Genomic DNA, 72,089 nt, shown 5'->3' with positions numbered 1-72,089 from the left:
CCATTCTCCATGTTCCAATGTCGATACTCACATGTATCTTCAATCCCCATGGCAGTGGATCAAATGGGGCTTCTGCCTCTGATGAATTTGCACAAATTTCTGAGATGAATCATCTTATAGTAAATGATAGCATGCGCTACGCAATTTTAATGTAGAAAATATGTTCAATGTTGTTACACTAAACTAGAGATTCTTCTTTATCTTGTTAGTCTTTTGTACTCTTCTTCATATTATTTTCCGTCATAAATTATTGATGATTCTTTCCCTTAACTAATCAAGTAATTAACTTTATATTCACACTTATCCAAATATTTTGTCCTATATATTTGAAAATTTAAAGATCAGCATAATTATGTCCTTGTTACGAAGTTGGAAAGGGAGAAAGAAAAAATGTTTAATCCATAGGAAGTGGGTGAAACTTTGAGAATAAATAAGAACGTTTTAAGTGTTTGTAACTAACAAATTATTAATTTGTCACTAATTTTTTAATGACTTAGTTTGGTTAGACTTTTTAGGTGTTTGTAACTCTAAACTTAGTTAGGTTGTCTTGTTTACTTTGGACTGTGTAGCCCTATTAATTAAAAAAAAATTATTTAGGAACTACATTTGTTACAACTTACTAATTTGATAGTCACAAATTTGACCATTCAAATGACATTTATTTATGGCAGTGATTAAACAGATGCTAAGTAAATTTGCCGTGATAATTGTAAATTTAGTTGTTAAATAATTTAATTATAATAAATTATCATAAATTTAGTTTCTAATTTATTTAAATAAAATTTTTTTCTGACGTTATAGATTTAATAAAACATGCTTACAGATATCTAAAACTACCTAAATTCACAATTATGATAAATACATTAAAAAAAGTAAAATCAATATAGATACATAAAGAAAATCTAAAATCTCGTAAGTTATAAGTCTTATCACTAAATCTAATCTTTAAAAAAAATAATTTATTTAATTAACAAAATTTTTACAAGCATTAATAATAATAATAATAACAACAACAAATTAAACCAACATAAATATTATTACAGATACATTAAAATATAATAATTTTAGTGTTGTTAATTAATATACAAAAGGTATCATTGCGACTTTAACAATGTTTTATCTTTAATTTTGTGTGTCCAAGATAATTCTTATCATCTATTTTCTTTGAAATTTGATATTAGAAACATGTTAAAACAAATCTAATTTTTTAACTCCTTTTCCTTTATGTCTAGATGTTGGTGGCATTTAAATTTTTTTTAGTACCGTTATGTTTTTTTAGCGTTTAGTCCCATTAAATAGAAAAAAAGTAATAAAACTAAGGTAAAATAAATAAATACAAATATTTCATTGAGTATATTAAATATTTCTTTAAAGCAAACTTCTTTTTGACAAACTAAAATTAAATCATAGAAAAGTTATAAATTTAATTTGATGTACCTAGTGTAAATGAATTTCATGTCATTTTATATATTTTTTTATGAATTTATTACATTGAATTTATTAATTATTATGACAATATAACGATAGACAGCTTTTTTCAGCTATAATGCATTCAAAAAGTAAATTTTAGTCTATTTTAAAGAGCTTAAGTGATTACTGTGCAAGTCCCATGGGCGTGTGGATCCTTCATGTACAAACATGAAATAACCGTACAAAGGAACATTGTAGCAGTGACAGAAAAAATTAAAGCTACGAGCTTAGCAATGATATCATACAGAGAATTTTCCCCATTTATCTTTTATAACTTCTCTGTTACTGTAAGCATCTTTTGCATTTCTATAGTGATAAGAGAATATTTTATGTACAACTTCGTCGTCTTAGTCTAAAGTTGAAGCGACTAAGATTCTTCATTATTGAGACTATATCTAAATCTTTGCCTAATTAATTTAACTTTCCCACATTTTGTCCTGAACGCTTCCACATTCACAGCACCTTGAAAAACATGCTTTGTGTGTGTGTTGTGACAACATCATCAAATGAAGAATTTTCCTTTTAAGGGGTAATGGAGGAATCTAATCAAACGAACCAAGACATAGTAAATACTAGATTTAGATTTTTCTAAAAATAAGAAAACATTGTTGCCATTTCTGCCAAAAGCTAAATGCCTGTATACATGCAAAACACTATATTTTTTAAGCTTTGTTGTGTTTTTACAAATATTTTTGCTATTTTTTTACACTTTATAAAAACATTTAAAAAAAAAAAAAAAAACAGAGAAACACAAGCAATAACATTAAGCTTTTATTTTATTTGTCAACAGCAATTATACGAAGCTGAAACAGCAAAACAATAAAACTTTGAGGCCTGTAACATGTCATATGGGCCTGACACTTTCCAACAATTGTTAAGGTCATGGATCGAAAAAGAAAGATGGGCATGTATATTTGTTGATCTAGAATAGCATGATAATTGATAAATACCCAAGTTTTCGTTGACAAAAAAAAAAGACGCTTTTTATATCTATTTAGATCAATGAATGTTAAAAAGATTAAAGAGTATTTATATTTTTAAAATAAATTAATAATTTTATTATTTATTAATATAAAATTAATGATAATAATTTTTTACGTGTGAAGAGGTAGAAAATGTTTTTTAGATTTAGAAGACATCGTGAGAATTAAAATAAAGAAATCTAAGTAATGGATTAAAAAAGGAGCAGCTGCTGGTGATTTAGAAGTAACCAAAGTCCCTAATGGAGTGCTAATGATTCTGCTAACTGAGGACTTATTGAAATGGATTCAATAGAAGAAGAAATTCTCATCATTCCAAAAATTGCCATACCATTCTTGTCGCTAGCACCCAATGTCAACCTTATTTCAGGTTGCTTGGTTTGCTAAATGTGTTATTGAAGTTGTAAACCTTATTTCACGTTATACGAACAAATGCTTACTAAATCTAACAATTTTTTAATTTTATAAATAAATATTAAATAAAAAATTTAATTATTTTCAATAATTTTTTATATACGTATAAAGACACATGATAAAATATTATGTATTATACATTTTTATTAAAAATTATAAGATATCATAGAATTAAGTATATCAATAATATTAAGTGTTACAGTTTTTAATAAAAACACTTATTTTTTATTTAGAAAAATTCACTTTTACACTTTAAGAATTATGTTGTATTTTTTCATTATAATTTTATAAATTTAATAAAAAATTAGCATTTTTTTTATAATTTTATCCATAATAATTAATATATTTTTGATAAATACTAATAAATAAATAAGATATTAATGAATATAGATGAATAGTATAATAGGAAGTTAAGTAATATAATGGTTATTACAACTAGATCACTTGTTGAATCAATCAAAGCATTAGTTTAAGGTTTAGTGGTAGAATTGTGATTGAAATAATAACAATTAAATATTTTATATATAATATTAAAAAAAATTAATATTCATAATTTTATGTCTCAAAAGATAATATATAAACCAAATCAAATATAAAATAATATTTAAATTGAAGTTCAACAAAATAATATAATAGCTTAGTCTAAAATATAAATTAAAGTAATAAATATTATCAAATATTATAACAATTATTAATATGAAATTTATCATGTTAGTTTGTTTACTAGTTCTACCACCACCAAAGTTTTTAAGAAAAAAAATTATTTGGTTTTAATATGATTATATAATAGTTTTAATTTTTTTCTTCACCTAATTAAACAACAAGAAAAGAAAAAAAAATTCAAGTATATAATAATTTATAAACTAAAATATATACGCATAATTAAACATTAACTTTCATTATTTAATAATTCACTAACTAATGGATTTATATTTTTCTAGTAAATAACATTATTACTATCTTCAATATCATCAAACTTAAAGAATAATTCTTCTTTAGTGGCATAAAAATCAACTTTACCAATAAATTCATAAGTAATAGGATCATAAACTTACTTACTGTATTTCAACCCAAAGTAAAATATTAAAATAATAAATAGCCATACAATTTTACTAAAAAGGATATTTTAAACTTCAAGAAATTTATAATTGATATTATATACTTATTCTTCAAACACAAATTATAAGTAACATAAATAAGAGAAAATTTAATCTTTGATGTTTCAAGTCTATTTCTTTCTTTTATATAAATGTGTTAAAAAAAAAAAAAAACTTTAGTTTCTCTCTCGTCTTAAAGCCGAAGATATTGGACTAAGCACGCTGCAAGCTTATGCAAAATTGGAGCATTACCCCTATATAATAGTCATAATTGATTTACAAGAAATAATGAAAAAATATTATATCTTTAGGTATATAATTATTATTTATTAAAAACATAAACAAATATCAACTAGTATATTATAAATTTGAACTTGCCAGGTCATCTTGTGTTTGCCATTTTATAAGCACTTTCTCGACAAAAACTACCTTATTGGTCATAATATGCTTACATCTTATGCATGGTTGTAGTCAAGTCGTTAAAGGAGACATTTGTCTCATTGCATTATCCTATTCTTTTCACAGAAAATTTCATCATAACAAAATAGAATTTAAAAAATTAAGTTGTTGTATGACTATTATGTTTTAAGGGTTTATCCTATTGAGCCTTAATGATTTTCGTATATGATTTATTAAAATGTTTTTTATTATTAAACATCTCCTTGATTTCATTTTTTTTTTCCTTTGCATTCCTTCATATACATAATCAAGAGAATGTTTTTCATTGACATATACAGTTTTTAAAACTAAACCCTCGTTTTGGTCTTTGATATAGTAAGTGTTGAATATTTTAGTCTCTCAAATTTTAAAAATATCACGTTAGTCCCCAACTTTCATCTCTACCAGACATTTTAATCCTTAAACTCAGACATCATTAATAAACAACAACAAATTATTGATATGTCATGTTAAGTGATATGTATGATTGATTACGTGACAAAAATAATGTTGTTATAATATGATATATATATATTTTTATTTCTTTTTAGTCTTTGAGATTGTCACTAGTCAAACAGTTAATCTTGAGATTGTCACTGACAATCATTTTAATCCCTAGTTCTTAAAATATTTCATCTACCCATTCTTCTTCTTCTTCTTCTTCTTCCTCATTCTCTCTCATTGGAAACTACTATTGTCGGCCATTGTTTTCTCGATATGAATGATCAATGTGAAGAGATTGTCAACATTCACAAGGTGTTTGATCAAATATCACAAATGAACTTAGTTTCTTGAATTGCTATAGTTGTTGGGTATGTCACTATTAAGAATGTACTGGAGGCGAAGCAACTATTAGATGATATGTTGTAGAGAAATGTGGCTCCTTTGAATACAATGATATAAGGGTTTGCGAAGGTGGGGGATTTGAATTGAGTTAGGGGCATGTTTAATGTTATACCTAAGAAGAATTTTTTTTTTCACCATTATGATTGATAGGTATGTGAAGGCTAATGATATGGCGAATTCAAGGTTCTTATTTGAACAAATTATAAAGAAGAATGTTCTTATTTCACCATTATGATTGTATGAGTTTGTGGTGGTTAGCTTGATATCTGTTTCGACTCAATTGGGTTAATTAGTGTCAGATGGCAATGACTTTATTGCCAACAAAGAATGTAGAGGGTGGCCAGTGAGGGTAGTTTTTAGTGAGGATGAAAGAGAATAAAAAAGAAGAAAAAGAAAAAGAAAACAAATGATGAATAAATAAAGGGTTTTAAGAACCAGGGGTTAAAATGTATGTCGGTGACAATCTCAGGGACTATAAGATTTGACATGTGATAGTTTTCAGTACTAAAATGAAATGAAAACATTTATCATACCATATACAACGTCGCTTTTGTCATGTAATCAATCATATATGTCACTTGTTACAGTCTATCAATAGAGTATAGGTTTAGGGACTAAAATACCCAACGAAGATGAAAGTCACAGAATAACATGGCAATTTTAAAAATTCAATGACTAAAATGTCTTATATTTGTAGGCAAATGTATCCATCGAAAAGTAATAAAAGTTTTTAAATTAAATTCTCAAGTTATCACACTAATGAATCTGTTATGATTCACCTTGATTCAATTGTTTAAACTGAAAGGATGCGTAGTGAATTAAAAATAAAATGAATTTAAATTCAAAGAGAAATTAATAAGACAATAAAGCAATTCTTGACAGAAATTAGATGAGAGAAGTGTAACATTCTTAATTTCTTATTTAGAATAAATAAAATTTTATAACAAATGAAGAAAATTTAAAATGAAATTATGTATATATTTTACCTTAGAGATTTGAATAAAAAAGAAAATTAAAAATTTCTTTATCTTAATCTATGAAAACTAAAAAGGTAGTTAACAATTTGAAGTGAGTAATTTCAAAACGTTGAGATTGAAAATAGAAATTAGAATATATAGCTCCATGATTTATTTAATTCATAATATATATATATATATATATATATATATATATATATATTCAAAATATAAACTATAATGTCTTTCAGCAGAGTAAATTTTTTATCTAAAGTTTAATATAACTAAAATCAAATGGCCAACTACTAATATTCTACTAATATTACAAATACTAAATCAATGATTACGGGATTATTAGGTATTATAAAATTTACAATTGATATCAAAATATTTACATATCTTTATCAGTTTAAAATTAAAGCTGACTAAAATATTACAATCTTTAGATTAATTAAATTCTAACATAACCGTCTTTCCTGCAACTTCACTGAGGATATGATCCTAGAAAGAATCAACTTTCCTTTGTTTTTCAATTTCATTTCTTGGAAAATAATTCGTAAAGGTGAGTATTTCCACCCCACTAATTCCTCTATTTATAAATCATCCAAAATAACACAGGAAACATAAATTAATGCCAAATATAGTAAATAGTATTAGTTCCAATGTTATATTAACAAAATCATAGTAGCACAACCATATCATTCATACTTTAAATCACACAATGTACACTAAGATAATATCGATTCATATATCATCCTAATGAATGTTACAGCAGATTAAACAAATATCCATCATATCATCATTACTTTCAAACACACATTAGATTCATATCATTTCATGCATTCTCACACTGAACAGTGTGTCATAAGACGTGCATTATAACCATATTAATTAATGCATTACAATACATGCATTATAGTTACACTTGTCGATGTATTACAATACCTGTATTATAATCACACTAATTAATCAATTACAATTCACCTATTATGAACATACATCTTACAATTTCATAATTATAGCTCTTGGGATCCCTTGTGTCTGGCCTATGTTGGGAGTATACTTACTTTCTATTGGAATTAATAATGTATTCTTTTAAACTACAACGTCTCTATGTTTTGTATGTGATGGTGTATGTTAGTTGTGGTGTGAAATGACTTGAAATTATGTGCATATAAGTTGTATGGTTGCTGAGTAAAAGTTTCATACATGTTGTGTGAGTTGGAAGGTTTTAGTTGATGTTGAGTTGCAGGACAACAAGATATTTTTCGCTGTAGCGAGAATGAATCGTCCAGAACAGGATATTCTGGAGCTTTCTCACTGCAATGAAAATGACAAACAACAAAGAGGTTCTACTGTCTAGTATATCTCGCTGTAGCGAGAGGTACTCGTTGTAGCGAAAGATCGCAAGCTGAGGGGTATTTAAGGGGGTTTTTAGCTGAAAACCTTCATTTCTCGTCAACTCACTATTCCTTCTCACTTTCTTTCCGTTCTCTCACCTTTTTCACTCAAAGAAAATCCTCCCAAGGTTGAACTTCTTCCAGATCCAAGTGAGAACCTCCATAGTGTAAATCTAGGTGAATTTTAAGGTTTGGTTGCCCTATTTCATTCCTCTTTTCTTGATTTCCCTTCTCAATGGGTTTCTATTTCATGGTAATAGAGAGATCTGGGGATCTTGAGCTTTATTCTCTTAAGGAACTCATGAAAGTTTTGATCTAAAAAATCTCGTTCCACGTAAGGATAGCTTTCCTGAGCCGACATTTTCGTTCACTAGATATTGTAATATTTATAGGTGTAATTTTGTTTTAACTGAGATTGAGCTAATATAGAGGCAAACCCTAAGATAGAACACCAAATATCTATGTGATTGGTTGTGAAAGTTAGATTGTTGTGCTAGGACATGTAGGCTGAAGTATTTAATAGGGACAATGGAGTATTTAATATATACTGTGAATCCTACGTGTCGAAATTAATTGGTAGATACTAGTATTGGTTGAGTGAATACCTGAAGCTACAATATATGTGCTGAGATTATTTATTATATGCTAAAATGTTGGGTTAAAGTTGTGCACTGCTTGACTTCCTTGCCGAAGCTGAAAATATATTTGTATATGTTGTGTCTCCTTATGCCAATGTTTATCATTCTAATGCCTAGCTGTATATTTAGATAGGGTAGACATGTATCGATTAGATACCATGCTGAGCTGTACTATGTTATATATCTAGATCTAGATACCAGGATGTGTCTCTCCCAAATCAGAGAATTGTAGGTTCCTTCTGGATTATTAGGGTTGTGAAACTCGTTGGAACTGAGTTGTTGTATCTTGCATTTTATAGGCTACATTGTTGTGTTGTGTGCTGGATGTAATACCTTAATTTAATTTCCAAGTAATAATTTCGCAAAATGCGAGTAATAAAATTTTCATTTGAATAAAAAGGTCTCATCATAAAGTTTCATAAAATAGTTCAAAACAACAAAGGATTACAAATTTATATCAAAGACTGCTACAAGACTAATTCAGTTACATCATAATTTCAAAATACAATCTAAGTCATATAGCAGTTCATCTTTCCTTCACTGAGTCCGGTGCAGATCGTCTTGGTCACCTGAAAAATAAATGTAAGGATGAGTACTTTACACTATCCAACACACATAAACATAGAGACTCACATCAAATACTACACATTTAATAACATATTTTAAATCATGCGTTCACAAGACAAGCATCTCAGTCACAATAATCATTTATCATCTATTCTAATTCAAAACACAATCGGTACACTCACTGCACCAACATTTCACACACGTGCACTTACTGCACCTAGCTACGCTCACTGTGGTATTGTGATCACAGTTTTATACCACAAATGGTCGCTGGTTACTCCTGCCTCATGAATACTGCGTGGACAGTCACAGGTCGCTCAATAAAAGTAGTGGTCAGAGGTCTAGTCAGGAGGAGAGTGTGTGCCCGTGGTGCACCCACACTCACTATTGGTGTCACTACCACTCTCTCTTCTCCAAGGTATTTCTACTGTTTCTATCTTCCACACCTCCAGTGTATTGCTAAACCATTCATAGCATCATTACAACGGCGTTCAACACGCCCCATTCACACACACATTTCAACCACACACATTACTCATTCACAGCACACGACACAAGTGCCCACATTCATTCACAGTGTACGGCCCACTAGCCCACATTCATTTACCACACACGACACACATGTTCATTTCATACACACAACATTTCAACATGTCATCTATACTCATTTCCAACCATTTACATCATTCAAGGACATGCAAACATACCTATTCGTCCATATTAGACTTAATCATTTCACTCATCACATTCAACATCAATTCTCAATCAAGGGCATGTAACACCTTATGTTTAATTTCAATAAATCATAATTTTGCAAATTAGGAATAAAATAAATTTCATTTTAAATAAGGTTCTCAATTCTTTGCTTCATCAAATATTTTAAAATAAAGGAAGGGGTTACAATTTCTATCAAGTCACTACTACAGGACCCATTCAAATACATTAGTTTTAAATTAAAATCCTAGTCCTATAGCAGTTTCATCCGCCCCTTTCACTGAGTCCGGTGCTGATCGTCTTGATTACCTAAAAAATGAATGTAAGGGTGAGTACTCTGCACTACCAAAACATACAATTAAGCATAGAGTCTCACCTCTAGCACATTTTCAATACATTAAACAAATACAAGCACAGGCAGCATTATCACATCTAAAAGCACAATTCATGAACCCATGCACACTCCATGAATGGTCGCCGGTTACCCCCGCCTCACGGATACCACGTGGGCAGTCACGGATCGCTCAGCAAAGGTAATGGTCAAAGGTCTAGTCAAGAAGAGAGTGTGTGGCCTGTGATGCATCCGATCCACAGTCGGTGTCACCACCACTCCCCTTCCCCAAGGTATTTCTATCGTCCTTATCTCCCACACCCTAAGTGTATTGCTAAACCATTCACAACACATTACAACGGTGTTATACGCCCCAGTCACACACATTTCAGTATACGGCACATAGTCCACAATTAACAGTTATGGCACTAGGCCCACATTTCATTTTCACAGCACACACAACACATAGCCCACAATTCATTCAAGACACACGGCCCCTAGCCTATTTTCATTCATATTACACGGCCCTCGGACCCAAATTTTCACAATGTTCATTCAAATATACAGCACAAGTGCCCATACTCATTCTATCACACAACATTTAGCATACAATTCACATTCATCCATTTCGGATAAATACACGCAATATTCACATCTCACGGCGCATGGCCCTCATCACAATTCTCAATCAACTTTCATTCTCTGCACATTTTCTACCTTCTAACTCAACCACAACTCCATATTCAATCAATTACACATAAAAAGAGTAGGGTAGAGTCCCCCTTACCTTGGATTGAAGACCCACGTCTGAACTCAACTACAGAAATGCTCCTCACGCAACTTTCGGCCTCCAAGCGTTCCACACATGGATTCAACCTTCAATCAAGCTCTCGAACAGCTTTGGAGGCAATTTAATTGGTGAAAAGGGCTTTGGGCATGAGAGGATCGAAGAGAGAGGGAGAAATAACTCTCCCCGAACCTTAACCCCCTTTAAATCCTTTTCTGGTCATGACACTCTTGATACAGCGAAAAAACCAGAGAAAATTGCACTTTGGTTTATGCAGAATCTCACTACAGTGACACCCTCTCGCTACAGCGAGACCCTCTTACTACAGCGAGACTGCACCCAAAACTGCACCACAAACTGTCACTCTGTCGCTACAGCGAGACGTCTCTCGCTACAACGAAGAGGTGACAGTTCTAGTCCTTCCTCCCAAGACCCTCTCGCTACAGCAAGAATCCTCTCGCTACAGTGAGAATAGCTCAGTATCATGCCCTACGCTTAGACACTTAACCCATTTCAGCCTTATCCAGTCATGCATACACATAATACACACATATATATACTTAATACACATAAACATCATTATCAAGTAAATCAACACACACACACACGCACACACACATATATATATATATATATATATATATTTAGATTTATATAAATAACAATAATTAATATTGCCAAAATTCAGGGCGTTAAAGGGCATGTCAACCCCACAATCAATGCACACATTTCCTACATACACACAAAAATTTCCATCCAATCACACATTTCCTACCCTCTATCTCAATTTCATGGCAATATTTAACAGAATATATGAAAATTATTCACAAAGAGATAGGATAGAGTCCCCCCTTACTTCAAATTAAGACCCACACATCAAAACAACAAGGTAGGAGCTCCCCCACATGAACTTTGACCTAATTACATGTGAAAATCTCATGAGAACCCAAGGAGAATCAAGAAAACAGTGAGTGGAGACGAGAAATCATAAACCCTAACCATGGAAACTCACCTTCAAGCGCTCCCAACACAAATCCAACCTTCAATCTAGCTCACGAACGACTTTGGAGGCAATTTAATCGGTGAACTATGATTTTGGATTGATAGAATTGAAGGGAACTTGAAGAGAGAAAAGGGAAAAATGAGTTTCCTAAGCCCTAGTTTAAATCTTCTCTAGTCATGACGCTCTCGCTAACTTGCTACAGTGACACTCTTTCTCGCTGCAGCAAAAATATCAGAAAAAATTGCACCCTGATTTCTGCAGAATCTCGCTACAGCAAGACTGCACTAAAAAATATACTCCAAACTGTCGCTTTGTCACTAAAGCGAGTGACCTCTCGCTGCAGCGAGAATGCGGCAGTTTCACTCTTTCTTCTCAGGGCTTTCTTGCTACAACGAGACATCTCTCGCTACAGCGAGGACACTCTGTACCAGGCACTTAGCCAAATTTTTTAGTCCAATCCCAATCACCAACACACTCATCCAACCCACATCATCATATTTATATTCTCATTACACCACACATACACACAAATCTATATATATATATATATATATATATATATATATATATATATCAAATACACAACACATGGAAATACACACATACACTTATATTAACATATTAAAATATTATTACAAAGAAAATTCGGGGCGTTACACTGGAAATGTTGAAGTGATGAGTCGTATGAACATTTATATTCACATTTTACTTTTATAACAATTATTGTCATTTTGTAAGCTCACCCTTGCAATTATGTCTATGTTAGGGTGTGTGTGTTTTGCAATGATCGTACGGTGGTATGTGAGCAGATATGATAGGTAATGCGTCTACTTCTCTAGGTGGAAGGTCTAGCTGAGGGACAACGAAATTTACATTTTTTTTAAATTGTAGTTTTAATTATTTTGTCAGTGTAGGTTTTAGTGATAAGTTTAGACTGTTTGACTAATTATTATTCAGAAGTTTGTATTTTGAGCTCCGCGTAGAGTGACTATTGTAAATGTGTATGTACACTTATATAATTTTTGGATTATATGAAAATGCCCTTCGGGCTTTGTTATTCCGTGGAAGTTTAATTTTTGAAAATCATACCCCTTATTCTATGGATGTCTTATCTTATAAATGAAATTGAATTAGAAATGGAATGTCATTAATCCTTAAAAAAAAAAGGTCGTGACACCTTGAGGTCTTACATAAGTATAGATAATTACTAGTTAGCCTGAACATCACGGATACAACGTGTGTTTCCTCAGCCCTTTTTAGCAAATGTATAGTAAAGAATCTAGTCAGAAAAATAGTGTGGCATGTAATGCTTTTATTTTCAGCAAATCATGTGCACCTACTTACTAAAGCATTCATCCTCATTATTTTCTTAATATTTTCTAAATCACCTTCAGATTCTATACCCTCAGTGTATTTGTGTAATTATCTATACATATTACTAGCATTTCTCATAACATTCACTTCCTCAACATTTTAGCATTTCACATAACATACACTTTATCAACATTTCTCTTTCTATATTGATAACATAAACAACTTTAACTTTTTTCACGTACACTTATTCACATCAACCCTCTATTCATAAATTTTCACTAGTAAAATATTTTATTATCTGGGGGCAATCAAATATTTTTCATCAATAATGTAAATTCACCAATCTTAATATAAAGAAACATTTTTCATTGTCATTTATCATTCTAATACAAAGAAATCATCAATTAGTCCCACATCATACAGGTCAAGGAAAAATGTGCCAGAGGTCGTACATTGAACTAAATCATAAATATAGTGCTAGAGGTCACACTCTCTTGATTTTAATAAAAATCGCTTATCCTGAGGTTTAATCTTTTCCTAGTACACTTATTATTCTATATAATAATTCATCCCAAAAAATGTTCATACATAATAATCACTAATAAAGTTATAGAACTTCTTAAAAATTATTTTTCTTCATAATTGTTACTATAAAGCTTTACTTAAGTAGTTATAAAAATACATATAGGTTTTACATGTCCACAAATCTATTTTTACATTGTAAACTTTAAGAAAACTTTATAGATCTATCATCCTAAGCAAGAGAATTTGAATTTTTAAGCCAAAAACATATAAATAGGAGTTAGGATTTAGGATCAACTCTCCTTACCTGGAAACAAGTCTTTAAGATCAAGTTCTCCTTAAGATTTAAAAGATAGGTACAACACTTCCAATGGAAGGTTTTTTTCGAAAGATGAAGATCTCCCTAATTATTACAAAGTAAACATCTTATAAGAAAAAGTAAACATCTTTTGATAAAAAGGAAACCAAAGAAAAGGAATGAAAATGGAGACCAAGCTCCTAGAAAGTTACTTGAATTCAAATGGAATAGAAGTTTGAGCTTAGATCTGGAAGAGGTTCGAGGTTCAGAAGAGTTTTCTCTAAAAAGAAAAAATGAGAAAACAAAGAGAAATGAGAGAGGAGGTTGTTTGGTTTTGAATGAAAATTTCTAAGTTAGAAGTTTCTTAAATACCAATCCAAACTCGCGCGTTCTCGCTTTAGCAAGCGAATTCTCGCTTGAGTGAGGTATTTGGCTGGGTGAGAAAATTAGACAATAGTTTTATCCAAATTTTTAATATTCTCGCTTGAGCAAGAGACATTCTCGCCTGAACGAGAATGGGTCCAAAGAATTCCCTATTTTTTCTACAAGTTTTCCTGAGTAAGCTCCATATCACCTAGGCAAGCCACTTTTCATCGGGCGAAAGGATAATTGGGGTGACATTATCCTTTCTCACTTGAGCAAGAGTATCCCAGAATGCTTGGCCTAGAAAAGCTTTATCTCACTTGAGCGAGACATGTGTTACTTGAGCGAGAAACCCTGCACCAGAATTCCTATTTTCTAATACAAGGACAACAAAGTTGAGGGTGTTACAATAAGTCTCTAGCATATGGTTTCACCTATTACACCTCTTTATAATTTAATTTTAATATTAGTTTTTCTAATGTTTGTCAACTACCCATACTTATTTTATTAACACCTAATGATCATGCAATGTCAATATTCTTTTTGTTAGGCAATTACCCCTAATGATCATGTAAGGCAAAAGGTAGAGAAAACATAAAAAAAAACCTGAGTTTGTTAATTTAATAATTGTTGGAAGAGCTTTATTAAGTTTGATTCACTTAACCATTTGTCTCGTTTTATCCTATAGTTCTATTAATTACATGTGGTAAGGCCGCCTACGATGCAGCTAATTATAAAATGATGAGGGTGATCAATTTTTAACATGCAAAATTCAATTCAATGGGATAAAAACCAAATATTAAAAAGAAACCACCATAGCCATAGCTATGAATTTAGTTACTTATAATAAAACGAACAACAAAAAACATTATAAACAAATCCATAAAAACTCAAAGGAGCCCAAAAAGGAGGAAAAATGAAAGGAGTTCTTATTCTCCAAGAGGTGCTTAATCACTTGCTCGGACTCCGAAGGAACACTCATCATTTGTGCCAATGATCTCTCACTTTTCAATAACTCTCAATGGTTGATTTAGTCAGAATTTTAGAAAAGGAAGATGGTGAAGGAAAGGATGCCTTTGTTAGGAACATAAGTCTTTTTTATATAGGTTATAGAATGACCTTCAACTAAGTTTTATCTCTAAGAAAGGAAATTAGTCTTGCCAACTTTCAAAATCTTAGCCTAAAACTTCCTTCGAATTTTCAAAATTCTATCTGGATTCAAACTCTTAAAACTCAAAATTTAATCTAAAATTTTAAACTCAGATTCAAGTAGCACAACTGTGCATATCCTTCAAGAAAAACCATACATTAAACACAAGTACACAAAAGTGTAACTTATATCTATATGTGCAGATTTTATATACACACACATCTTATCCTTCTTATGTTAGTGTGTGTGATGAAATAACTCTAATAGAGTAGGAGCATTTCTAGTTAACTGTCTAAGACAAATGCAATAAAACATATTAATACAAAGTGTGTATAGACATAAATTACAAATTATTACATGATGCAAAATAAATTTTATAATAAAGTTTAAAAGTATAAAGACAAAACTTAGCCAAATTAGCTATATGTTGAGAAGTGGTAATGGAACCACTAGATGGAGTAACCCTCCAAATCCTCTATAATTAGATGCTTGGTTTATTTTTGCTGCTATGCTTTTTTTCTTAAACTGTTCACTACACCAATGTTTACATAGTCTATCCCAAATATGATCTCCAAGCCAATTTGGTTTATTCACATTAGCACGGACCTTGCTAAAAGAATTTTTTAATAATAATAAAATACGAACAATGAATTAGAACAGATACAAACATCAAATTTAAAATATAATAATTTATATAAGACTGATGAACAAAAGATTTGTCGCGAATCCTCATCAAAATATAAACAGAAATTAATGTATTACTAGGGTACTAACCTAGGTTGTCTCCCATGAATCATTGGATGAGTAACCAAATATCAAACATGTAATGTGCAATGTATTCAGAAAGCAAGTAAGAAAAGGGAGATTTGGTGATTTCAAGTTCGATCAACTTAAGCAAAAAATTAAATTGCAAAGTTCAATCAATAAAATGTAGTAATCTCTAGTTCATTCATGTAGACTCTATCCCTATTCTTCTCAAGATTTAATACTCTTCCTCTCCTCCCAAAATTAGGTTATTTTAACAAGCGAAAATCAACCTTATGTTTCCATACAAATTAAGCAATTCAAGTTTAGAATCTCATTAAAATGAATTAGGGTTACTTAAGCAATGTCTTCCTTATTTAACCATTAACTCAATTCAAGAGATTAGGAAGAAGAAATTCATGAAAGAAAAGGAATTATATTAACATTCAAAAGCCAAGGAATTCAAGAATCTATATGAACTCACTCAGGATTACAAGAAAGTTTAGTCCTCCATAAGGATGAGTCTCACAATTACAAAATGAAAGTAAAGAGAAATTAATAACATCAAGATGAAAAATTAAAGAAAAGTGAAGAAGAAATGGAATTCAAACCCTAGGTTGGACCTTTGGCTGTCACCCAAGGCTGACCTAGGCTCTCCAAAAGTATACTAAAAACCCTAAAATATCTGAAGGAAAAGGTTCTGCAAAAAGTTCTTTAACCATAAATGGTAAAAATCTATATAGAAAAGTTGACGCCTTCAGAGTGTTACTCTCGTTCACGATAGTGAACACTCTCGAGCATAGTAATTACTATTGTTTATAAGAGTAAACATGCGCAGGGTCCTCAACTCTGGGGCTTTCTAGAGTGTTTACTATCGCTTATGGGGGTAAATGCGCGCAGGTCTGGGTACTTTCTTTAGCTCTGGAGTGATCACTATTGCTTCTGAAAGTGGTTACTCTGGTCTGTCCTTTGGAATTAGCTCTCTGGTGTGATCACTGTGGTGCTTGAGAGTGATTAGTCTCACTTCATATTTCCCCAAGAGCTAAAAATCATAAAATTTGTCTAGAATTTTCTGCACAATTATTCAAATGAGTAAAATTGCAAGAAATATTTACAAAAATCAGCATAAATTAAACAAAAATTAAGAAAGCTATAATATTTGACCTAAATGAGATTTTTATACTATTTACAATTTTTAAGCCTATTTTTCTATTAAAAATCTATGAAAAGATAAACAAACTATCTGTAAAATATGGATTCATCAAAGACACTTACTATAAATTCTACAAACCACATGTCTCTTATTAAAGATGGCCCCTTCTTCCATGATGACTGTGAAGAGTCTAGTAATGTGTAGTTTTTATAATTTTTCATACCTTACTACTATTTTGGGTGATAATTGCTGAAGTTTGGATTGTGATTATAGGTTATTTAGCACTAAGGTACAGATCTATATGTGCTAAGGTGCCACCTAAGTGTGACAATGTTCTCTTTAGGTCATTGTGTGCCAAGGTGCAAGTTTGTGTGCACTAAGGCGTTTATCACAATTAGCTAATGAATTTGTAGGACTTTCAGCGCCAAAGCACATACATTTATGCACTAAGGCACAAACTTACTGATATGGACAAAAATACATATTGTGTAAGATAAAAGGGATTGAGAGGCGCATTGTAAAAAAGAAAGTAGAGTTTTTCGAGGAAGGTCAAAGGGAAAACTCTTTTAGAACAAGAAGAACAGACCCACACTTGGGTCTTTGGAGAGAAAGATTGGAGAAGATTCCCAGACTCATTTTCTTCTCAAGAACATGACAAGGGGAACCTCTCCTTCTTTTCTTATGTTTTTCATTTATGTGATGAATTGCTAAATATTTTGTAGTTAGGGTTGATGCATTCCTTTAGGATTGTGATGTAATTATTCTTGACTCTAGTTTAAGCTTCTTTTGATGTTAGCGTGTAAATCCATTCTTAATGCTTAGTATGAACTAGCTATTCGTGTTTTGTTTTGATTAACCTTCTTGACATTAGAAAATGGAATGAGTGGTTGTGCTTCTTCATTTACTTGCCTTATCATTTAATTTTCTAAGAATAGAAATTATTGGGTGTGTGATCTTTTGGTTTCCTTATGCTCTAAAATCTTAGACTCATACATTTGAAATTAAGGAATTAATCTTTGTGTATGAGTTCAAGAGAATTTGTATACTAAGGAATTAGATATGGATTAATTTAGTAGAAACTTTTCTTAACATCTTCAAAGCTTAAACTAGTAGAGGAGTTTAGTTTATCACATATACAAAGGATGAAGTCTAATCCTAACTATCTTGTTATTGAATTTTCTCATCTTATTTTAGATTTCATTGTTTATTTACTTGCAAAGTGAATTAAATCAATTTATATTTTAGAGTCCTTTTCAATCCTAATCACATTCAATTAGTTTAATTTAGTGAATCACTACGTATTTGTATTAATCTCTGTGGGAACGATATTTTACTTTCACTATATTACTTGTATGATTTAGTGCATTTGCTGAAGGCGTTGTCAATGGCCATGGATTAGTATAATGAATGTTGAAGATATCAATTATACCATTAGCTGCAGGTTGCAAAGGCTAGAATCTGCAAAAAAATATTATATAAAAATAATTACAAGTTTATTTAACATATTGAAATAACTTAAGAGTTAACATGTACCCTTGTCCATTGATAGTCATATTTTAATACATCTTTCTCTCTATGTTTTCAATTTAATTGAGTCTTTTTAGTATATTATTTTGATGTGTTAGTTTAGATTTGTGTTGGTAAGTCATTTAGGATTTAAATTTAAATCTTTCTTAATTCCTGCCATAAATTCTTGTTTTGACACAATTTCTTGAAAAGACCATATCTGGAGCTACACTACTCGAAATTGGACAAAATTGGTGTCCCTAGAAAGATAAGAGAGAGATCTACAAGTTCTCTGTTTCGAGAAAAGCCCAGTTAAAACATCTTCAGGCCCAAAACTGCATCACAATGTTGCGGTCCTGCAATGAATTTTTCAGAATTTGGTTTTATTGTTGACATTACTTAATTAGGGTTTTAGGAACCTCGTTAGGAAGCTGGGCCTTAATAAAGCCCAATTATTTTATCTTTAAATAGGGTTTATGATTTCGCGTGGGGATCTTCTTCCCTCTTTTTTTTGCCTTAATTTTCAGAATTTTAAATAAAAACTTTCGTAAGGATTCCTCTCGTCTCCCTCTCTTTTATTTTTTCGGAAACTTCATCCCCTTCTCTAATTGGTCGAGCAACATGATTATGAAGCAAGGCTAATTCATCAACTGGTTCAAGGTTTCAAAAACTACATTGCATTCGAGTTTCAAAATAGGTTTTACCGAATTCCTCCTTTCCTTCCTCTTTTCTAATTAGGTTAATTACGTTTTTCATGATATGAAATTTTCGTTGCATCCTAAATAGAAAGAATAGGTTAATTTCAGATTTGAATTAATTGGATTCACCTAATTTAATCAATCAATTGTTCTAAATTTTGTTAAAGCATTGGGTTTGCGATTGCGGTTCTTGTTTTGATGAAATTCATAATCTAGATTTAGATTTTAGGGTTGTTGATGCGCATTGAATTAGTGTGATTGGAAATTCGTTTGGATTATATTTGTGTGAACGACGAGAATTGCATTGTAGGGATTGAGATCTTGAATTGGTTGAATTTCATAATCCTTAATTTTCGTTTTTGTTATTTTGTCGTTTAAATTCAAAACAAATCCTCCCCCAATCTAATTTGAAATTGCATGATGAAACTAAAAATAAAATGCATTTTATGTCCTTGGGAGATGACCTAGGTTTGCTTCTTGTATTGCACAAATTTTTGAGAAAATCTAGCTTGTTTGATACCATTGCGACGTGGTTATCAAAATGGCGCCGTTGCCGGGGACATAAGTCATTTTGTTTTTATTTCATCATTCTGTGATTGTGTGTTTTTGTGATTCACTCTTCTACGTTTGCGTTTTCGTGTGCATTTTTGTTTGTGTTTTCGTGTGCATTTTCTTGGGCGTTTTCATTTTCGTCGTAGGAATTCTGTTTGTCTATTTTTTTTTTGTTTATTACATTTAGTTTTGCAGATTTAATTCGTGTTTTTAGTGTTTAGTTGTGTGATTGGTGCCATTGTGGTCAATTGTGTGTGGCTGGATGCGAAAAACAGAGGACTAGTAGGAATAGAAAACATAGATGCTGCATAATTGCTATCGGATTTCACTGTTCATCGTGCACTGTTCACGTACTGTTCACACACTATTCATGCACTATTCATCCGATTTTGAAAAATTCCAAAAAAAATAGCTAGAGATTGAATTTTGATCTGAATTTTTGTGTCCACATTTCTTTTAGTGTCTATTAGTGTTTAGTGTTGGTAGATTGCAAAAATCATTTATAGAAAAAAAGATACATCTTGGTGGCTGAGAAAATTTTTGTAAAACTTCAAAGTGGCATAACTTTTGCTAGAAAACTCAGAATTAAGCTTATTGCATATGCATTTGGGGTAAAAAAAAAATTTCCTACTCAATGCAACTTGCTCTGCCGATTGAGGCTGCCCAGAATTTCAAAAATTGCTTGTTTTCTAAAAGTTTTTTATTTTTCAGTATTTATTGACCTATTTTTCTTGACTTTAGGCTTCTAGTTCCCATAGCAATTCAATTCAAAAAAATCTGAAAATTTTTGTGGTGTTTTCCCATACCAAAAAGAGATTTATCATGGTCCCCCTTCATTCATATCTTGCATTTTGATGGTACTTGCTTTGTAAACTGACTTTGTGCATTCATTGAGTATTTTCTGTTCTTGTTGGTTCTAACCTTGAATGACCAGGGCCAACCCTGTTATATTGCATGAACCTGACCCTGAAATAGAAAGAACACTTCAGAGGATAAGATCTAGCAAAAACAGTGGTAGTGGTAGTGGTAGCTTACTTGGTGATTCTGAAACTATTACTGTTATTCCTGTTGTTAGGGAGAACATGGCTGATAATCCTGAGCTAACTTTGAAGGAATTGGCCACACCTAATGTTGTGTATCAGTCATGGTGTGTCCAATATCCTGAAGATGAAACAACCTCTTATGAGCTTAAATCTGGACTTATCCATTTGTTGCCAAAGTTTCATGGACTTGCAGGTGAAGATCCTCACAAGCATTTAAAAGAGTTCCATGTGGTGTGTTCCACCATGAGACCACAAAGAGTGCCTAAAGACCATGTCAAGATGAAGGCATTCCCCTTCTCCCTGGATGGTGTTGCGAAGGATTGGCTTTACTTCCTACCTTCAACAATCACCACATGGAATCAAATGAAGAGGTTATTTCTGGAGAAATTCTTCCCTGCCTCCAGAACCGCTGCAATAAGAAAAGAGATTTGTGGTATAAGGCAGCTGAATGGAGAGACCTTGTATGACTACTGGGAGAGATTCAACAAGCTGTGTGCTACCTGCCCTCACCATCAGATAAGTGAGCAATTACTAATTCAATATTTTTATGAAGGGCTAACTTTGATGGACAGGAGCATGATAGATGCAGCAAGTGGAGGAGCATTGATGGACAAGACACCACAGGCTGGGAGACAGCTTATTACAAACATGGCAGCCAACACTCAACAATTCGGATTTAGAGGAGCCGCTAAGGGAGTGAATGAGATAGCACTTGGTGTTGGTACTGGTGGTGTTCATGGTGTGGAAAATCAAAGGCTGGAAAACAAAATCAATGAGCTGACCACCATGGTGAGGCATTTGGCAATTGGCCAACAACAAGTGAATCCAGTAAGTGAGCAGCTAGCAAGAGTCTGTGGAATATGTACTTCCACTAAGCATCCTACAGATTCATACCTTACCCTGCAAGAGACGGATGCGAATGTTTCTGGAATCTACACCAACCAACAGCAGCAATATAGATCTCCACACCAACAGCAGAATTATAACCCGTACTCCCAGACATATAACCCGGGCTGGAGAGATCATCCAAACCTGAAATGGGGGCAGTAGCAACAAGGTCAACAATCTTCATTTAAACCTGCTGCAGGCAAATATCAACCTCCATTCAGGCAACAGCCACCTCCACCTTCAACACCTCCTCTTGCATAAAGGAGCGAGCCATCATTCCAAGAAACAGATTCAGGTTGGACAGCTAGCCACTCAAGTGAGTCAGATTCAGTCTCAAGGCTCCAGTAATTTGCCTTCTCAAACAGTCATGAATCCAAAGGGCAATGTGAGTGCTATTACCCTGCGAAGTGGAAAAGAGTTACCAGCAGTTGTAGCTGCAGCACCAGATGAAAAACATGTTCCGTTGCCTTTCCCGAGCAGACCAGCAGCAGCAAGAAAAAAACCAGAGTCGGACAATGAGTTGCTGGACATGTTCAGCAGAATAGAAGTAAATATTCCCCTCCTTGACGCCATCCGACAAGTTCCAAAATATGCAAAGTTCCTAAAGGAATTGTGTACCAACAAGAGGAAGCTAAAGGGCAATGAGAGAGTGAGCATGGGAAGAAATGGCTCTGCACTCCTCCAGAATAAAAATGTGTCTGCAATCATTCCACAAAACTTGCTCCCTGAGTTGCCACAGAAGTGCAAGGATCCAGGAACTTTCACCATCCCTTGCACTATTGGAGAGGAAGTTTTTGCAAATGCTATGCTGGATTTAGGTGCTTCAATTAATGTTATGCCTACATCTGTTTTTAGATCCTTGCAGATTGGAGATTTGATTCCTACAGGAATTGTAGTCCAGGTAGCAAACAAGAGCACTGTGTAGCCACTTGGTGTCGTAGAAGATGTTCTTGTCAAAGTTGAGGACCTCCTTTTCCCTGCTGATTTTTATATTCTAGAGATGGAGGATGACCTGCCCAGCCATGCTACATTGATCCTTGGGAGACCATTCTTGAGGACGGCGTGAACAAAGATAAATGTGCATGCAGGGACCCTTTCTATGGATTTTGGTGACAATTTGGTGCAGTTCAACATTTTTGAGGCAATGAGACACCCAACAGAAAACCATTTTGTTTTCAGTTTGGATGTTATTGATTTACTTGTTGATGATTGTACAAATTTAGATGATTTGTTTGTTGATTCCTCAGACCTTACTGACCCATCATGTGCTTGTGATGATTCTTCTATGTGTGCTGTTTGTAGTGTTGATGTTGCAGGTGCAGCAGATATGGTTACACCAGTAGATGATTCACTACCAGCAGTTGATCTAGCTCCATCTCCATCAATAGAGCTTAAGCCTTTACCTGCACATCTGAAGTATGCTTACCTAAAGGACAACCAGCGACTTCCTATCATTATAGCTCGGGATCTCAAATCTGATCAAGAGGAGAGATTACTGCAGGTCTTGAGAGATCATAGGAAGGCCATTGGTTGGACCCTTGCTGATCTTCCTGGAATTAGTCCTGCCATTTGTATGCATCGAATTTTATTGGAGGATGAGTTTCGACCTGTGAGACAGCCACAGAGGCGACTCAACCCTACTATTCTAGATGTTGTGAAGAAGGAGGTCACAAAGCCACTGGCAGCAGGTATTATTTATCCTATTTCTGACAGTAAGTGGGTTAGTCCTGTGCAGGTGGTCCCAAAGAAGACTGGGATGACTGTGGTGAAGAACCAGGATGATGAGTTGGTTCCAACTAGAGTTCAAAACAGTTGGCGAGTTTGCGTAGATTACAGGAGACTTAACCAGGCAACTCGCAAGGATCATTTCCCTCTTCCATTCATCAATCAGGTATTGGAAAGGCTGGCAGGTAAATCCCATTACTGCTTTTTAGATGGAATTTCTGGGTACATGCAGGTTCATATTGCACCGGAGGACCAGCACAAGACCACATTCACCTGCCCATTTGGCACATTTGCTTACACTAGGATGCCATTTGGCTTGTGCAACGCTCCGGGCACCTTTCAGAGGTGTATGGTTAGTATATTTTCTGACCTTTTGGAGAGTTGCATGGAGGTGTTTATGGATGATTTTACTGTCTATGGTTCTTCATTTGATGCATGCCTAGAGAATTTATCTAAGGTGTTACATAGGTGCATCCAAACTAACCTTGTGTTAAATTTTGAATAGTGTCATTTTTTGGTCACACAGGATATAGTCTTGGGTCACTTAGTCTCCAGTCAGGGTATTCAGGTTGATAAGGCTAAAATTGATATCATTGCTTTTCTACCTTACCCCACTTCTGTGAGAGAAGTGCGTTCCTTTCTTGGACATGCAGGTTTTTACAGGAGATTTATACAGGACTTCAGCAAGATTGCATTACCATTGTCCAAGCTGCTGCAGAAAGAAGTAGAGTTTGTTTTTTATGAGCCCTGTCAGCTAGCTTTTCAGGAGCTGAAGAGGCGGCTGACCACCACACCCATTGTTCAGCCACCTGATTGGGAGCTTCCTTTTGAGCTCATGTGCGACGCATCCAACTTTGCACTTGGAGCTGTTTTAGCTCAGCGGGTTGGGAGACTTTCTCATGTTATAGCCTATGCTTCTCGCACGTTGGATGCAGCTCAAGTTAATTACACCACTACTGAGAAAGAGCTTCTAGCTATTGTATTTGCCTTAGATAAATTTTGTTCATATTTGCTAGGCTCTAGGATTATTGTGTTTTCTGACCATGTAGCTTTGAAATTCTTGTTGAAGAAGCCCGATGCTAAACCTAGATTGATCAGGTGGATGCTTTTCCTTCAGGAGTTTGATGTTGAGATCAGAGATAAGAGTGGTGCAGAGAACTTGGTATCAGACCACTTGAGTAGGATTGAGTGAGGGAATGTTGATCCCTTTCCTATTAGAGATGATTTTTCTGAGGAGCAGTTGATGCAGTTGCATGATATTACTCCTTGGTTTGCTGATATTGTGAATTACTTGGTTGCAGGTGTCTTTCCTCCAGATGCATCTAGAGCATAGATAGCCAAACTGAAAAGTGAGGCTAAATATTATGTTTGGGATGACCCTTATTTGTGGAGATTTTGCAGTGACCAGGTAATCCGCAGGTGCATTCCAGATCAGGAGATCCATTCTGTGCTTCAGTTTTGTCGTAGTTCACCTGTGGGAGGACAATATGGATCATACAGGACAGCTAGGAAGGTGTTGGAGAGTGGGTTTTACTGGCCTACCATTTTCAGAGATGCACATCAGATCTCTAGCACCTGTGAGCAGTGTGAAAGAGCAGGGACGACCATTACACACAGGCATGAGATGCCCCAGTAACCGATCATTTTCTGTGAGGTTTTTGATGTTTGGGGTATTGATTTTATGGGTCCATTCCCTGCATCTTTTGGTTACACATTCATTTTACTAGCTGTTGATTATGTTTCTAAATGGGTGGAGGCTAAGGCCACCAAAACTAATGATTCCAAAGTTGTTGTGGATTTTGTTAGATCCAACATTTTTTGCAGATTCGGTGTTCCTAAAGCCATTATCAGTGACAGGGGAAGCCACTTCTGCAATAGGAGCATGCAGGCTTTGCTTCATAAGTATGGGGTTGTGCATAGAGTGTCTACAGCTTATCATCCCCAAACTAATGGGCAAGCTGAGGTTTTTAACAGGGAAATCAAGCAGATTATGCAGAAGATAGTCCACCCCAATAGAAAGGATTCGAGCAAAATTTTGGAGGATGCTCTTTGGGCTCATAGGACGGCTTACCGGACACCGATTGGGATGTCCCCTTACAGGATTGTGTTTGGTAAAGCATGTCATCTACCCGTTGAGATCGAGCATAGAGCATATTGGGCGGTTAGACATTGTAACTTAGAGTTTGAACAAGCAGGTATGGAAATGAAGCTTCAATCACAACAACTTGAGGAGCTTCGCTTGGAGGCCTATGAGAGCTCGAAGATCTATAAAGAAAAAGTCAAACGTTTTCATGATAGAAATATTTTGAGAAAGGAGTTCAAAGTGGGCCAACAAGTGCTTTTGTTCAATTCCCGCCTAAAACTTATAGCCGGTAAACTTAGATCTAGATGGGATGGTCCTTTTGTTATTACTAATGTGTTTTCCCATGGTGCAGTTGAGATTAAGAATGAAGTTACCGGTAGCATTTTCAAGGTCAATGGACATCAACTCAAGGAATTTCATCAAAGTCCAAAGTTGGAGGAGAAAAATGTAGAAAGCATAGCCTTGGAAGCACCAACCCTTGGACCTTGAGGGAGTTCTTTCCCCATTCTGTATTCTTTGAAATTGTCTTTGTTGTGTTGCTGCATTGAGGGCAATGTGATTTTTAGTGTGGGGGGAGTTGCATGCATATTGTGTTCCTATTTTCTGTTTTCATTTTTCTGGTTTGCTGTTTTCGTTTTCTGTTCTGCTGTTTCTGTTTTCATTTTTCATTTTCTACTGTTTTTGTTTTGCTGTTTTCTATTTTCTTTTTTTCTGCTGTGCTGATTTCTACAGATTTTGTTTTCTGTTCTGCAGTTTTTGTTTTCATTTTCTGCTGCAGTTTTCATTTTCTGTTGCAGATTTCATTTTTCTGCTGCTGTTTATAATTCTATCTTCTATTTTTCTGCTGTTTTGGAGTATGAATTCTGCATGTTTTTGTGCCTCTACTTTTCTGTTTTGATGATGTTTTGTTGGAGTAGTTACACAAATTTTCATTCTTTCCTTTTAATTTCTAGATGTAGGAATTGTGAAAGTTGTTACACCATTTTTAGTTGATAGGTTGCAATACTTGATATGAGTCATTTTTACATTTTTAGTTGAGCAAGTTACTTGAAAAAGGATGAGTTTGATTCATTAATGATAGAATATGAACCTTGTGAGAATTTTGAGCATATTTTACTTCTTTCTTGTGTGATTTCACTCATGTTGCTAGATTACCTTTGGTTTTGCCTTGTATCTTTTTGAAGCTTCTTGTCACATGCATTATTGATATGATTTAGGCCTTCTTTCAAAATGTAGCCACTTTGCCAAATTGACTTACCTCGCATTAATTCCACTTGTTTACCCCCTTTGAGCCTTTATAACCCTTCCTTGACTTTAGCTCATTATGAACTATAAAAAAAAATAATAAAAAAAATTAAATAACCATGATGTTCCATAACCTTAGGGATTAAAGGAGCTTTGGAATTGTTTTGGGAATGGGTCTTTAATAAGTGTGGGGGTACTTCTAGGGAATGCTTATTCTAAATTGTGGATATTGATGTTGAGTTGTTTGGTATTAAGTGAAAAAAAATAATTAAAAAAAATAATTTAAATGTGTTGCAAGACATAAGATTTAGGAGATGTTTCAAGGGGTAATCCCTTTGCTTATTTGAACTTATTCCCCATTGCTCCTCTTTTCTCTTTGGTTGTTTAGCCTTAATATCTTTCTCACCTAACCTTTACCTTGGCCACATTACAAGCTAAATAAAAGTCCTTTTGATCTTTAATTGCATGTGTTTCAAGTTGTGGAAATTAGAAGCTTGTCAAAACTTAAGTGTGCTAGTTTTCATGTTGTGATTGAGTGTAAACACTAGCCGAAATTTTTTTTATTTTTTTTGAGAGTTAAGAGCTATATACTACCTTGTGAGGTTCTATCATTGTTGAATCTTTCTTTATTTTGACTTGTCTTCTTACTTACTCTTAATGTCATTTGTGTCTCAGATTGTTTGTTACCTTGATTCTAGAAATGTTTGTTCTCTTTCTTTATTCTTTGCATTGGAAATTCATTAGAAAGTTTTGAGAATTTTTATAAGTTTTGCTCCGGAGTGCAAAGGATTAAGTGTGGGGGTATTTGATAGTCATATTTTAATACATCTTTCTCTCTATGTTTTCAATTTAATTGAGTCTTTTTAGTATATTATTTTGATGTGTTAGTTTAGATTTGTGTTGGTAAGTCATTTAGGATTTAAATTTAAATCTTTCTTAATTCCCGCCATAAATTCTTGTTTTGACACAGTTTCTTGAAAAGACCATATCTGGAGCTACACTACTCGGAATTGGACAAAATTGGTGTCCCTGGAAAGATAAGAGAGAGATCTACAACTTCTCTGTTGCGAGAAAAGCCCAGTTCGAACATCTTCAGGCCCAAAACTGCGTCACAATGTTGCGGTCCTGCAATGAATTTTTCAGGATTTGGTTTTATTGTTGACATTACTTAATTAGGGTTTTAGGAACCTTGTTAGGAAGCTGGGCCTTAATTAAGCCCAATTATTTTGTCTTTAAATAGGGTTTATGATTTCGCGTGAGGATCTTCTTCCCTCTTTTTTTTTGCCTTAATTTTCAGAATTTTAAATAAAAGCTTCCGTAAGGATTCCTCTCGTCTCCCTCTCTTTTATTTTTTCGGAAACTTCATCCCCTTCTCTAATTGATCGAGCAACATGATTATGAAGCAAGGCTAATTCATCAACCGGTTCAAGGTTTCAAAAACTACATTGCATTCGAGTTTCAAAATAGGTTTTATCAAATTCCTCCTTTCCTTCCTCTTTTCTAATTAGGTTAATTATGTTTTTCATGATATGGAATTTTCGTTGCATCCTAAATAGAAAGAATAGGTTAATTTCAGATTTGAATTAATTGGATTCACCTAATTTAATCAATCAATTGTTCTAAATTTTGTTAAAGCATTGGGTTTGCGATTGCGGTTCTTGTTTTGATGGAATTCATAATCTAGATTTAGATTTTAGGGTTGTTGATGCGCATTGAATTAGTGTGATTGGAAATTCGTTGGGATTATATTTGTGTGAACGACAAGAATTGCATTGTAGGGATTGAGATCTTGAATTGGTTGAATTTCATAATCCTTAATTTTTGTTTTTGTTATTTTGTCGTTTAAATTCAAAACAAATCCTCCCCCAATCTAATTTGAAATTGCATGATGGAACTAAAAATAAAATGCATTTTATGTCCTTGAGAGATGACCTAGGTTTGCTTCTTATATTGCACAAATTTTTGAGAAAATCTAGCTTGTTTGATACCATTGCGACGTGGTTATCATCCATCAAGGTATAAAATAAGCTTGGTACTACTACTTGGTGTCTATGATATATCACGAGTTACACTTGATCTAGGCACAACTTCTCCATGTATTAAAAGGATAGAAAATTGAAAATTATGTGGAGAATTTTGTGTTTGTGAGACTCCATGATGAGTAGATGGACTAAAAGTATATGGTTGGAAAATAGGTGATGAGTGCCCATCACGCAAGAAAGGTGGAGTGATTGAAGATGTTACAGGAGATGGAGTAGAAGTAGGAAAGACAACATGTGATAAAATAGATATTGGAAAAGTAGTTAGAGTAATATTTATTGGTAGTGGTTATTTTGTTGGATGACTTTTTGAAGATTTTGCTTTATCTCTATCCTAGTCTGACACCTATAAGTAACACAAAAAGAAATATCATAAAAAATATTTATAAAATAATTAAATTATTAATAAAAGTAAAATACAATAAGAATAAAAATCTCTTACATTTTATTGTAAGAAATGAAAACAAAAATATAAATATCATATATCATAATTGTCATCCTCGTTGTCATTTCCATCATCTTCAAACTCATCTTCTTTTTCATCCTCTTCTATGTCATCTGCTTCTATATTATCATTGTTATTCATATCAATGTTAATTGTTACTTCCTCATATTTACCTTTTTCATCTCATAAGTGGTCAAGTAGTTCATCATTAAGTACAAAATTCACATTTGTTGTTGAATCTAGAAATGCAACTTCTAATGTATATCGATCATCAACAGTGCTTCTTGGCTTGGTTTTAATGACAACCCATCAATCAACTTTATCCTTTATTTTTTCACGATAAAGCATATAATATATTTGTATTACATTTGTTGTAAGTATAAATGGATCATGTTTTGAATATCTTTTAGAATGATGAACCTCCACAATGTCATATTCTTTATGTACCTTCATACCATGATTTATTACAGCATCAAACCATTCATAATTAAATAAAACTAATTGTTTGGTTGGTTCTTTTAAATATTCAAGTTGCATAATCTCTTTGATGACACCATAATAATAACTTTCATCATCTTTATCATCTCTCTAAATACAATTTCACAATTTATAGTTTTCTTTCTAACAATTCATTCTTTTGTATGAAACTTGAAACCATTGACAATGTAAGTAGGCCAAGAATAAACCTTTATCTTAGGACCTCATGCCAAGTGATGCAAAAATTGATTGTGTATCAAGTTATCTCTATTATGGACCTAAATCATTGACAAAACTTGGAACTTATTATATTAATCATGAATATAGATGATAACAACAACAACAAAAAGATACTTCCATATGTTCGAAACTAAATTAGAAATTTAGATGCAATCATACCATCAACATCTGTTCAAAAGATATTTGGAATAACAGTTTTTTATAATCCATAAAGTATATACCATTGATTATAATAATAATAATAATATAAAATTTTAAATAATGTAAAATTCAAAGAAGTAAATTACGTACAATTCCAATTACTTACTAAATATATGGTTGAACTTCTTCACAATTCAATAGGATATGTAAACGTGTAGCAACTAATTTTTTATTATTTAAATATTGACTTGTACAAGTACCAGTTAGACGACTAGAATGATTGAAAATTGATAAAGTTTTTTTTAATTGTATTGTCTTCACCTCCATCATCATTTCGACCAACTTTATTTCTCAGTGATTCCACATGAGATTCAAAATAATATGAACAAAGTGAAAAAACTCTTGACACAAATATGCCTCACAAATGGATCCTTCTACACACGATTTATTTTTAACTATTCATTTTAACTTATTTAAATACCTAAAATAACATTATAACATTAAATATTAATTGAAAACAACTAAAAAATAAATTTACAAAGTTAGTTATGTAAATATTTGCCTCTTAAATGGATACATCCATTGATATTGAATAGGACCTCCTACTCTTGCATCATAAGGCAAGTGAATTGGTAAATGTTCCATGGAGTCAAAGAATCCAGGTGGAAAGATTCGTTCCAATTTACATGTTGTAATAATAATATTTTACTTAACTCAGCTATAGGTTTTCACACTTGATATGTTAATGCAGTAAAAGTAATTGGTAACAAACGCTCCATAAATAAATGACAATCATGACTTTTCATTCCAAATAGTTTGACTTATCTTATATTTACACATCGATGCAAAATTGAACCATATCCATTAGGCATTTTAAAGTCATTCACCCGCTTACATACAATCCTTGTTTGATCCTTAGACAAAGTGAATTTTGCTTTAGGCTTAACAATTTTTCCATTTGGAAGTTCTTGCAATTCTAATTCTTTTCACCGACAATACTTCTTCAAACATATTGTTGCTTTCATATTATCTTTATGTTGTCTTTGATGTCCATCATTGTATTAAAGATATTATCAAACATATTTTTCTCAATATGGATTACATCAAGATTATGCCTTATTAAGTTGGTATTCCTAGATATCACAAAAGAAGGCACTTATAAGAAGAGAGAAAACAAAGGAATAGAACAGACTTTGGAGAACTAAATCCCGACAAACTTACTTAGAATCGAAAAAAAATAAGAATTTAAGCTCAGATCTGGGAGAGATTCAAAGTTTGAGAGAGTTTTTTCTGGGAAGGGAAGGTGAGAGAGTAGAGAGAAATGAAAGGGAAGGTGTTTAGCTTAAAAAATGAAGTTTCTAGGACTGAAGTTATTTAAATACCCATCAAACTCATGACTTTTTCACTACAGCAAGCAGCTCTCACTATAACAAAAAATCAGACAATAGTTTTCCTTTGTTGTCTGTCATTCTAGTTATAGCGATAAATCCTCGCTACAGCAAGAGTATTGTTAGGTCATTTTTATCCACTTCTCGCTATAGCGAGAGTGTTGTTAGGTCATTCTTATCTACTTCTCCTTATAGCGAGAAATTTTGTACCAAAATTTCTATTTTTCTCCAAAGCAAGACAAATAAATTGGGCGTTACACAATGCAATGTTAAAGGCTTAGTTTGTAATAACTTTTAAAATGATCTAATTTGAATCCAAATCCGTTCCAATTCACATGAGAACTAGACAATCCAATTTTATTTTCCCCTAAGTGAATATAAAATTCTTTTACAAAATTTGTAAGGGATGAGAAAGGGAGCAGATGAGAGTATGTGTGGTTAAGAGAGTGGAAGAGGGAGGGGAGACAGGGTGGAGGGGAAAGAGGAGATTGACAGGAGGGGGAAAAGGGGCTGGGTGGAGGGGGAAGTGAGGGGAGGGAGAAGGAGAAGGCTGGGTGGAAGGAAAGGGGAAGGAGAGTGAGGATGGGTGGAGGGGAAGGAAAAAGATGTAACACCTTATATTTCTTTCCTCAATACATGATAAATTTTCATAAAAATTAATATGGTAAAGTAAATTTTCCTTCAAAACTTTCTAATAAGGAAAAGACATTGAAATGATATAAGGTTCATAGAGTAAAATTTCATTAATTCATAAGTACTTTAGGAAAACAAAGATTCTAAAGTTTTCATCAGCAATAAAGAGGAATAGTAGTTTTACAACATTTTCAAAAGAACGCTATAGAACTGAAAATATTCATTACATAACTCAAAATAACTAAGTCCTATAGCAGTTCTCATCCATCCATGCACTGTGAGCCTGGTACTATTCAACCTGGTTTCCTGAAAAATGTTGTGTAAGGGTGAGTCTCTACCCTACCACTCATACATAACATATACATTCTTCACAAAACACATCTTATCACGATTAACGAAAACATCATGACATTACATATCACAAAGTTATATAAAGCATATTCTCATCTCAACGCGCATTACATTACACAGATTCACAATTTCTTTTACTTTTATCCGCGCTTACCGCGCCCTGTGGCCACAGTTATCCGATGCCTCTATCCCGAGGTCTTACACATCCATGTAAATAGTCGCCGGATGGCCCAATGCAATACGGATACAACGCATGCAATAGACGGCCCCTTAGCAAAGGTAATGGTCAGGAGTCAAGTCGAGAAATGAGTGTGTGGCCATGTGGTGCATTCGAACACAATATTCCGTGCACAATCCCGAATGTCACTCACCACCCTGCATTTCCCCAAGATATCCCATATCGTCTCCATCTTCCACTTCCCCAGTGTATCTCTGTAACTATTTACATCATATCTTTTTCCATCTCATACTCTTTCGAGTATATTCATATGTTCACATATGCCATTTCTCATGTTCACACATATTTTTCATCATATTTCCACATACTTTTCATCATATACATCAAACCATGGCATATTAACAATACACATCATTTTTACATGAAACACAATATATTCAAACATAAAACTTCCATCTCTTTGTATATTTCATATCACAAAATCATATAATCATATCAACCATCTTCAATATACCTTATCATGCCTTATTTGGACATAATATCACATTTTCACCATGTATTCATCATAAATCACATAAACAGCCAATTATTCTCACTATTCACCGATTATTTTTCATAAAGCAAGGATTATTCCACATATAATCACATACATGACAAGATCTATGAGAATACAAGTAATAAACATAACAAAATGATAAAGTAGAGCCCCCTTACCTCAAAACAGAGCTTTTACAAAGATTTAACCGAAAGTTTAACTCTAGAACGGAGGTTTTCCTAAGAACATCATGAACATCTATAAGAAGAAGAAGAAGAAGAGAAACGAACGGTAAATCTAACTTCAAACTTAGAAAAACTTACTTGTAATCCTTTAGATCGAACGTAGAATCACAGATCTGAAGAAAAATCTAAGTTTAGGAGGTTTAGTATGGGAGAAAATGGCGAGATATGACTTTAAAACCTTTGAGAACCTTGGATAGGAGTGAAGAAATAAAAATTTCGTCTGCAACCCCCTTTTTATAGAAAATTTTCGAAGTTACTGTTCACCGCCAGAATTTACTGTTCATCGCCGGAAACACTGTTCACACGTACTGTACACGGATTGTACGCGGATGTGACGTCAGCCATGACGTCATGCTGATGTCATTGATGACGTCATCGTCACTGTACAAAGGCGGTTTCACTGTTCATAAGCGGATTACTGTTCATCGACACTGTTCATAGGCGGTTTTACTGTTCATTTTTTTTTCATTTTTTTTTTTAAAAATAAATTCTATCCAAATCTATTCCAATTATACTTTAACAAACCTCATTTATTTAAATCAAAATATAGGATGTTACAAAAGAAGTTAAAAATGGATGTGTGTGTAGGGGGAGGAAGACGAGCTTGGTGAAAAGGAAGGAGAAAGGTGATGTCCAAAGAGAAAAAGAAGTTGTAGAGAGAGAAAGAAGTTATGAGAGATGAGAGAGATGGCGAGACTAGATGAAGAATAAGGGGGATAGTCGAGAAATGGTAAAAGGGGACTGAGTGGATGGGAAAGGGGACTGACAGAAAAAAAGAAAGGGAGGTTGGATAGAGAGGGAAGGAGGGGCTGACGAAAGGGGGGAAGGGGGACTACCTAGAGAGAAAAGGTATAGAAAGAGAGAAAGAAACTCTAAGAAATGAGGAAGACAATTTCATTTTTCTTAAGAGAATTTTTTTTAAGTAAAAAATAATACTGAATAATCCATTTTTTGTGCAAATTTGACTGGATCTGTTTTTATCTAATTCATGTAGAAAGTTTTAAAGATTCTAAATTAAACTATCTAATAATCACATCCGTAAAATATATTTGAGAAATTTAGCTAAAAATTAATTAGCTAAGATTATTTTTTTCATTATGAAAAATAATTTACTCATTTTAAAAGTAATTTTATAAGTTAATTTAACTTAATAAATACCATTATATAATAAATTCAGTTATTAAATTTAAATAAATTAAGAATTCATAAATTTGTAATTCAACAATTAATATTTTAATATTTATTTATATTTTAAAAATTTACTATACATTAGAACAAAAATAATTGATAAATTATCAAATAAATTTATAATTATATAAATTTTTAAATTATATATTTATAAACGTGTTTATTCTAGTAATGGGATTAATAAAATTTAATATTTATAAAATTTTAAGTAACTGAAACCCTTTCTTATTATTCTAATGATATAAATGAAAGTATAAAAAATATATGCAAACATTTTTTTTATGAATGATTAAAATGTATTATAATAGTATAAAACTAAACTATTTAATAACAAACGCGTTAGTTCAAGAATGATAAATGACATCTTTGACAACTTAATTTAAAGAAATTATTTTCAAAAGAAGATTAATTTATTCATAAACTTAAAAAAAATTCTTAAAAATTGGAAAAGTAATAATTTCGCTGAAATAAACTATTTAAAGAAATTTAAAAAATGATTTCTTTGATCCCATGGAGACACTGCACGGTGAAAGTTCTTTGCGAAGCGAAAATCAGAAGAGGACACGTGTCTCCTAAATGGGAACAAGGTCGCTTTGTAGTCGTTGATTGGGCCTGTAGTGGGGAAGCAAGAAAAGCAAAGGAACAGGGACGCGAATCCGTCCAGATTCACAACGTTGTTCTCAATCCTCTTTGTTTCAACACCAACACCTTCCTTTCCTTCCGTTGAAAGTTGAAACTGGAAAGCGTGTGATCATAACTAACCGGAGAGAAAAGATAGCACCCATCACTAGTGTTTCATTTGGGCCTCTGCGGTGCTCTCTGCGTCTCATGACCCTAATGGATGAAACAAATGGTTGGAACAGCAACAACAAGAGTTACTCAAGAGGAAAAAAAGATGACCTTTACCATGTCCTTCATAAGGTTCCTTATGGTGATAGTCCCTATGTCAGAGCTAAACATGCTCAGGTACAACTATACTATACCCATTTTTCGGATTCTCCTATTTTTCACTTCAACTTCTTTTTTCTTTTTTTCATTAATTAATTCAAATCTAAATTACACTACTTAGGTGTGTATATATATGTATTTATTTTCTTTCCTCTCATGTTGTCTTTGTTTGATGAGTGATTCATGATCCCACTTTCATTGTTTGATTCATGAAGCATGAATCTCGTGTGCTTGGAATGCTCAGCATGAATTTAATGCTTCTTTCTTCTTTTATTTCTTTGTTGAATGATGACTTTTCTCTTTCTCTTTTAATTATTTACTTGATCAAATTACATTCATTCTGTTTCGAAGTTCGGATTTATAATAATAATAATCAATTATATTATTATGGGGGGAAGAAAGATATTGCCATTCAAATTTAGATTTTCAAAATTCAGATTTTGTTGCTGAAGCTAATTATTAGTTGAACAAAGATCTATAACAGTAATAATAATAGTAGCAATAATAATAGTGCTAATAGTAATTGTGTGAATCATGCAGCTGATAGAAAAGGACCCGGAAGCTGCAATTGTATTGTTTTGGAAGGCCATAAATTCGGGGGACAAAGTGGACAGTGCTTTGAAGGATATGGCAGTAGTAATGAAGCAATTAGATAGATCTGAAGAGGCCATTGAAGCCATAAGTTCATTTAGAGGCCTTTGCTCTAAACAATCCCAAGAGTCCCTTGATAATGTATTAATAGATCTATACAAGGTATAAATCTCCTTAAGCTCTTCTTTTCTAATTATTAATTTTATGTCCATTTTGTAGCCCCGTCATGGCTATGCACATATTAAGAAAACATTTGATGCTCCACATGTTTAACTTTATATTTGTTATTTCTTGGATTATGAAGTATTTGCCCATTTTTCTATTCTTTTAATTATTATTATTTTTAATTGTAGAAAACCTTAAAATAATATTGTTTCTTCAATTATATTCTATGGTTATCATCAGGGCAAAGAACTTCGTCACAAACCCAAAGGCTTTTTATTTTGGCAGATGTAGATCCCAAATAATTTCAAGAGTTTTCTCAATAATTTTATAATGTGTACTGCTTGTAACAATGTCCTGTTAATTTCCAGTGAATGAATGTTTATTTTTGGTACAATGTACGAGTGTCTTGTTTTTTTTTCTTTGATGGTACAATGAATGAGTGTTCTTGTACTAAGGTCTTTTAATTTACTTCTACATTAAATTTCATTTTTTGAATGATAGAAATGTGGAAAAATAGATGAGCAAATAGAATTGCTGAAGAGAAAGCTAAAATTGATCTACCAAGGGGAGGCCTTCAATGGGAAACTCACTAAGACAGCACGGTCTCATGGCAAGAAGTTCCAAGTTTCTATTAAACAAGAAACTTCAAGATTACTGGTATTTCATCTTAACTATACTTCCTTTTTACAGTTCGATGACCAGTTTTGGGCCTTGATTTTTGCATATAAATTAGTTAATACACTCCTTTGATTATCCTTTTAATAAAATATTTTTTCCATTTTAATTAACATTTTATGATATTAATGCACAATTAATTTTTCTTTTTCAATTCTATCTTTGAAAGATAGTTAGTAGGCTTTTAATCAGTATACGTTCTAATGCACTTTAACAAAACGTAGTAAAATTGTTTCACTTAAAAAATCATGTATTGGTGTTTTAATCTTTTTGGAAAATTAATCAAATATGATGGAGGGAGGAACTTTTGCTTAAATTTAATTCTGACATAATGATTAATCATAACGATATGAAAAGAAAAGGTAAGTGTACCATAAAAGTGGCATATGGGACAAATGTTAAGGATCACAGGTTGGTAATTGAACAAAATAGCTTGTAGATAAATTATAAATAAATAATCCACATCAAATCATATTCAATAAAATCCATCCGTATATGTACAATGCTGACTACCACCCTAGTATTTTTTTTTTCCCCTCCATATTTCAATTTTCAACTTTCTAGTTATGTTTTAATATTATTATCAGTATTTTGGCACCGACCCACCTAAACATTATTGTTCAGGGAAACTTGGGCTGGGCCTACATGCAAAAAATGAACTTCATGATGGCCGAGGTTGTGTATCGGAAGGCCCAAATGATTGATCCAGATTGTAACAAGGCTTGTAACTTGGGCCTATGCCTGATTAAACAAGCCAGATATGAAGAGGCACAAGAGATTCTTGAAGATGTATTGAAAGGAAACCTTCCAGGCTCAGAAGACACCAAGTCAAGGAAACGGGCCCAAGATCTGCTAACAGAGTTGAGATCCATGCTACCTCCACCTCATCTGTCAGATCTTTTGGGCCTGGATGATGAGTTCATCAAAGGCTTGGAACAGTTGATGAATGAATGGGGTCCAGTTAGATCAAAGAGACTTCCAATTTTTGAGGAGATTTCTTCATTTAGAGATCAATTAGCGTGTTAAGTTTTTACTTTGTATATAACTTTCTTAGATTGGGTCGGTTAATAGGTGTGCATGAAGAACTAGTTTCCTTTCTCTTTTTTCCTACTTTTCATGGAGTGGAGGGTGTTGTTTGTTTTTTTGGAAGAGAGGTACAACAATGTGAGGAATTAATTTGAGTGAATATCCTGATGTAAATTAATAACGAGACTGAGTGATAGGTTATTTTAAAATTGAATACAATTAATTTTGATATAATTACTTTTTTAAATTGTAATTGAGATTTGTGTTAATTGTTCCACTCAAATGTATAAATGTTACCTTTGTATAATGTTGGGTTGGAGAGGAATGGAGGTGAGGGTTGAAGAGAGATTTTATAATTTCTATTACGTTTGATTCAATAATAGAAGTGTTTAAAAGGGAAGGAAGGCTCCTTTTTTTTTAATGTTAAAAATCTTTTTAAATGAGAAAAAATTATAATAAAAAACGAGATTTTAAAATTATACCTCATCTAATTTTAGCGTTAGCTCCTCTAAATTTAAAAAAAAAATGGATAATTTCTTTTAAAATTAATTAAATAAAATAATCTTCAATTTAACAAAATTATTTTACTCTTTTAAATATATAATAATAAATTTATTACATAAATATATTTTAAGTCTAAATAAACATAATTATTCAATTTTTGTCCCTTTTTAAAAATTTCCTTTCCTGTTAATTTCTTATTTTTTGAAATTAATCAATTTTATTTTTTTAATGTTATTATTATTATAGAAAAATTATAGATTTTTTGGAGTGTTTGGAGGGAGAGGAAAGGAAAAAGTTTGGAAGGTAAGGGAGAAGATGAGAAAGTAGAAAGAAAGAGAGTTAATGAAAAATATCTCAAATTGTGAGAACAAAAAATAATGAGTTTATAAGGGTTTTAAAGAGTTTTTTATAAACCTTCTCCTCTCATGTAATCTCTCCTCATTTTTTAATCTTCAATCTCTTCTTAGTGTTTGTCTACCTTAAACCTTGACGTGTCATCATGAATAAAAATTCAACTATGAAGTAGCCATTGTAACCACTTTTGAACACCATAGAACTACCGCAAGCTCTTTACTTCACCACATAAGTTATTTGATGAGTAATGATGCATGGTAAAGGATGAAATGATGGTTATTCATTGTAGAAGTTGATGGGGGCCTATGGTGGTATTTGTGGCTATCAATTATAGGTTTGTAGTTTCTTTTTTCCCTTTAATAAGTAATTATTGTTGGTTTTTGGATGGTTATAGTGTCAAATTTTGAAAGTTTTCAACCTTGTTTCTCACGATTCTATGGTGGGTGATTGGACATGGTCACTAGCTTGCAATCATGGTTTGGTGAGATGAAATTCCATTAGGTTTTGTTAGAAGAGAGTTATGGGATTAGATTGACACCTTCTCGCAAATTTAAAAGGAGTTTTTGTGTTGATCGAATATAATTGACAAGATTAATAAGCATGAAAGGGGTAAAATAGAAAAAAATAATTGAAATTGCAAAGAGAAAATAACTTGAGAAATGTTATGTTGGATTGAATAATTCAAAATGACAAGGTACATAAAACATGAACTTGAATCAAAAACTTGAAATTATACATACTTAATGTTTTTTGTAATGTTGTCAAAGGGAATCATAATGTATGCATTTAGAAGGTGTATAGTGAAGGTATGTGTGAGTGATATGATTTCTAACTTGATTCTTGTATCTTCATTTCACAACTCCTATCCTTGTTGGATTGTTTTCTCCTAACTTTTGCCTAAAGAGTCCTTGGTACAATGTTTGCTACCCCATATAATGTGAAGAAAAACAAAAAATCCTAAACAAATATCCAAAAGAACCACCCCCTTAAATAATGATATAAAGTTCTATTTATAGACTATTTGTTATACATATGCTAATCATGTGTCTAAATGCAGACTAGTCCCACTAAGTAGTGTGTTGTGTAATTGTTGACGCTTACTAAATTAAACGTTTTGAGACATAGGTATGGTGCTAACCATTATTGACTTGCTTTAGAAAGTGTCTAGAGATATGGACATTTTCGACCACCAAAATGAGTTTTTTCTAGTTAAGTGATTCCAATCGTGATCATCTTCCTAGTATATTTTGAAGCTTGAAGTTGAAGTAGATGAAAACAAAAAAACTTTGCTAATTCAATAGTGAATATGAAGTTATCTTCATAGTGGGTTTAGTTGTTGATGTTGACCATTTTGATTATTTGCAGCCTCACATAACATTTAAATAGTTTAGGACCAATGATGTAGCCGAAATTTAAAGGTCATTGCTTGTGACATTAAGAGTTTGTTTGAACATACATTTTGAAGTAAAACTTGCGTCAATCATTCACTTAATCTTAAGGTGTTAAGTATATATAGTTTCAAGGGTCAATATACCTTGGTCATTTCAATGCTTAACTACTTGCTAATATATGGTAGCAACTCTAAAATAATCTATGGCCTAAGCATAATTCACGAACAACCCATGATTTTGAATGATTACCTTCTATTTTGTCCAATAAAAATCTATTGATTAGTATAAATGTTTTACTTTGAAGCGAAAAATATAATAGGCACCTACTAATTTTGCTCTCACTATAACTTTATTTAATATTTTCCTAACAATAATAAACAAAGAAAAAGGATAAAATCCTAAAATATAAATAAGGATTCTATGTATAAAATACTTGTCTCCTTTTTAATATGTCTTTTTGAACTCTTTATTTATACAAAAACCTACACCAATTTTTATTGATACAAAAACCTTGATCTATAATTGTCACAAATATTGTCATTTTTATTAATCACTTTACCTCTCAACTAAGGAGGGAGAAGTAGTTTTAGAAAGAAAATATGAATTTAGGTTAAATAGTAAAACAATGTAAAATAAATTAGATTAATAAAAGGTTTTATTAAATTATTTATCATATTTATAAAATGTTATTTTTATTAAAAATTTAAAAAAAAACAAAGGACTTTCCTGTGATATCCCATTTTGAAAGCTTATGTGACTATATTAAATAACTACGGTATGGATGTTGTACTTAAATTAAACTGGTTCTGAACCCTTGGATCTGTAAAAGTACCGTATAAAACAGTATAAATTAATCTCTTTTATAACAAAATTAAAAAATATTTTATGCATCACTAAAGGGAGACATCTTTAAGAGATTCATTTGTTGATAAAATAAAAAATATATAAATAGGATATAAAAGTTGAATAAAAACTCAATAAGACAAATTTTATTTTTTATATATATGTGATGTCAAATTAATAAATTACATATTTTAAGTTAGTTAAGATAAGCTTATATGATAAATTTATTATATTTTGTATTCAAAATATAAAGAATAAAAAAATTATCATATTTTGTTTTCTTATTATATTTAAATTGATGTTAAGTTTTAATAGTTTAAATAAAAGAATTAAAATTAATTTAGATGTTTGTGCCTGAAGACCAAATAGTCATTTTCAAGTGTTAAAACTTCTAAATTTTCCAAAATTCGATGTTTGACAATATAAGCAGTTCATTGGTCGATTTCCGTCAAATTCGAATGGCTTGTCATTATGTAACGTAATTAATTGTATGTTCTCAAATGGCTTGTCACCTGTATAAGCGTGATTCCTATTATACAGGTTATTATTACTCGTCACAGAATTTTAAATTTAGATTATAATATTGTGTGGGTCAATTTTGAGCTGCGATCACTGATAAAATCAAAATTCGAAAGTTGCACGACCACTTTTAACAGAACAGATTCTCTTCAGAAGGTTTGTCCTCTGCAGCTGAAAAGTGTGCTGTTAATTTGTTGGAGAGGCTGCAGTGGAGAGAATTTAAGAGGTTCTGAACTGAAAAATGATGTACGTAACTTCATTTTTTATTCCTTAATTTGCTTAAGCCGGTTTGGGGGTGGTGTCCCTGCAGCACCTTCTCTGAGTTTGCTTCACTAAGCATTCGATTGAGATTCTGAGGAAAAGCGTCGAAACACAACACGCTTCTTTCAAATCCAATGGCAGCAAAGGAGGCTCATGTGATATCTGATAAGGATGAAATGAGGAAGTGGTCAAGGGCCATGAGAGCCCAAGGCAAACGCATTGGCCTCGTACCCACCATGGGCTTCCTCCACCAAGGCCATCTTTCTCTCATCAAAGAAGCCCGCAACCACTCCAACGTTGTCGCTGTCTCTATCTACGTCAACCCGGGACAGTTTTCCCCATCCGAGGACCTTTCCTCGTACCCTTCTGATTTTCACGGCGACATAAAAAAACTCATGTCGGTTCCGGGTGGAGTTGACGTTGTTTTTCACCCTCACAATTTGTATGAATATGGGAATGTAGCCAAGAATGAGGGTGACGGTGATGAGGGTGGTGGAGTTGTGTCTTGTGTTGAGAAGAGTGGGTTGTTGAAGCATGAAACATGGGTGAGGGTTGAGAAGCTGGAAAAGGGTCTTTGTGGGAGTAGTAGGCCCATTTTCTTTAGAGGGGTTGCTACCATTGTGACCAAGTTGTTTAATATAGTGGACCCTGACGTTGCTGTCTTTGGGAAAAAGGATTATCAGCAGTGGCGAGTTATTCAGAGAATGGTAAACTTTTTTTTAACACTTTTTTCTTCTGTTTTGCTTTAGGACAAGAAGCTCCAATTCTGATGGAAAAATAACCCCAATAGTATCTATCTATCATCCAAGTTTTGTATTTTACTTTATTCTTATTTCCTAAGAAGAGGAATCTTAGGAATACTTTCTTCGAGACTTCTAATTTTTTGTTTTTTGGACCCCAACACTCTTCATAATGTTGGCGAATTCCAATGTCATACAACTAATTGTTAGGGATGCGCACCTTGAAATTCACTTAATAATTCGAGAAGAGAAAAAGGAGTGTCTTGCTAGTGTTTTGCTCTCCACAGAATTACATATCTTCAAAGGAAAAAAGGTTTACTTTAAATGTTGTTCGTCCGCACCCAACACATGTTTGTCTTTTAATTTTTTCTGAACCTGAAACCTGAAGTGTAATACAGTCACTAGTTTGCTTAGAAAGAATTTGTCTTCTTTTTTTCACATCCTGAAGTTGTAATTTCCTTCGTTTTTTTTTTTGGTTTGGAGATTAGTACATTTGCATGAAGTTTTGTTTGAATGTATTGTTAAAAACTCTGTCGGATATCATTCTGTTAATATTGTCACAACTGCTGCATAATGAAGCATTGGGGAGTTAGACTAAAAAACGTACATGAATAGTGACAATAATGACGTATTACTGCTGAATGAGATAAAATAATCTTGTGGTCTCCTTTTCCCTAAAGCTTGACTTTTGTCGTGCTACATGAATCTGCTTCTTTCCTTCTGCTTTTGATACAAAGTGGAAAGTTAAGAGGGAGTGCAATGAGGAATGCTTATCAGATTCTTAGTCAATGGCTATTTAATTACTGTTTTTATTCACTTTCACAGTATGTTATAGGTGATCCTACCTTATAGGACAAGGTTTAGTGGTTGTTGCACGATACTCATTTTGATAGTTCTGTATTTTGTGTGAGATGTATCTTGTCTGACTGAGTAATTATATCAGTTTGTTATTTTATTTGAAGGTTCTGAAATCATGTTTGGTAGGAGTGTTGCCATTAAGTTCTAGAAAATAAATTTCTTTACAAAGCTATTATTTTCTACGGTAAGTTTTATTATTTTGGTTACTAGTAAGAAAACATTTGCTATATTATTGATTTACTACTGCAAATCCCCCAAGTCTGTTACTGATTGTGATACGGTATCAACAGTTTCACCTTGTCTTCAAGGTGAAAATCAGGAAATTGTTCCTGCATGGTAGCAAAGGAACTTTCAATTGATAAATCTTTCCATCAAATGAGCACGTCGGATTCTGTCAAGGTGTCTTATCCTCAGACAACTTTGGCTGGCTGTACCCTCCTTAACCACTAATTTTCTGCTGGTGTGGCTGGCAGCAGTTAGCTGGTTGAAGCTTCTGCTATTAATTTCTTTGGCATAGAGACCTGAAATATTGGGTGAATGCAGCTGACTCAAGAAGCTGAAAGAGGCTTATTGAATTTCCTTTCAGCTCATCTAACACCAATTCCTTTCTGTCAATAACTGATTCACTTCTTCTACTTCTGCAAATCTTCTGAACAATGTTGGAGGTTCCCTTGCATATAAAGCTTTGAAGGGGAACATTTTAGTAGAATTATGGTAATTAGCATTGACCCAACTCTGCACAACTCATCCACCTTGGCCATTGCTTGAGCCTTGCTATCTCGATAAATATTCAGCAATCCCTTGAGCAGTAAAGGGTGGCATAGAGATAGGAAATGGTAAAGGACTACCAGTATAGTATCTAGCTCGTAAAATTCATTTAAATTTCTGTCCAAACTTGTAGAGGTATGGGGTAGAGGCTGAAGCAGACCAACTGGAGACAAGGTGAAATGTGTATAATATTGAATAACACCTCTGAATCAATAGAAAGAGAATTAGGATCAGAATATAGGAAGGAAGTAGAGAGTCCAAAGAAGGAGAATTATGAGAGAGAAGCATACCACACGCTTAATGATCTTACGCCACAAAGTCTTCCAGCAAAATATTCTTTCTCCTAGGCCTCATGCTTTTCCTCTAGCCCATAATTCCCAGATCTACCTCCACGTGGCCATTCCATATAACTAACTTTCCATCCTCCAATTCAGCATTAGCATATCTCTCTCTATTATTTTGCTCACATGTTACATTACTTTCCCCATTGAGAGCAACCTTGTCCTCAAGGTTGAATTGAGGGAAAATCTTTTGAAAAGTATCCACATCTTCCCAAGTTGGTGCAGCAGATTTGTGAGGCTCCCATTGAATCAAAATCTGAGGAATGGCCTTAGAATTACGAATGATTACCCCAGAATCTAAAACTCAAAGAGGAACTACTGCAGGTCCTAACTCCGTGGTTGTCAATGGTAAGGAAAATATTGCTGCGAAGGATGAACATTGAATTTTTTTTAACAGAGATACATGAAAGACAGGATGTATCTTTGCTGTATCAGGTAAGTTTAGCTTATAAGCAACTACACCTATGCGAGCCAGCACGGAAAATGGTCCAAAATAACACATGCTCAGCTTCTGATTTTTCTGCAGAGCAACTGAATGTTGTCTATATGGTTGCAACTTTACTAATACCAAATCACCTACTTCTAGCTGCAATTCTCTTCTCTGTCGATCAGCTGCTTGTTTCATATACTGCTGAACTTTCTGTAAATTCCCCTTGAGCTGCTGTGCCTGTAATAACAAATCTCTATCTTGAAGAACATATTGGATAGCTACCGGATCATTAGGATTCACCTCATAACGTATAACAGTCGGTGGATCACGACCATATAAAGCTTTGAAGGGAGACATGCCTATACTCTGATGTAGTGAAGAATTATACCAAAATTGTGCCCAAGGAAGCATAGTGAACCATTTCTGTGGATTGTCAAACACAAAACAACGGAGATACATTTCTAATGTCTTGTTCAAGGCCTCCGTTTGACCGTCTGTTTGAGAATGGTATGAAGAACTCATTGCCAACATCATACCTTGAGCTTAAACAGATGTTGCCAAAAAGAACTCACGAAAACTCTATCAATCAATTTTGGAAGACTGTATAGTTTCACCACGTTATTAATAAAGGCTTCAGCAACCCTTTTACTAGTGAAAGTAGCCTTCAAAGGAATGAAATGTCCGAATTTCAAAAGTCTATCAACCACCACCATAATTGTGGAAAACACATGAGAAGCAGGCAGATTTGTAACGAAATCCATTGAAACATCTTCCCAAACATGATGAGGAATGGGTAATGGTTGTAGTAACCTCGTGGGTAAAGCTTGTTCAACTTTTGCTTTTTGACAAATTTGACATTCACGTACCATTTTTCTTATTTGTTGCTGCATCCCTGACCAAAAAAATTGAGAACAAATTCTAGCTATGGTTCGAGAAACCCTTGCATGACCACCTATTTTTGAGCAATGAAACTCCAGAAAAACTTGATTGATAAGATCGACATCACAAGGCAGCATAATTTGGCCTTTCCATAACACCACCCCGTCTTTAACGACGTAGTCATGATTCGGTGTCTTGTTGTTAACATACTATTCATATAGCACACGAAGCTTCACATCATTTTGAGTTATCTCAGCTACTTTGTGTAGCCAATAATTTTTTGGTTCAAATCAGGCCATCATAAAACACCTTGACAAAGCATCAGTTGGAATGTTTTCTTTCCCTGATTTGTATTGAATTATAAAATCAGAGCCCAAAAACTTGGGCAACCATTGTTGTTGGTCTGGCGTTTGTAGTCTCTGTTCAAGCAATTCCTTTAAACTTTTCTGATCTGTCTTAATAATAAATTTATGACCCAATAGATTGTGTCTAAACTTCCTTAAGGCTTATGTAATGGCAAAAAACTCGCTTGTGTACACTATTTGTTTCTGCATCTTATTGGAAAGTTTCTTTGAGAAATATGCTATAGGGTGATTATCCTGACTCAATACTACCCCTATACCGAAGCCTGATGCATCAGTTTCTAAAACAAATGTGGCTGCAAAATTAAGAATGATAAGTACAGGTGCTGATGTCAGAGCTTCCTTCAATTGTGTAAAGCTGCCGCTGCTGTATCATTCCAAAGAAAAGCATCTTTTTTTAAATAAATCTGTCAAAGATGCTGCTATGTTAGCATACCCTTTTACGAAACGCCTATAATATCCAATAAGATCTAAAAAATCCATGCAACTGTTTAATATTGGTAGGTTGAGGCCAAGCCTTTACAGCTTTAAGCTTGTTATCGTCCATGGCTACTCCTACTCTAGAGAGAGTATGACCTAAGTAGTCAATTTCTCGAATTCCAAAAGAACACTTAGACATTTGAGCATACAATTTATGCTGCTGCAAAATCTGCAGAACTAATTCCAAATGCAGCAAGTAGTCTTTTCATGAGGAACTATAGATTAGAATATCATAAAAAGAAACCAGCACAAATCTTCGTAAAATTCCTCTAAAAATATTATTCATTAACTTCATACTATATGCCTCTGCAATAGCATCTGTAGTTACCATATGTCGTATGTGATGCAATTGAGCTTGAATAGGAGCATGATCCCTATCTCCTTGTAATGTGACCAGTTTTTCATTATATAAAAATCATAATTGTAAAGCATCATAATCAGCCAAGTGTGGACCCATTGTTTTTAACCAACTAGGCCCCAAAATTAAATCAGCCCCTGAAATGGGAAGTAGAAATACTGGTAGATGGAATATGTTCCCTTGAGCTTGAATAGTCAACTTTTGAACGAACCCCTCAGCCTCCATATAATTTCCATTGCCCACCATTACCTTAATGGTAGGAGCTGACTCTACTGGTACTTCAAAATTCTAGCAAGTCTTGGTTGTAAAAAATTATCCGAGCTCCCTCCATCAACCAGAACAGTAACAAGTAGCTTATCCACATATGCCAAGAACCTTATTGTGCCAACTCCCTTGCCACCCTTTATTGCATTGAGTGATAAGTAATGATCTTCACTTATAAGAGCCGAGTACACTGCAGCCTAATCTTCTTCAGATTCTAACTCAATTTGACAGCCTTCCTGTCCTTCCTCATCCAATTGCAGAAACAAATATTGACGATTAGGACATTTATGATTAAAAGTAAACTTCTCATCACAGAAATAACATAAACCCTTCTCTCTTTGAATTTGCATTTTAGCGGGACTAATCCTTTTAATAATGGCAGCCTTTAACTGTGGTCCATTAGGGGTAAGAAGCAGAGGAGGTAAGGCAAGTTTATTCACAGGTTTAACTTGACTCTGAGGAGAAACATAAGAAGTCACAGAGGAATATCGGCGAACAGAAGCGATGTGCATTTTAATCGGAAAGGGATACTTATCTTCATACAATTTTGCTAATGCCACGGCTCTTAACAACAAAGATGGGGATTGAACTACCACATCCCTCTTAATATTGATGTTAAGTCCACTAATAAAACAAGTCAACAAAGCTTCATCACCCAATCCAAAGGATCTATTTGCAAGGGACATGAATTTGAGGTAGCAATCTGAAACAGTACCTATTTGTTGCAGTTTGAAAAGTTCCGCCATAGGACAATCAAATGGAGAGGGTCCAAATTGAGATTCAAGAGCTCTTGTCAATTCTTGCCAAGTGTTAACAGCCAATAACCTTTGTTGCATCTAAAACCATGGAACGACCTCCTTGTCAAAATGAATTCTAGCACAGATGAAGTACCATCAAAATGAGGAAAACCAATAGAAATGTCTTTAACTGGGAATGCCATATTCATTGAAGTTACGATCGGGGAGCCAGAGTTCGACAAGGAACCTCCATGAGACTGAGACTGCTGGATCGGAATTTGATTCAAGGCAGATTGAAGCTGTTCCAAACGAGTTTGCATCTCGGTTTGGGCTAACGTCGCTTGAGCAGCATGTTCTCTTTGTTCTTTGTGTCTTAGGTCTAACAATTGCACTAAACTCCGAAGCTCAACGTCATGTGAATTAATCATTGCTTGCAGTTCCTTCAAACGCGTATTCTCAGCCATGGAAGCTCAATGAAAGCACCAATGAAATGTGTATAATATTGAATAACACCTTTGAATCAATAGAAAGAGAATTAGGATCAGAATACAGGAAAGAAGTAGAGTCCAGAGAAGGAGAATTATCAGAGAGAAGCATACCACACGCTTAATGATCTTAAGCCACAAAGTCTTCCAGCAAAATATTCTTTCTCCTAGGCCTCATACTTTTCCTCTGGCCCATAATTTCCAGATCTACCTCCATGTGGCCATTCTATATAACTAACTTTCCATCCTCCAATTCAGCATTAGCATATCTCTCTCTATTATTTTGCTCACATGTTACACAAGGCTTGGTACTTGTTCCTCTTACATGTATCACAAGCTGCCATGTACTTCTTAATGTCTGACTTAGCCTGCAAATGCCTCCCCATATAGGAATAATGTTTAATTCCTTGAGGGCTGTGGCATAGGTATTCTTGCAAAATTAAGGTGTCTTTGTATAATAAACGGCAATCCTTCCTTTCGTAGCCTGGATTGGAGCCTTTTTCTTCTATTAAATCATTAAATTGTTATAAGCTTAGCTTCTCCTAATTCCCCAGCCTATGCTTGGTTTCATGTCCAATAGCCCTGCTACCCATGTTCCAATGCAAAAGATACAGTCAATTGTGTTGAACAAAACTAATGTATAATAGAAACGAGTGCTGAAGCAAACATGCACTCAGTCCAAGTATCCAGATCAACTAGATATACTGTCTCCCATTAACATCTACTTTGTTGAGTACTTGAAGCTCCTTTGGTCTGTTTTAACCAGAAAGTGCCTATTTCACTTTTCCTGCAATTCCTCTCTCCATCCTTGTCTGTGCCAATTACACTTTGTATCTGCAGTTTGCCCATAAGAATCTGCTACAAATCCTGTTGATTTTCCTGTTTTTTTGAAATGAGATTTGTGTATCTCCTTTCCTTTTGGCTTTCTGTTCTACATCTTTCAAAGTTCGAACTCCCTCCCAAGGTCATCAATCTGAACCGAAGTCCTCTTACAGAGCCTCTACTCATGCTCCCAGCCATGTATAGAATCTTGAGACCTATGATACCAGTTGATAGGATACTGGAAAATCAGGTCTTGTATTATTGATATACTGCTACAGATCCCACAAATCCTTCAGTAACGTTGATATTGGCATCAGTAACAAATAGAGATCATCCATATAACAGAAGGTCCTCTGACACTCCGCCCTGGTTCAGTAACTAGCACCCAGGATTAATGAAGAAAATTGAGGAGAGAAAAGGAAGAGAAGATGGCACTGACTCTGACGGATTTGATGCCACCTTTCCGACCCTTACACTGAACTTCCACTTATCTCTTCCTTTCCCCCTGCCCAACCTTTATCCCAACCTCCTCTACATATTCATCTTTGATCTTCTCTCTCTTCTTGCCACACAGGCATTCTGTTATCAAGGGATATTGTTTCCATTAACACTGATTCTGCTATCACAGGGAATATTATTCCCACTGATTAAATATCTCTGTCAATGCATGAATGCATTAGGTATCTGAAGTTCTTTCTCTTCCTAGTGAACACTTGGGTAGTGGGAGGCATAACATTATGGTTAATGTTAAACCTTATTTGGTCATAAAGTCACTTTATGAAACATCAGTGAAGATAGCATTGTCTACCAGATTTATTTGATGCTATGAATATTACTGTTATTAGACATCGGTTCTTTTAGATTGACTGATTAATTTCTTGCAGGTTCGAGATCTTGATTTTTCCATAAAAGTGATAGGAGCTGATATAACACGTGACAATGATGGCCTTGCACTGAGTTCCCGTAATGTGCACCTTTCAACCGAAGAGAGGGAAAAGGTTTTGTATTCAAATTGTTTTTAAACTTACTTAAAGCTACTTACTTAAAGCTAGCATTGATATTTATTATTAAGCATTTGTGACAATAATGATAATGTAAAATTGACGTTACCAAGCTTTTAATATGTTATCATAATATCATCTTCACTTTCTGCTGCACTAAGCCTTAATAAATTTTCAGTATACTTGGACTTCTATCTACAAATAGGTAAGAATGATTTCTTTCAATCCTTTTCAGGCACTATCAATTAACAAATCATTGTTAAGAGCTAAATCAGCAGCAGAAGATGGTCAGGTGCATTGTGAGAAGTTGAGAAATTTGGTCATCCAATGTATTACTGATGCTGGTGGAAGGATTGATTATGCTGAGGTGAGATGCTAAATATCTTCCTTTTCTGTGATTAGTTTGGAATGTCTAACAAAATCCTCACATCTCTTTGAAAGCACACAGCTAATGCCAAAGTTTCTTTGGTGATGATGTGTGCCTCACCGAAATATATTTGTACCTAACAACTCCTAAAACGACCACCAAAGCAATAAAGAAACAGAGGCTATGAATAATGAAAGTTATGGTTGTATACAAACTAGATACTTTTGCCTGCAGATTGTTGATCAAGATAGTTTGGAGAAAGTGGAAAGGATCGAGGGTCCTGTTGTCTTCTGTGTTGCTGCATGGTTTGGGAAAGTCAGGCTTATAGACAACATGGAAATCAACATGTGAATGGATTTTTGTAGCAGTTCACCGATTGTTTTTCTGGCAGTTATGTATGATTACTTGCTGATGCACTTTTACCATGTCATAAAAATCAAGGATGGCTGCTACCAATGGCACAGGTAGGAACCAATGAAGTGGTTTATTTCCTTATTGATTGACCAAAAAATTCATGCTTGGGATTATTTATAACAGTTTAACCATTTGTTGAATAACACTTCCATGGGTGTGGGAGTTGAGGAGTTAGGTTTCCTGACTGCAAAGGTGGTCGTAGTTCCTGCAAAAGCATGCCAAGGACAAAGGCTCTGCTTCCTTATTATACATTTACTGTAACTTATGCTAGTATTCGCATTCGTTGAGGCTAGCTAGGGACACTCTTTAGTTGGAACGGATTATCCCGTAACTATCCTTATGGATCACTTTTGTGAACTTTTTTTGGATTAGTTGAATAAGCTCCTGAGGGTCTTTTGGATTGAATACCTCTTTTCTCACCTCTATTTCAGGCATAAAATAGAATTCTGTAGCACTTAACTCTGTGCTTTGTTTTCTATAAGGGTATAATTTGTCCCAAGATGAGTGGTACTTGGGAAGAGAACCATGAATAAAAAATGCATCATGATATAATTGCTTGCTATGCTGGTCAATGTACAAAGTAGCTTTTTCTTACTAATGTATAATTTAAAAAAAAATTGTAAATCTTCCTTCATTTTATATCTACAAATCATCTTAATTGTTAAATGAAAAGTTATTAAATGTTTTTTATATTTTATAAATAATAAATGCAAACTTTTTTTTATTTAATGTTTATTTTATAAAGTAGGAGGAGGATTACTACTTTAAAAGGTGACGGTGCATACGCCCAGTTTTGTTGGCTACCCGCCCTTCCATTGTCGTACCACATCTGTTGTCGTTATATACGTCATGATGTTTCTTTACATTTTTCAAAAGAATATGCAACCAGAAGAATATGAGGGTGGTCAAACTCAAAGTGGCATAGCCACTAGGAAGCTAGCTCTATTATTGATATAACTTGCGTGATTGCTGGGGCTGCTGGTTGCACTCTTATCCTTAACCCATAGGGATTAAGGCCAAAATGTCCAATAAATTAAAAGCCCTATGGGTAAAAAAACTACAGGGCTAGAGTAAGAGCTTTATGGACAACAAAATATTAATGATGTTAAAAAAGTTAACTACAAATTCAGACCAAGATTAATTATTAATTATTGTGACAAGTTTCACGGGATTCACAACACTTAACCATTAACTACAACTTGGAATAGCACGAACTCATGCATTCATATAACACTCATCCCTGCAAGAATTAATACATCAATTGACAATTTCTAGTCTCGTAAGTTCCCACGCAAACCCAACTGTCACAGCCAAACTTCATCAAATTTTGGGGGACAGAGAGAGCAAAGGATGTAAATAGAATCAGAATTACAAACTGTTAATGTGCCATTGTAAGGCTCATCATTAACCATTGTCGAGCAATATTGAACACACTAAAACTGTCAAGTCTCAATTCACTTCTGCCATTTTCTCTCTGAAAAAAAACATAAATAAGGTGATAAGTTATACAACTTATAAAGCAGGACTGTACTGTGGTACAAGAGACAAAAACAAATGCAACAATTCAATGTCATGCACAATTTTTTATGCAATTAAATTTATATTCATTGAATATAAATTGAAAATATTTATTATATCATCCCTTGGCAACATTCACATGCATTGTGTGACCACATTTCATAGCAGTAGTGTCTTTCAATGAGTCAAAGGTACTATACCAACATAATGAAATCATATCAGAATACTCATGTTTCTAAAAGACACAAAGCTAGTAATTATTCGTTATATTGAAAACGGAGACAGAGAAAGGGAGAAATAAAAGCATAAATCCAGAATCAAATTAACCTAAATTTGCTTGATCTTGATTCATTTATCAAGAATTTTCAGGCTTCTTGTTAAATTTCATATACTTCAATAGTAAAACGAAAACATTTGGCTACACCACAAGCCAGTGGGTGCCAAAGTTGCATAAAAAGGAAGATGTTTTCAAACAGAAGATGCACCAACAGAAGACAAGATTGATATAATGCGCTTTACTGTAAACAGAAGTTGAAAGTGAATAATATGAATAAAGCAGAATATATTCATTGTTTGAGGTACATCCCAGTATATGAAAGTGAAACAGAACGTCAAGTGGTGCAGACAGTTCTGATTACAATCTGAATACCAAATACTTCATAATCATAATGTTGAAACAACATACCACATCCATAGTTTGTATTTAGGGTACTTGATTAAAAATATAAAAGATTTTTTTATTAATGATTAAAGCGAATAAATTGCTCTTCAATCAATTAAAAATATTTTTTCCCACTAAATATATTCCTGACATTAGGGACGCCCACCAACCACACTTGAAATTAATCCACTGATTCATTTCAACAAGAAGCCACTCAAGCAAATAACCTTGGGTTAGGTTGGTGGTTCTGTTTGTTTAAACGGGTTGAGTCATTTTTAGTAGGGTTCCTTTCTCGATGGATGTGGTATTTCAATATTAGTGACAGCAATTTCAGGGAAAGCAGTCGAGAAACAAATGTACAGCAATCATCCACTCAAAGTAGCCAAGGTGTTCAAGAAAATAAGAAGACAATATTTAAAAAAACTAGAGGATATACCTGTTCTACAAATCTGATGGAGTGGGAACCCGGAAACTAATTTATGGTTGTTAAATTAAATCCTTGGTTCCTTTTATCAACTTTCTTCCTCCTTGTAATATACTTGGCAAGACTCTTTTTCCTCCTTAGCTAGTGCATCATCAACTATATCTTTGCCTCTTATGTAACAGAAAATACTAAATTAATCCTGTGGACTAAGGTTTTCTGTGGTTTTAGTAGAAGGAAATTATACCACAAAATATTACTGTATCACGTCAAGCATAGTCAACTAGGAAACTAAATGAAGTTACAAATGAGAATGGTAGAGAGATGAAGAGCATTCTTGAAGGAATCCAAGCAAGAAATCCAAGTCCTTTACCTGCAGAGGGTGCCAAAAGCAGTTGTGTTCCATATAATCAAGACTGCAACCTTGAGTTGCCGGCAGAACACAAGATCAATAATTACCCACACTGGACACTTACTATATCTTGTCCAGCAAAGACAAGCTATTATTTGAAAGAAACTCCTTAATTTTTCATATTTAGACTCTTCCAGTGCCCAAATGGTTCCTCCACGCTCAAGTCACTGAACTGATTGCTTTATACAACCCACTTTTCCTCATCCATTTCAGGGATTACAATATCTTCCCTCATCGTACACTCATAATTCTTCTCAACTAGTGCCCCCGCCTTGGCAAATAGCTCAACCACTGCAGGCAGCGTACCATAGTACCTTTTCAACTCATTTACCAAAGGCTTCCCAAGTTCCTGATCTTGAACGTGATAAACATATGCAGGAGGTACCAAATCATTAATTGTAGCCTCCTGCCATGCATGTTGCCCATCCCTCATTTGGTGTTTGTAAGCTTTACAGTTCCGTACTCTGACCTTTAGGTACCACTTGTACCTCTGGACAATATCCACAAGTTTGTACAGCATACTTCTCCATAAGTTTTGAAGCTCCTGTGCTCATTTTCTTCGAGGCTTTCATGCCTCGAACTGCAATACCTGCAAAGAACCATGCACATAGTAAACATAGTTGACAAAGGACAGAATGTGAGAGCGTGTCTGAGAGAGAGAAAGAGAAAGAGAAGAAAAAAGCATTTGTCTTCATGAACCTTGGATATCATCAGAAAGCATCACCATAGAATTTGTATCTTCATCCAATCTCTTTTTCTTATGCCAAAACCCATGAGCATCTATATCTTTGCCAAGAGCAATTTCCTTTGGAAATCTTTTCTCAAAATCAAATATCCTACCAGCAACACAGTAAACAGGAAGGTCCTTCTCCTGGTAGGGTACTCAGTCATGTCAAAACCTGCCTGGACACAATTCAACAATTGCTGGAATTCGGTCCACTTCAAGCATTTCATTATGGGAAACAGCCCTCCCTATTCTATCATACAGATGAAATGACTCTACAAGTGGCAAAACATGTTCAACACCACCTTTGACCCAACTATGTTCTTTGCTTGATGGGCTGCCTCTAACATTACATGTTCTAATTTTACGCGGGGGATGACCAACATGTACTTCTCTTCATAAGCTGCAAAGCATTCAAAAGTTCAAACAAAAAATGCAAACTAAAAGAGTTCCAAATGATGACACATGTTTACATTATTCATTTAGAATATATCCTGTTCATATTAACAAATCCCCTAAACCTAGTATACATTGAAAATTCGTATTATATCACTAAGACGACAAGTTAAAGGTACAAGTCATTTCCAAAAATATAAGGATCGAACTAGGTTATGTCACTTGTTGAGGGCCTAGAATTTAGGACACATTAGCCCTATGCCAAGGTAGGCCTATTTGCTTAACAAGTCAATTAGTTAAAAAAGATAAGATTAAAGTCATTCTAAAAGTCTTTTCAATTTAACTGGCTGATATGTTTAAATAAATATAAATAATATAATGATTTTGTTGAATTAAATTTTACTATAATATTTTTTAAACTATTTTTCAGTCTATTTAAAGACTTAAACTTGCCTACAAATAGAGATAAAAATAGGTTGGATTAACCTAGGCTTTACATAAATAGTTCTGGTTTATTTAATAATTTTGAAGTCTAAATTTGGCTTATTATTTGTCATAGACTTTTTATTAAGCCTAGCCTCACCTTTTATAAAGTCTGCTATGGCCTATTGGATTTTTTAATGGTTTTATTTCATATTGAAACCTTCAATAAGTCATTAAGTATTTTTATAAATAAATTATTAAAATATCTAAATAGATATATTTTTATAAAGACTATAAGACTTGTATCTAGATAAGCTATAAAATAATAGTTCTAACACCCTAAATATATAAAATAAAATTACATATTTTTATTTCATCAAAATATGTAATCGAAATAACACAAATACAAATCAGCAGCATTATGCATAGATCAAACAACAGTAACACAAAAAACTTCAGCGAGTAGAACTCTCTCTCTTAGAAGGTATATAGTATAGACACTCTTCAACTCCAACAAAAAATATTAAGATTTATGATTTAAAATTTTATTTATTTAAAAATATAATATTATAATTTTGATATAAAATTATTTAATATGTTTTTATAAATTTTAAATAAGTCATTCTAATAAGTTTAATAGGCTTTTTTTAAATTTAAACCTGACCTATTTTATTAATTAAGTCTTTTAAAAAGTCTAATTAAACCTATTACTTAAATAAACCAAGAGAGACTAGACCATAAGTCTTGTCAAATAGTTTGACCTATTTCCATCTTTACTTACATATAAAGTATAGGCTCATTAGCCGATTCAAAAGTGTGTATGCAACCCCATCTAATAGATCTTACCGTAGAGTTCATTCCAAAAGCTCTTCAGCCAAAAGACTTTTAAAAAGGATAGGTCAAGCCTTAAAACAAGGCATATCATAAACAAGTCACGCTCAAGCTTTTAATTTGGGAACCAGGCTTAGACCTTGTAAGGCCCAGCCCAGTTTACGAAATTACCAGATATTAAACAGAAAAAGAAGACTTCCAATTGGAACTCATATATCGTACTATAATAACCAACCATAATGAACATTACAGAAGTTTTGGTGTTACCTGCATGTATAAATAGCAGTGTAGTTGACAAGTCTTGAAACACTAGATAATAGTTCACATCTGGCAGCATAAACTTCATGAGCAATAGGAATTAGTTCATCAACCAACAAGCCATTTTCAGGAGGTTGTAATATAATCTCGCACTTTTTGTCTCCTTTTTCTTCAGTCTAGCTTCACGCTTAAGTTCATTAAAACTAGTCACTGGTGGTTTTCTGTCAGACTTGTTGAGCTTCCTTGGCAGCTCATTGCAAGTGAACACAGTAGAGTACCAAACATGAACATGTGTATTTACACCTCTGAGCTGCGCAACATGAACTTGCACAACTCTCTCTAGAAGATTACCAATAGTTTGAATATGTCTTGGCAGCATCATTACTCATCAAAAGAGGGGGCATATACACTGAAAAATATTATGGTTAAATTTATATAATATATAGAGAAACTGATACTTTTTGGCATGCTCAATTTTATTTTATTTTTTTCTGTTCATATAAGTAATAGACTAATAGTTTATTCTATATATTGAAAAGAAAATCAGAGAGAAAATTTATGACTTAAAAGTTTTGTGTTGGCTTTCTAACAAACAAAAAAATTCCAAAATCTGCAAGTTTTGAACAGAACAGAGACATGACTGTAGCCAGGAAACAAACATTATACAAAGATACTCACAGAGAAAAAAAAAAAAAAAAAAAGGTAAACTAGTTGTGCACAATTCCTATAACACTCAGAAACTAGCAAATTGAATAGAACAAAGTCGAAACACAAATGGATCTGTACTAACCAAAATCCCAAGCCTCTTACCCAGCTCTGAGAAGAGAAAACATGACTTTACCGCCTTAACATTCAGATTGAACCATGTGAATGAATTCTTATGACGTGTTACCCTCGAAGTATTTGATTATGAATTCTAGGCCACGCTTATGCCCTTTGTGTTGAAGAGTAAAACTTTGGTGGGAACCAAGTAGAGTGTTGAGCCCAATCACTAAAACATTAAAAAATTTATAATAATGTCTAAAACAAAAAACAATAAAATAAAATGCATTCTCACGAGTGTGTGAATACCGAAACAGAAAAAACAATTCAATGTCATAATGAGGTACAATTTTTTATGCAACTAAATTTATTTTAATTGAATATAAATTGAAAATATTTATTAGTATATCATCTATTGGTAACATTCACAGTGCATTGTGTGACCACATTTCATAACAGTAGTGTCTTTCAAGGTGTCAAAAAGGTACTATACCAACATATTGAAATCATATCACAATACTCATGTTTCCAAAGGACACAAAGCTAGAAATTATTCGTTAGATTGAAAACGGAGACAGAGAAAGGGAGGAATAAAGCACACACCTCATAATAAATGGGACAGTGATGTCTCATGGAGTTCTCCACACACAAATGATTATCGCGCAGACCAATTGAATTGCAAGACCCTGTCAGTATTCACCAACTGATTTGTTAACAGAAGAAAAAAAATAGTTTCTTTCAGTAACTGATGTGATAGATTATTAGATATGACTCCACATTCTGGTAACAGAACAATCCATCATAGAGAAATTCAGCAGAAATCATAAATATATAACAAAATAATACCTTAGAAAAAGAATCATAATAAATCAATGGTTACAGGAAAAATAGCAGAGTTAATTGATACACAGCAGTGCTCTTGATCTTCTACCGATTATTATTTAATTCTATCAAATATGTCTATCAGTACCTTAGAGAGATATATAAAGTGGTATTAAGTTCGGGAAATGCAAAGGAAGGAAAGAATTGATTCTGCTAACAATTTGAAACTAACAATGTGCAGCTTAACTTAATTTGGGAAAAAAAATCTTATATTGAATCAACGATAGATACACAATGAGGATGATATATACATACCACACTTATTGCAGTGGAAAAAAATTCTCACGACCACCAACTTTGTTTCCAAATAACACCAAAATCAGTAGCATCTCATAAAGTTGGTTAACTTAACTAAAGGAAGGATTTACTTAAACACACAGCCAACACACTTGCAGATCCCACAATCATCACAATGAAACTGTTGTTTTCCGTCTGCATAATGCACAACCAATAATCAGCATCAAATAGAAAACAATAAGATTTAACAATCACAAGCCACCAGCAAACACAAATATCAAACTCTCAGTCTAGTTCATCTCCAAGAAGTATGAAGATCCCAAAGTAGTTCATTCATGTTTGGTTCTACTTATTTTGGAGAAATAATCCTGCAATGTTCGCTTATTTTCAATTTATATTCATTTAATATAAATTGAAAATATTGCTGTTTTGAGTTTTTATTAGTATACTCTGGAAATGATGTGGTGCATTATTGAAAATTTTTACCTGTCCTTTCTACTCATAGTAAACTGGGCTTTAGTTCCTAGTTATCCAGCTAATCTAACTGATATGTAAAATTTCTTTTGATCTTTCTAATATTCTCTTAGCATGCTGAAATTTCTCATGTTATGGAATTTTAAGTAGTGGAAATGTCTCTCTTTTTATGACTATACTTTTTTATCAAGACTTGCAAACAGCTCAGATAATTCAGAGCTCAGATAAAATTCTCTTTTGAGGACTATACATTAGTATTCTCCTAACATGCTACAGCTCGGATAATCCAGAGTCTAGTACCTATGCTGTGGCAATGATTTATATGGGAATGTGTTGAGATTTTATGTTTTCTGCACTGAAATTAGCAATACAGAATCCCTGGAAATGTTGCTGTTTATCTGTAAAACAACTTAAGCTATTAATGTATTTCACAGGATTAGCACTTGAAGCACTGGCTGGAGTAATCTCATTAGCCTCTTCGGAAATTGATCAGTCTAGGGTAAACTCTGAGTCTTAATCTTGAACTAGCTGCTATGCCCTTCACTACTTCATCATCATCATCATTTGCATTGCCCTTCACCTTCTTTTCCTTCCCCGCCATTTTAGAAAATCAACTGAGTTTCATTCACCAGGTTGGTACCCTAAACTAAATGAAAAATCAAAAGAAAAAATTCATCAACCATTTATTATTCAAACTATTCATCAACAGTCCACTTAGTAATTGATCTAATACACATACACACTCACGTGTATAAAAAAATATATGAAATTAAAAGATGAAGCTAATAAGCGAAACAAGAATTACATAAGCCAAAAATTTAATACCAACGTCATATTACATTAGCCTTTATATATTATTCTAAGCATTTGAATTTATAAAAGTACCTTCGTGTCAGAGATGAGATTCAGGACAGCATATAATCATATTATGGACTAAATAATTTAAGGTCTAATTAACTTTTTATTTTAAATTAATATAAGAACAGGACTGCTGAATGAATTATTGCAGAATTGGATAGGGTGACCTTTTTACAGCTCTAGTTGCATATACTTCCTAAAACACATTAGTTGGGTTGGTCAGGATTAGTAATGATATCAATTTCTTAGGTTGTGGTGGCCATTTAAAGATGAAGGAGAAGCTTCAGTCAAGTTTAAAGTTTTGAAGGCTCAATCTCCATCCACATTGTGGTTTTTAACAATAAATAATCGTTATCGATGCCTTAAAGCGACATATCTTCATTTGACATGAATTTGGAGGAGAATGCTAGTTGCACTAGTTTTTTTTTTTTTATTATTATTATTATTCACAATTTCACATCAATTTTTTTTTTTTTTTTGTTATTTTTGCAATTTCATTCTAAAATTTTATGTGATATATTCTACGTACCAGATAAGGCACTATTTGGTTATCTTTAAATAAATCAGGAACCCAACACTCCTTCGGCCTCACCTCTTTAGACGAGGGGTACCAATACCTTTTCGGTCTCACTTCTAGATGAGAGGAACCAATACCTCGACCTCACCATCCCTTTGGCCTCACCTCTGAACTAAGGGTACTAACACCCCTTCAACCTCACATCTGGATGAGTGATACTAACACTCCTTCGGTCTCATTATCCCTTTGGCCTCACTCTTGAACGAGAGGTACCGTCACCCCTTCAGTCATATCAAAATAAATTAATAAGTTAATTAAGGTAAATAATCAATAAAGAAAAGGTCAATTATTCAAGCAGTCAAAAGGTTAATTTAGGGCTGACTCATCAAGCTCATTAGCCCAATATTATGACTATAAAAAGAAAGTAAGAAGGATAGGTAAAAGGGGACTTTAGAATATTTAATAGCATTTATTACTCTATACCGAATACTTACTTGATTTTCGGAGTATCATTTTAGGTACCCTACCCCCTATGAACAAGGAAAATTTAGAATATTTTACGAAGAAGTCACAGCAGTACGCGAGGACAAAAGTTATATTAAACGAGTGTATCCTTTACAAGAACATTTTGGCACCCACTGTGGGGCTCGAATTGCTTCAGCCCTCAGTAAACATGCTACAGACTAGGAGTTAGCAAGAAGGCCTCAACAATACTTGGAGAAACCGTAGGACCCATTCAAAATCAGCCTATACTGGAAGAAGTTCATGTAGAGAGGGGAGAAGATGAAGACTTGTCCTTAATTGTTAGTCAGTTGAAAGCGGAAATGATAGAGATGCAGTGCCTCCGAGAAAAAGATGCTTATGAATTGTCCGCGTTGCGAAGGGAGAATGCTAATTTCAGAAGTGAAATCAGAACCTACATCCCTTCCCAAGTTACACCCTTTTTCACTAACAAGAAGAATCATCAGCCCCGCAAGAAAAGTCGAGGACCATTCAGCGGCAGACGAGGGCTAGCCCCTCAGTTGCGAGGGATAGACTTCCAGGCCGTAGCCCCTTTACTCAGCAGACTTTGGAAGCGAGATTACTAGACAACTGGAAAAGTTTGCGCTGAAAAAATATGATGGAACTTATGATCCTGAGGAGAATGTGGATATATTCACTACCCAAGTTGGCCTTTATGCTGAATATTTCCGACATCGCTCCGTGGACTAGCTCTCAATTGGTTCACTAGATTACCGTCCGCTTCCATAGACTCGTTTGCGACGCTTGTCACGCGCTTAAATTTGTAATTCGCCACCAGTCGTCCTCATCAACTGACCTCGTTAGCTATGGTTAATATTCGTCAAGAGAAGAAGGAAACACTTAGGGCGTTTATCAAACGTTTCGGGCAAATGGCCCTCTCTATCCGAAACTTGAATCCGTCAGTCGCGATGCACCATCTCACAACAGCCCTTAAGTCAAGTCCGTTTGTCAACAGTATCTACAAAAAAAACCCTGTTGACTTAGATGAACTACGTTGCTGAGCAACTAAGTACATGCAGATGGAAGAACTAGCCGAGTTCTGCAACCAAGCCTGGATGGAGCAAGTGCCCAGTCAAAGAGAATCTGAAGGGAACGAGCACTCAAAAAACAAACACAGAAACAAGAACCAAAAGATCAGAGCTGAAAGTCTCTCGAGGGGGCCTAGGTATGCGAGTTACACAATGTTAAACACCAATCAGTTCAAGGTACTCAAGCAAGCTTTAGCAACAGAGATATTGACAATACTGAAGCGCGCAAACACTTCCACTCAGTCTAGAAATTGTTCTTTGTAAATTTAGTGCACTCTTGCCTCACTCGGGTTTTATCTTCTTAAAAGAACATGAAAGAGGTTTTCCCGATAAGGTCTTTAACGAGACACTTCATTAATAAAATGACAGAACTTTCTTTACAAGTAACAGTCTCTTATTCTCAATATTCCCTTCTGGGTACCTCACTCGACTAAGGTTGAATCAAAATTCCCTCCAAGTACCTCACTCTGCTAAGGTTGAATCAATATTCCTTCTCAAGTACCTTACTGGGCTAAGGTTGAATTAAATATTCCCTCCTGAGTACCTCACTCAGCTAAGGTTGAATTGTCATCACCTCTTGGATATCTTGCTTAACCAAGATTCAGTTATTTCCTCTAGACAACTTATCTCAATTAGTTTATTTTTCCAAGAACCTTGTTTGGTTTGATTATTTTATCTCCTAACAATCCCCCTCGGTTAAGGGAGAATTTACATTTACCCATTCGGTTCAAATGTTCGCAGATGCTTACTATGAATGATTACTACCATGTAACTTATTCGGTTCAAAATATTAACTAGCTGCAAATATCGTGGTTACTAATCATTTTTAACTTGTTCATTTTTAGCCATGCATAATGTCATCAGCGAAAATTTCATTAGACACTTAACAAAATTTTATTAAAAAAGAAACTTGTATATTCCAAATGAAGAAACTAAAAGGCTGGGGTCTTACAAAAATGGGTGCTAATGGCCCAGAACATACAAAAATACGTATAAACCCCTTTCAGCATAATTCATCTTTTAGACTAATGATCCCCCGCGATTTCACTATATTCGGTTGTTACTTCATTTAAAACCTGAGCCGACTCCTCCCTTTCAGTTGATACTCCATTTAGGGGTTCAATTATTGAACCACTCCTAACCTTATCAATTGGACCACTACTCGCCCAGATGCTGATAATGAGTCTTCCCACTCTATTTCCCTCTCCATTTGTAAAAACTAAGAACAAAACTCAAAAATGGTTAGGCGCACATACCTGAAATGCAAATTACAGAAGACTCAGACTAGAATAATATAGACCCCTTTGGTGCAGAGGAAAAGTAAGTATTCCACATTGCCCAGACCCCCTCTTTTATAGTGTGAAAGGCATTAGGCAAATGAAAAGTTGCCTATCTTCCTAACCGTCAAATCTAATGAGCATCAGCGATCATAAAAACCCAACATTTTTGTTTCATAACACGAAATATGAGGTGACATCACCTCTGTATCTACTAGTTCTAAAAGAAATCTTAATTCAAGCCCTTACGTTATACCTCCTTGGGCTTGCCGTATAAGTGTACCAGATAAGGAACTATTCGGTCATCCTTAAATAAATCAAGAACCTAACACCCTTTCAACCTCACTTCTGGACGAGGGATACCAACACCCTTTTGACCTCACCTTGGGATGAGAGGTACCAACACTCCTTCAGTCTCACCTCTGGATGAGGGGTACCAACACCCCTTCGATTTCACCTCTGGACAAGGGGTACCAACACCCTTCGGCCTCACTGCCCCTTCGAGGGGTACCAACACCCCTTCAGCTTCACCACCTCTTCGGTGTCACCTCTGGAGGAGAGGTACCAACACCCTTTCGACCTCACCACCCCTTCGGCCTCACCTTTGGACGAGGGGTACCAATACCCCTTTGGCCTTACTCTTAGATGAGAGGTACCGTCGTCCCTTCAGTTATATCAAAATAAATTAATAAGTTAATGAAGGTAAATAACCAATAAAGAAAAGGTTAATTATCCAAGAAGTCAGAAAGTTAATTTAGGGCTAACTCATCAAGCCTATTAACTTAATATTATGCCTATAAAAGAAAAGCAAGAAAGACAAGTAAAGGAGAGACTTCAGAATATTTAATAGTAAGCTTAATTATGTTTTTGGTCCCTATAAATATAGGTCTTTTTGTTATTAGTATCTACAAATATTTTTGTTAGGAAGTGACCCTTCTAAAGTTGGTAATTTAAGAATTGGTCCCTGCTGTTAACCCTTCCTCTGTTAAGTGCTGAGCTGACTAACCATTAGCCAGCTCAGCACTTAACAGAGAGAGTTAACAGCAGGGACCAAATCCTAAATTACCAACTTTAGAAGGACCATTTTCTGATAAAATATTTGTAGGAACTAATCACTAAAAGAACTATATTTATAGGGATCAAAAACATAATTAAGTCTTAATATTATTTATTGTTCTATACCGAATACTTACTTGACCATCGGAGTGCCATTGCAAGTACCCTCTCCTCGTTAGCCAGCAGCACTTAACAGAGGAAGGGTTAACAGCAGAGACCAATTCCTAAATTACCAACTTTAGAAGGACCACTTTCTAATAAAATATTTGTAGGGACTAATCACAAAAATAACTATATTTATAAGAATCAAAAACATAATTAAACCTTCATAGTATTCATTACTCTATACCGAATACTTACATGAACGTCGGAGTGCCATTGCAGGTACCCTCTTCCCTACGAATAAGGAGAATTTGAAATATTCTATAAAGACGTCACAGCAGTACGCAAGAATAGAAGTTACAGTGAATGAGTGTATCCTTTGTACTGAATTAAATTTCAAAAGTTATTTATAAATCATTCTTAAAATTTAATTTATAGAAAATATAAAATAATGTTAAAAAATTAAATTTTAAAAGTAATTTGTAATTATCTTCTAAAAATTTAATTTTAGAAGGTATGAAATCACTTTTCAAAATTTAATTAAAAATTAATTTTTAAGTACCTTCCATACTATGTTTAGAATATATTCAATATATTTTTAAAAATTAATTTTTAAAAGAACAAAAAAAGGGTAGAAATAATATTTCAAAAATACAGTCTATCATATTGGACCATTTAGTATTTTATACCAAAAATATAAAATAATCTAGTATAATATATTATATGATTTTTTTTAACGTGCGACAAAAGACATTATAAGAATCTACGTGTAATAAATTTTTATTAAAAATCATACAATATCATTGAATTTAATATATTGATAATATGAAATATTATAATTTTTTAATAAAAGCTTGTCTATTGGTATCTTATCACGTATCCTTCGACACACATTAAAAAATACTATATATTATAATTTGTTTTGTCTGAGTTATCATAAACTTATTTGTCAAACTTCGTTTATATATTAATAAATAACCCAATTAGACAATGGGAATGAGACTAGACTCGATTAAATTTTTAAGCATTCTTCTTTTTTTTTTTCTCAATAAATGTTTACTTATTAACTAGTATAAGAACTTCATAATGGCAATCTAAAATAATTTTTTTTCAATTCCTTTTCTCCTTTTGTTCCAATTCTCGTTCGTCTCCTCACCCAAATTCAAACGTTGGCTTGAGAGGGAAAATTGACATTAGTCTCCCACAAGGTTCCGTCAAATTCTTATTTTCCATTTTTTTTTCAAATTACTGTTTTATTCCTTTATTTCTTAGGCATATTTCATTAAAGTTTACTTTAAAGTCTGATACTATCAAAGGAACATAAACAATTTATACACGATAGCACAATTCTGTCGGATGTTCCATATCCTCTGATTATCTCAACGAAATACATTTAGCTAACCAAGTTCCATTAAAGCATTGTGATTTTCCGAAAATACATAACAAGTTCGCGCGAAATTGGTAGAATTTTTTAACCAAAACCAGCATGCATATACATCTGCCCTTTAGGAAATTTTTAGGACATGGTACTCCATACTTTCCACTATTTGGGTGATAAATATAAACATAAAACGTGAATAAACCTACATTTTATTTGAAATTAAAATATTTATGCAAGCTCTACCTTTCTAAATCAGGCGCATTCACATCTAACAATAAGTTCTTTCAAAATTAACCGTTGGTCCCTCTATTAAGGTGCTTCAAAATTGAGTGCAACAGTGTAAATAACTCTCAGATCAAATTAGAAAATGGAAAGATTTATACGTTGTCATCACTTTGTGGAGAGCGTAGGGTATCAAAAGGCTAGATATTCGTGACTCATTCGGTAAAACAGTAGTCAATTCCATCTTAACTGCTCATTTGTATGTATGGATTTCATAATCATAGCATTTATACAAACATTATTAATTCGAATGTTTGAGCAGAGCAATGAACGAATTAAAAGTTAATACGAGTTAAAATACAAACCGCTGGCGTTTAGAATGCACGTAAGTGGGGCGACGATGGATAAATTTGTTCACACAAACAAAAATGCACATATTATCTCATCTAAAAAAATTATGATAATAGAAAGCTCAACGAAGCTAAGGTTGGTTTCTTAATATGTAACATAAATAGAGCATCATAATCCTCAAAACCAAATGCTGAAATTCCTACCTAAACTATAGAGAACGGCAGATTAGCATTATGCTACGGGAGACAAGATTAAAGCATTACACACTATACAAGCAATGTCATATAATATTGATCATCGTAGAAGCAGGAAGAATGTAAATCCCAAAAAGTAAGTCAAAATAGAGGCAATGGCAATCTGCTTAGCGACAATCTTATCGAGTGAGGAAACAAAATACCACAGTTGAAGCCACGACATGAGAAGATTCATTTACCACAGTTGAAACCACCACAAACGGAAAGAACAATGATGAGAATCAAGGCAATAATGATTCCCAGAACAATTAGCTTTATCTTCATATTTTGGAACCACATCTTTCTCCTAATCTTGGTTCCCTGTTGCCTGAAATCTTGAGCCTGCAAAATCAAACAAGTAAACAAGTCACAGGAAAGACAAGCAATGATGTTTTTCAGAAGAATGAAAAATAACAACAAACTTTTAAGATTTAAGATTTAAGATTTAAGTTTAAAGTGCTCTCTAGATAGTCACTGCAAGCATAACAATTCAACATTGGAAGGTGAGAAAAGAAAAAAAAAAAATACTCAAACACCATAACTTATGCATACAGGTACAGGTGTTAAATCTCAAAATGCTCACTGACACTACAATAGACAGGCTTGCCTTACCAATGACTTCTATTTAGAAACATACACACATAGGGCAATTTAGTAGTTTGGTTTTATCAGTGACCAAATTCTCTCAACAACCCTGCATAATGCATACTAAATTCATCTTAAAAGAATCTTATAATCGGGTAAAAAGTGACCCACCACAATGTTCTCCTATATTAATCTTGTTGGCTTATGATTTATATTTGAGTTGTTTGTTGCACCTGTCCAAGACCATGTCTATTTCGTTTGAAGTTTCCACAAACGGGTGAATATAGATGGATGGAATATTATTAGCATTCATATGTCAATTAGTAGATTCCTGTGTCTTAAGATATTGATGGGGGGTGTTTTGGACCATCTATAATCTCTGCTAATAAGAGACACCCAGTGCACAAGGCTTCCACTACCATCTATAATGATCAATTATTTAGCATTTTTACAGAATTGCTGAAAGATACTTAAAATGCAACACAAGCAACCAATGGACCTGAGAGCGAAGGTTCTCTGTTTTATCCACCAAAAGCTCAATTTTCTCCCCTCGGTCAAGAACCTGACAAATACGATATAAAATGTTACAGCAACATACCAGTCAAGTTGACAAAATTATACAACTTCAAATTCAATTCAACCCTCTCCATCAATGCCCAAAACCAAAGAAAAATAAGACTAATGGGAATTTTAGCCCAAGGAAAAACTTTTAACCCACCCACAGCAAGAAAAGATAAAATCTATTTGCATAGCTTCCTGCCAACAAGGGAGATAAAATGATAAATGTTTTACCTTCTCAATATTTTCCATCATAACTCCTTTGACTTCTGTAACCTGAGCTTTCACTTTAGCAATCTTGCTAATTTCCTCTGGGTGATCAACACAATACTGCATCTGCTCCTTCAACTTGGGTCTAAATCAAGAATATCAAATACTTAAAATTTAACAATACTGGATGTCATCATCACAAGTATTAGCAATAAAAAATTGCAGCAGACATGTATACCCAAACTCTTTGTTGAGGCTATTAGCAGCCGCTGTTGCTGCTTTTCCTCCTGCATATTTCTTGGTAAAATCCTCCTTGATTCGTTCGAGGAAAGCAATTGGAATCTGTCGTCCAACAGACTCAACTGCAACAACACAGTAAGCTGCAATGTTCAAAAGACATTTAGTTAGTTCCAAATAACAGTGATTATAACTTCAGTATAAAAAGGAAAACAAAGTTTCACAAAGAAAAAATAACGTTTCAAAAATAAAATCAAACGATCAACAATAAAGCCAAAAATAGTCATTTATAAATTCCATATAGCACATTTCCTAAACAACCAGATGCATTCTACTCCAAGTTCCAACCCTTGCAATTTAATAAGTTTTCCTCAATTTTCCTTTCTAGAAACAAATAATGTTGTTACTACAATTATAAACGATGCAGTGTCATAAATTAAAAAAGTAACAGAACAACTACATCAGATGGAACGCAAGAAATTATGAGATACACCTACAAGAACAACAAGGCAAACAATCCAATTTTCAGTAGCACAGATTTACTTTTACTTCTTCGGTTTTCACTTTTTTTCCTCTCATTGTACCAACAAAGCCATTCGAAGATTTCAACAAGAAGAATCAATCTCAATAGTTAACCTAATCAAATCAAGCAAAGCACACCGAACACCGAAGGCTATTTTTTAATTACCATTTTCTGCATGCGGATCAAGATGTAACAAATAGCGTAAATTCAAATCGAAGAATAAACAAGGCAAAATCAGAAAACGGTTGCAGATCAGCAAAATAAGTACACTAGAGAGGAGGAAATAGTTACTGAATCCGTTATCGACGAGGTAGTTGAAGGTGTGGCCATCGCAGTTGTAGGTGAACCTGTTGTTGGAGGAAGGAAGTTTCTGGAGGCACTGCGCCGCCACGCCGGTGAAATTTCCTGTGAACTCAGTGAACTCGGCCAGGATCACGGTGCCGCGAGCGACGAAGCTGTAGATCAACGATTGCTGTCCCATCGCCGGAACCACAACCGTAGCAGCACCAACAACGCAGCGAGAAGAAGAGGAAAAAGGTAGCGCTGTCGATGAGGAGAGAGAAAGGAGCGGCGGTTCTGGTTCTAGAGAGAGAAGGTACTGAAGAAGGGGTGAGGCTTCGTTCTTCAGTTGTACAAACAGAAAATGTTGATGAGAGAGAAGAAGAAAGTGGTGTTTTATTATCTTGGCTTAGACGGGAAGCAAGCGTGAAAGGGAAGAAAAGCGAGTGTGTGCTGTTGAACTGCCCGGAGTTTGTTCATTATTACGAAAATGCCATTATACTAGTATTCGTGTTGCTTTTCAAATTTTGTTGTTGGAATTTTTCAAATGAGCAAGGGAGGTTAAGAACGGTAGCCATTCTCTAGAACATCTCATTCATGTGGGAGTTTTTAGCACATCTTGGGTTTGGGATTATTTTAACTTTGTAAAGTCATAAAATAAGGTGATTTACGTTTAATTTTTTCTTAAATATAAATTACTAAAAACTTTAATATAAAATTATTAATCCTGATAAAAATTGTATCTTTTTTTTAATTAAATGTGTTTTTGAACTAAATATAATTCTAACTTAATAATTATTTGTGTATTTTTTATGTTTTAGAGTATTTGATAATGTGCTTATTAGGGATGAACATTCATAGACAAGTCAACTAAATCTGCATCAACTAAGAAGAAAAAATTGTGCAATAGGTGAATCTAAGTGGGTTTTGAATTAATAATTTAAAAAATTTAATTTGTAATAGATACATAAGGTTAAATTCAATTTTAGATTTAAGATTTTTGGTCATAAAAAATGCATGTTATAATATTGATTCTAATATGTGTACAACTTATATAGATGGAGACACGAAGTTGATGAAGATGGAAACATTTGTCCTACTAGATTCATGGGATAGGCATGAGAGAATGATACGTGAGTAAGTGTGCGTGAGAGAAGGAACAACCTCTCTCTACTTGAATTGTTTGCAAACTTAAAAGATCCATAAATTAAATTCAATTGAGAGAGGAAAACACATATTTTTATCTTCTATTCTCAAATACATTGCAAAATCGTTGCATAAAGATTTTTTTATCTTTCATTCTCATTCTTTTGGCAACCACCTTCGTTCTCCGATGTTAGTTCTCCTCCATGCTCTACTCAATTATCCAAAAAAAAATCACTCATCCAATTCGCTTGTCATCTTAAGTAAGACTCGCTCAATCCAATAGATGTCTCAAATGAAAATAGAAGTTGATATGTCCTAATCAGTTTCCTTTGATTTAGAGATTTTTCATCCAAATTCGACTAGTGTCCACCCCTAAACTGCTTATTATGCTTAATTTAGCGATCGGAAACAATTTTGAACAACATTAAGAAATTTTTTTATTTTGTCATGAAGAATGTTTACTTTTATTTTTCATTTTTTTAATCAAATCTTGTTGGTGTATAGTGTTGGACTCAAACCCCTTGATAAAATATATTCAAATGGTTAGAATAAACACACTTTTAATTAAAGTGATAAAAAAATATTTTAATTATATATAAGAATAATTTTGGTATAATGTAAATGCATTTTATATTATTAATTAATGAAAATATATTGTAAAAGTTTAACACATTAAAAAATATTATAGATTTGCACTCCACTAGAGTTTTGCGAAAGAAAGACTCTTTTAGACCTTTATTAGGGTCTCATTCTTTTAAACCTTTATGAGGGTTTCATTTATGATAACACCTTATTCTTTTAGGACTTGCTGGATAACCCTTAATCAAGGGTAGAAAATAGGTAATCATGTTTAGTAGATCGAAGGGAGTGAGTGAATTATTCTTAGTGTTCAAATTTTTTCCAAAGCTATATTATTACCCTCGATGGAGATGACGGAGAAAACGACCATGGAGGAGGTGGATTTACTAACGAGAAGAAAGAAGAAAATTAAGATCGATAGTACCTTGCTGGAAGAAGATAAAGTGGAGTCCATGGAGGAGGAATTAATAGATCATCCTGTTCGAAATTAAGGGACCTCTAACTTTTTTAATGTTAATCGTCTTTCTTTTAAGGATTTACTTATTGTGCTAGAGGGATTAAACCTACCTTTAAGAGATGATGAGATACTTTCATCACTAATGAAAGACTTTAATATACCTTTAGATGATGAGGAAGAGGTTAAAAAAAGTCACAAAATCTAATCAATTATGTCCTAATCTTAATTTTTTTTTTAGATGACTATGAACATAAGTGTTATCCATGAAAAAAATATATACTTTAATAGTTAAACTTTAAGAGAAATCAGTTTCTTTGAAATATATGGATAATAAGCCAAAAACTTTGTGGGGTAGAATTAAGGATTTAAAGATGGTATTAAAGGTTCATTTTGGTTAAATTTAATAATAGAGGGGATTATCAATTTGCAACTTATTTTATATCATTATTTTATAGAACAATGTTGGCAATCTCTTTTAGGGCCTAAGATCAACATTTTAGGAAAATTGCAATCTAGGTTTGTATCTAGACTGCCTCTTGAAATATATAAATGGTACATCTGATATAGCTTAGGAATATCAGGATATAGATTAAAGATGGAT

The 72,089-nt window shown here is 33.6% G+C and overlaps 3 protein-coding genes across 6 annotated transcripts; 2 read left to right on the top strand and 1 right to left on the bottom strand.

The window, feature by feature from the left end:
- Nucleotides 1-35,493: 35,493 nt before the first annotated feature.
- Nucleotides 35,494-38,439, top strand: LOC113863487 (protein SULFUR DEFICIENCY-INDUCED 1). Its single transcript, XM_027497087.1, has 4 exons — nt 35,494-35,751; nt 36,274-36,486; nt 36,991-37,146; nt 37,789-38,439. Exons 1-4 carry the CDS (start codon nt 35,614-35,616, stop codon nt 38,188-38,190), a joined length of 909 nt encoding a protein of 302 aa, XP_027352888.1. The 5' UTR covers nt 35,494-35,613; the 3' UTR covers nt 38,191-38,439.
- Nucleotides 38,440-42,108: 3,669 nt separating this feature from the next.
- LOC113863369 (pantoate--beta-alanine ligase) lies at nt 42,109-51,316 on the top strand. The gene is made up of 4 exons (XM_027496926.1): nt 42,109-42,769; nt 50,471-50,584; nt 50,823-50,954; nt 51,189-51,316. The coding sequence occupies exons 1-4, from the start codon at nt 42,197-42,199 to the stop codon at nt 51,303-51,305; spliced, it is 936 nt and encodes a 311-aa protein (XP_027352727.1). The 5' UTR covers nt 42,109-42,196; the 3' UTR covers nt 51,306-51,316.
- Nucleotides 51,317-66,574: 15,258 nt separating this feature from the next.
- LOC113861319 (vesicle-associated membrane protein 722) lies at nt 66,575-69,757 on the bottom strand. Of its 4 annotated transcripts, none has more exons than XM_027494062.1 (5): nt 69,319-69,751; nt 68,506-68,647; nt 68,292-68,412; nt 67,999-68,061; nt 66,575-67,256 (listed from the first exon to the last, which is right to left on the bottom strand). In XM_027494062.1, exons 1-5 carry the CDS (start codon nt 69,506-69,508, stop codon nt 67,107-67,109), a joined length of 666 nt encoding a protein of 221 aa, XP_027349863.1. In that variant the 5' UTR covers nt 69,509-69,751; the 3' UTR covers nt 66,575-67,106. The 4 variants fall into 4 exon arrangements, with proteins under 4 accessions (XP_027349863.1, XP_027349862.1, XP_027349865.1 ...); XM_027494061.1 differs by having other exon boundaries at nt 66,822-67,256; nt 69,298-69,757; XM_027494064.1 differs by having other exon boundaries at nt 66,822-67,256; nt 68,506-68,624; nt 69,298-69,487.
- Nucleotides 69,758-72,089: the final 2,332 nt, after the last annotated feature.

The sequence above is a fragment of the Abrus precatorius genome, unplaced genomic scaffold, assembly GCF_003935025.1.
Source record: "Abrus precatorius isolate BTA unplaced genomic scaffold, Abrus_2018 Scaffold3, whole genome shotgun sequence".
Lineage (NCBI taxonomy): Eukaryota > Viridiplantae > Streptophyta > Magnoliopsida > Fabales > Fabaceae > Abrus > Abrus precatorius.
The sequence above is the reverse complement of the archived record's forward strand: the minus strand, read 5'-3'. Positions and strand labels throughout refer to the sequence as shown.

Excerpts from the sequence above, each read along its gene's own strand:
- LOC113863487 (XM_027497087.1), top strand. The coding sequence starts at position 35,614 with ATGACCCTAATGGATGAAACAAATGGTTGGAACAGCAACAACAAGAGT. Across the intron at positions 35,752-36,273 it reads TCAGAGCTAAACATGCTCAG|CTGATAGAAAAGGACCCGGA; the intron begins GTACAACTATAC and ends TGAATCATGCAG. Across the intron at positions 36,487-36,990 it reads TATTAATAGATCTATACAAG|AAATGTGGAAAAATAGATGA; the intron begins GTATAAATCTCC and ends TTTGAATGATAG.
- LOC113863369 (XM_027496926.1), top strand. The coding sequence starts at position 42,197 with ATGGCAGCAAAGGAGGCTCATGTGATATCTGATAAGGATGAAATGAGG. Across the intron at positions 42,770-50,470 it reads GGCGAGTTATTCAGAGAATG|GTTCGAGATCTTGATTTTTC; the intron begins GTAAACTTTTTT and ends AATTTCTTGCAG. Across the intron at positions 50,955-51,188 it reads GAAGGATTGATTATGCTGAG|ATTGTTGATCAAGATAGTTT; the intron begins GTGAGATGCTAA and ends TTTTGCCTGCAG.
- LOC113861319 (XM_027494061.1), bottom strand. The coding sequence starts at position 69,508 with ATGGGACAGCAATCGTTGATCTACAGCTTCGTCGCTCGCGGCACCGTG. Across the intron at positions 68,062-68,291 it reads TGATGGAAAATATTGAGAAG|GTTCTTGACCGAGGGGAGAA; the intron begins GTAAAACATTTA and ends CGTATTTGTCAG. Across the intron at positions 67,257-67,998 it reads CAGAGAACCTTCGCTCTCAG|GCTCAAGATTTCAGGCAACA; the intron begins GTCCATTGGTTG and ends TTGATTTTGCAG.